The sequence below is a fragment of the Danio rerio genome, chromosome 8 (assembly GCF_049306965.1).
Source record: "Danio rerio strain Tuebingen ecotype United States chromosome 8, GRCz12tu, whole genome shotgun sequence".
NCBI classification, from domain to species: Eukaryota; Metazoa; Chordata; class Actinopteri; order Cypriniformes; family Danionidae; genus Danio; species Danio rerio.
The window spans coordinates 12339257-12411345 of record NC_133183.1 but is presented as its reverse complement, the minus strand read 5'-3'; the positions used below and the strand labels follow the sequence as shown (position 1 = coordinate 12411345).

Sequence of the window (72089 nt, the reverse complement as noted above, 5' to 3'; positions counted from 1 at the left end):
CTGCATAATTCAGTCAAATTACTTGCTCTACAAACAAGTGTGCTCATGACTATACATAACATGTAGAGTAATATAATAAGAATAGATAAATCTGCAACATCAAGCTGCACAACGAGTGATTTTTAATGTATAATAATTAATGGAAGTGAATGAGAGCGGAAGTGTCCAGCTAAAAAGATTCCAATGGCTGCACCAATTCATACATGAAGAATAAGGTCAAGAGATTATGCCACTTAGGAAAAAAAAACAAAAAATATATAATGCAGTTAATATCACAATGCTGAACTTTGACAGGGCTAAAAAAATAGTGGTTACCATTATAAAATATGAATAAAATAATAAGCGTTGGGGGTAACGCATTACAAGTAACGCAATTCATGTAATAATATCACTTTTCTATGTAACGAGTAAAGCCTTACTGTTAAATATTAAGTAATAATATTTAAGTTAATTTTTTAAAATGTAATGCAAGTTAGTTTTTAGTTTAGTTAATTCACTTTTAAAAGTAAACTGTTAAATTAAAATGAACGTAGTCATGTTGAATCCTGCACTCAATAAGAGAATGCAGGAATGGGCAGAAAGGAAGATGGCAGAGCTTTACATTTTTTCCGATGGAAAGTTCTCATTATTTTGAACACATGGAAGAAATGGAAAAGAGGATTATCTGAATGGACTGTGATTTTACTTTTACCTCGATATACGGCATGTACACTACCTGACAAAAGTCTTGTCACTTCTCTAAGATCAACTAAATAATAACTTGACTTGTATCAGAAGTGGCTCATACGAAAGGCAAAGCCCTCTAGATTATGCTTATTTTACCAAAATAAAATATGATCATGCCTTGATTTTTAATTATTTAATTAGGACAGTAAGGACTTACTTTGCTTAGACAAAAGTATTGTCACTTAACACCATACATCTCTGCAGTGATTCAAATAACGCATTGATAAAGTCATCTGGAATGGCAAAGAAAGCGTTCTTGCAGGACTCTCAGAGTTCATCAAGATTCTTTGAATTCATTTTCAATGTTGGCTTAGGCGGTATCCAATTTTGATACCGTCAAACATCCTCCCTATTTTACCCTGGTATCAGGTATTACCGTGCATAATTTAAAAAAATTATGACGTAAGGCTCAGACAGCGCCACCAAACTGTTCGCTTGTGTCTAAACCATTCAAAAACTGAATACCGTGTATGCAACCTTAGGTTCGCCTTCACCTGCTTGTCTTGTTTGTATTCTTCTGCGCGGGACGCTCTATCTCGCACATGAACACACACAGAGAGAGAGAGAGAGAGAGAGAGAACCAAGCGATGCACAGCACCGCTCTCTCTCTCATTCACACACAAACACACACATAGAGAAAGCATTGCTCACTCGGGAGCGATATTGTTATTGCGCCCACTCCCTTTCAAATTACACCTGAGTTACCGACCGCACCCATGCTTTATTCAGAAATGTATTCCCGCACTGCAAGAAATCTGGTCGGCTCCCGCAGTAGGTATTTACCACGTCTAACTTCTGGAAATACTGCCAAACTACAGGTCACTTGGTGCGTGACTCGCCACCTCACCTCTCCCTTTCTCTCCTACACAATCTTTCGCGATAACAATCACGCATACGTATTTGTAGGCATTAAATAAAAGATATTTAATATTAAATACTTGTCTCCTATTTTAGTGCATTGTTTTTATGATGGTATAACGGTATTGAAACTAACACCCTAGCTATTTTTAGATCCTGCGGTATAACATATTACCGTATTACCAAGCCTACTTTAATGCCTCCTCCATCTTACCACAGACATGCTCAATAATGATCATGTTTAGTGACTGGGTTGGCCAATCCTGGAGCACCTTGGCCTTCTTTGCTTTCAGAAACTTTGAAGTGAAGGCTGAAGTATGAGAAGGAGCGCTATCCTGCTGAAGAATCTGCCCTCTCCTGTGATTTGTAATGTAATAGGCGGCAAAAATGTTGATACCTCAGGGTGTTGATGTTGCCATCCACTCTCCAGATCTCTCGAACATCCCTATACTGAATGTAATCCCAATTCATGATTTTTTTCCCTCACCAAACTTGACTGATTTCCGTGAGTATCTTGGGTCCATGCGTGTTTCAATAGGCCTTCTGCAGTATTTGTGATGATTTGTGCAGTTCAACAGATGAATCATCAGAAAAGAATCTAACTTCTGCCACTTTTCCAAATAATAAAAACTAAAAGTGAAGTTATTATTTGTTGCTAGGATCTATGACAAGACTTTTGTCGGGTTGTGTATAGCTCTGGGGTCAAAAAGTTCTCAGAAGATAACATTATCCTACATTATTTTTTGTGTTTTTTTAAAGGTTAATGAAGGTAATACAGTGTGTTGTTCCCCCCTTCAGGTTCTGAAAGAGATCAAGCCTCAGCCAGGTCAGAAAAAGCAACGCAAAAGTAACAATGTATTGGGGAGTAACTCAATATTGAAATGCATTACTTTCTAAAGTAACTTTCCCTAAGTCTGGTATGCTCAGACTTGCATTTATTTAATAATAAAAAAAAAACATTTTAAACAGTAATATTGGGAGATATTAATATAATATAAAAATGAAAAAATGTCATATGCTAATATATAAAATTATATATAATATAATAATATAAAAATCTCATCAGTTTTATGTTTTTAATAGATTTAAAATGTATAGATGTTTTTAATAGCTTACTGTGATAGCAAGATGAATCCTGCTATTCCTATATGCATATTTTGTGCTTAATAAACCTTTTATACTGTTAAAAACAATTCATAACTATAGTTTAATACGTTTTTAGTTTTTATCATTTTTGATTAATAAATTGAAGACAATAGATTTATAAATAAAAATCTTAAGATTACATATTTCTTCACTATCCATTTTGATCAGGTTTATGCATCCTTTCTGAATGAAAGCATTGTTTCAATTATCTGACATAAGCATATGGAGTAATCATTTGAAATTAAATCTGATTCAATGCTGATATGACGATTCTGTGAAAAAAAAAAAAACAATGTTCCGACTGGCCGTGTTGCATCACACAGCATTTTTCAATCGCAAACCACTGGAAACGTGTTGCATCACGCATGGTTAGGAACATTTTGTGAGAAATTGTTTTGACCTTTAGTCCACACAGCATCTGATAGACCAAGAACTGGATACGATCTTCTGTAAGAAGGCCCTTGACTTTAGAGAGATCGGTGTACATGTACGGCATCACCAGGTAGCTTAAACAAACAAAAAAAAAGAAATAATAATAATTTAATGACCATAATATAGTTGTAAATCTGTTACATGACATTAGAAAATATTTACATACAGCTCAGAAATCTACATCAGAAATTTAACACTGGTAGCTATACACTCACAGGCCACTTTATTAGGTACACCTGTCCAACTGCTCATTTTAATCAGCCAATCACATGGCAGAAACTTAATGCACTTACGCATGTAGACATGGTCAAGACAATCTGCTGTAGTTTAAACCGAGCATCAGAATGGGGAAGAAAGGTAATTTAAGTGACTTTAAACATGGCATGGTTGTTGGTGCCAGACGGGCTGGTCTGAGTATTTTTATAAATTGCTGATCTACTGGGATTTTCACGCACAGCCATCTCTAGGGTTTACAGAGAATGGTCTGAAAATGAGAAAATATCCAGTGAATGACAGTTCTGTGGGTGCAAATGCCTTGTTGATGCCAAAGGTCAGAGGAGAATGGCCAGACTGGTTGCAGCTGATAGAAAGGCAACAGTAACCTAAATAACCACTCGTGACAACCGAGGTATGCAGAAGAGCATCTCTGAACACACAACACGTCAAACCCTGGGGCAGATGGACTACAGCAGCAGAAGACAACACCAGGTGCCACTCCTGTTAGCTAAGAACAGGAAACTGAGGCTACAATTCACACAGACTCACCAAAATTGGACAATAGAAGATTGGAGAAACGTTGCCTGGTCTGATGATTCTCGATTTCTGCTGCGTCATTCGGATGGTAGGATCAAAATTTGACATCAGCAACATGAAAGCATGGATCCATCCTGCCTAGTATCAACGGTTCAGGCTGCTGGTGGTGTAATGGTGTGGGGGATATTTTCTTGGCACACTTTGGACGCATTAGTACCAATTGAGCATCGCGTCATCACCACAGCCCACCTGAGTATTGTTGCTGACCATGTCCATCCCTTAATGACCACATTGTACCCATCTTCTAATGGCTACTTCCAGTAGGATAACACTCCATGTCATAAAGTATGAATCATATCAGACTGGTTTCTTGAACATGACAATGAGTTTACTGTACTCAATTGGCCTCCAAAGTCTCCAGAACTCAATCCAATAGAGCACCTTTTGGATGTGTTGAAATGGGAGATTTGCATCATGAAAGTGCAGCCAACAAATCTGCAGCAACAGCATGATGCTATTATGTCAATATAGACCAAAATCTCAAAGGAATATTTCCAGTACCTTGTTGAATCTATGCCATGAAGGATTAAGGCAGTTCTGAATACAAAAGGGAGCCCAACACGGTAATAGTAAGGTGTACCCAATAAAGTGGCCGGTTTGTGTATATGATTTTTTGAATAAAAAAATTAAGTAGTTTCACACAGAATTCCCACTTTTGGCTCAACTATTTCATTAAACATGTCAGGCATATAGCAAACAGCCAGCTTTCTCATACACAGGATTATTATTAAAGACTTACAAGTCTTGGAATTCGTCCAGTCTGGTGGCAGGAGTGAAGACGTCTAGTAAGCCTATTACCTTGGGTTGGACAGCAGAATTGACAGGAAAAAAGACAAGAAGTGAGTCAGTCTTTTCACTAATATTATAATGGTGTTAGATGGACAGACTGACTGAATAAGGCTGCCTGGGTGTCTTATATAAGACACTTACAGTTTATGACACAGCAGTCAATCATCAGTGCCTCCAGGCACAAGTATCCCGTTCTGTGCATACACACTCAGTCCGCTAAGCTAAACATTTGATATACTCGCACCGTTCTCAATGAAAACAATGAGTATGGTGTGATACAAGTGCCGTGCAAAAGACACTCCAGCTATTGAAACCCCATTGTGGTTTGGCTCTAAACTTGCACTTATGATTTAAGCAACACTTACATTTTCATGTTTCATATGCTTGAGCAGTCTCAATTCACGGTATGCTCTCTTCGCAAAGATCTCCGACTGAAATGGTCGGTGCAGCTTCTTGATGGCCACCTTCTCTTTGGTTTTGTTGTTGATGGACGAGCTGAAATAGGAAGGACAATCACAGTCATAATAGGTTGACAGTTCAATGACTTACTATAACAGATTGGGGAAATGGTACAGAAAGTGCAATATTCAAATAAGAAACTACAAGTTTTGCTTAGCTGCATGACATGTGGTTTTTACAGCCCCCAACTTTTCACTGCATTTGCTGTTGTGAAGGTTTGTGGCATTAAACCCTGAGCAGGAAATGTCACTGTTGCTGGGTTAGATCGTATCAAGGTTCATTTTAGAAATAACATGTAAACCATGATTAAAATACAGTAGCACAGACTGCATGTATGAACTCATGTTATTTAAAAAATATTTCACAAGTGCTGTTTTAATGGACAGAAGATTTTAGTTTTAATAATTAATTTCTAATAACAATTTTTTTTGTAGCAAAATTCAAACTTCTTGCTTATTAGTTTAAAGTGCAATTAAAAGGTTTGGCTAGATTTTTTTTAGCTAGGTTATGTTAGGTTGTGTAGGCAAGCCATTATCTATGTTTCCATCCAAAATGCAAATTAAATTTATGCGCAAGAGAGGAATATTGCATTAAAGATATGCGATTAAAGTAGAGGTGTGAACCTATACTGGTCTAACGGTTCGGTTCGGTTTATCATGCCTTCGATTCGGTTCAATTCGACATCTCGGTGCATCGACGGTGCTTTCTATATACAGTGTTATATTTTAGGGGGAAGGCTATAACAAGCTGTCTGTATAAACACAGACACACAGCACCACACTGACTCTCATTAAAACACATACACAAACATAGACAGCATCAAACAAACAAACAAACAAACACACACACACACACACACACACACACAGACACACACACACACACACACACACACACACACACGCACACGCACACGCACACACACACGCACACACACACTTAAGCCCTCACAACAGGGAGAGCTCGCGCTGAGCGGAGCAGAAAAACGAAAAAAAAAGAAGCACTTTACCCACGGTCCCTTACTGAGAGCTCCTCTCAGCGCGAGCTGTCCCGGCTAAACACATATTGCGAGGGCTTAAACGGAGCAGTGACCGTAATGTCGAGCGAAAAAAAAAAGGAAGACAGCTGTGAAACATAACCAGCTTTGTGTTTTTGTAGGAAACACACTTTAGATCTTTTTAGGGTAAGAGGTTTTTGAGTTAATGCCGTCTATAACTGAATGTGTGTCAGGAAAATCGAAAACAAAACCAACTGAACCGCGCTCATTTCTGGTGCCCCCCTGGATGTACAGCGCCCTTAGCATATGCCTATGGTGCCTATGCAACGGGCTGGCCCGGAGTTGCCTGAGTGTTGTAAATACTTGCGCTCACCTCCCTCGCTACAGAGCGCATAGGAGATAAATGACGTCAGTACATAATAACCTGTTATGATTATTACTAAACCGATACAGAATTGTCCGCGTCTGCATCGCGGTGCACCGAAGAAACAATTAATTTTGACACCCCTAGATTAAAGCAACATTCCCATCTAATGAGTCAAAGAGAACAAAATCGTCATTTCCTGATTAAATGATGCCAAATATCAAAGTTAAAAACTGAATTTGCTGTGATAAGAGAAGCTGCGTGAATCTTTTCTTTATTTAATAAATGACCTGTGCCTCAGAAGACAAGGTTTAAGACGCAGAGCACAGGCACTCTTGGTAATTATTAATATATAACACTAATACTGAAATGGTTAAGGTGTTTTAGAATGACCAAAACAAAATTTTTCCAATGTTTTACAATGTGTTCAGCCTGCTAGTTTATCCATTCACACACATTTTTATCATCACATGATCTCTTATAAGAAAATCACATGACTTGTTTTAACGTGCATACTGGAATTGGTTCAGTAAAAGTGTTACCATCATTATGCTTCCAATTATGTGCATATGCTTTTTATAAGCATTTTCATGATGCTTACAAATTTATACTTGTGTATTATATTTAATCATAGTTTTTTTGTGCATATCTGAAATGTGCATAAAATTGGTGGATGGAAACATAGCTATTGAAAAACAGTGGTTTATTCTGTTGCCAATAGGAAATAAAATTTACAAGGGGCTAATAATACTGACTTCAAAAGTTGTTTAAAAAACTGCTTTTTTTTACCACCAACATGAAAAAATAAGTTTTTCTCTAGAGGAAAAAAATATTACTGGAAATACTGTGAAAATGTTCTTGCTTACAGTGAAACATCACTTAACAAATATTTGAAAAGGAAGAAAAATTTCACAGGAAGTCTCACAATTTTCACTTTAACTCTATATAGTCTGGTTTATCTGGAATATCTTCAGATGTTTAAATGTTTCAGACACTACATAACATGCATTGTTAGATCGATCTTTTCAATTACAAAAGAACATTTAATATCTATCTTCCACTCCGAGCAAGTGATTTCACTCAGTGAGAAACACAAGTCAAACTGTGTAGATGTCGATCATATCGATTACCAAATCAGACCACAGTTACCAAACCCTAGTGAAGTGGAAGTTGAACTGATTTACTTCATTACTGTGATGTATTTCCTGCTGAAACAGAATATTGAATAGAAAAAAAGAGTTTTATATTATCAGTCTTCCTTGATTCCTCTCACTCGCACACTAAAAACCAAAGAAGTTGAGGTTACTCAAACCATTTGAGGAAATCAATTGCAAAAAGCCATTTTAGTTAAAAACTAATCCTAATAAGTACTGTGAACTTAATCCATTTGAGTAAATTAAACAATTTCAGCAAAGTAAACCCCAATAAATGAAGAGAACTCAAACCAACCGAGTACTGTAAAACCCAATAAGTTAAGACAACTCAAACCATTCGAGGAAACTGATCGTTACCAACCATTTGAGTTGAAAAACGAATCTATACGAGTACTGTAAACTTACTCTATTTCAGTTGAGGTAATGAGGTATTTAATTAACTTATTACTTAAACACTGAGATCAAAACTCTTTTTAAATGAGTAGAATTAACTTTCAGTCAATTTTACTTGCGCCTTCTTTTTCCTCTTGTCTCTCTTGTTTCTGTGTATTGCATTGCGTTGCGTTAAGAAAGAAACACCCTGGCTTAAATGTGTATTTTGTTGTTGCCCGAATTTGGGTGTTTCCATTTTCCATTGGTCCCATTTCTCATTTACGTTGTTTACGAGGCTTGGACGAAGTGGGCAGGTAAGCAGATCACGTGACATACATTTTACAACACGTAGGACTACTCTTGTGTATAGTACATTAGGTTAGGGGCGAGCGCCACCCCTTGTACTTTTTGGATAGATAGAGTAGATAGTTAGGACTCGGAAGACTCTTCGCAAGTTGGTTATTTTGTTTCACATATTTAGTTAGTTAGATGTTTCTGGGGAGTAAGATATTGTTCGGGTTTTGTTCTTTTCATTTCTTTAGCGCCGCCCACGCCCCTTCTGCCAGCTCTCTTGTTTTTCCCCGCCTTTGTGTTTGTCCCAATATTGTATATATTGTAAATTGTATACTTTTGCATGACCTTCTTTACTTTATTTTTGGTTATTTCATTATTTTTGTTCACCTTGGGTATTTAAAATAAAGTCACAATGTTTGGATCTAGTTTGGTTGTCTTTTGCACTTCGTTCACAGTTTGTATAAATTTATTTTAATTGTACATAAATGTCAAACCCCATTTTCCCGTAGACCAACATCAGGGGTTTGTAACACATTTGATAAAGTTGACTGTTGGGTTTTACAGTGCAGGAAAATAAGAGCTGGAGAGTATTATTGATACTGTATAAAATGCAGGGTTCCACACAATTGCTTCCATGTTATCTCAACATAAATCGATTAAGTTAACTTAATTGTTTTTACAAATTTAACTGTAAAACATTAAAGTTGTCCCAAAGAATTGTGTTGTTTCAGCCCATTATAAATAAAGTAGTTTGAACAAAAAACCCCAAGCCCAAGCGTTCAAACTGACTTTATCAGAAAAAAAATATATATACAATTCCAGAGTCGAGGCTACATTTTAGATTTGGATTAATGATGAACTTAAGCCAGCCTGTGTGATTTTTAATAGCCCTTTATGATTGCAGCTTGTTCGACTGTACAAACATGATCAACGTGTCATACTGTAAGACTTCAGTTGTCATAATGTCAGAACGTATGGAAATCAAGACATGTACAAGAAATGAACAAGCCTTCATGCATGTGTCTGAGTTTAACACCATCAATTGAAACAAAACGAAATTCAATTTAAGTCATACAATTATTTATTAGGTATGTAAGATGATACCTAATAAATACACAGCATATTATTTCCCCATGTTGGAGGGAAAATGAGATCAGAACAGCCATTAAACAGTCTTCAAACCCGCTGAATTTAATATACATTTTTTTAGGAGCCAAAGCAGGGGCAAAATCGCACAGCTTGAAACAACAATATCTTTTTCTGTTAAGGGTGTCACGATTTCGATTTTAATCGAAAATCGATCGAAATTTATGCTTGATTTCGATTATCGAATCAAAAAATAGAATCGTCGATGCTGCCACGCCTCCATGTCACGTCAGCTTGATTCCTCTCACTCGCACACTAAAAACCAAAGAAGTTGAGGTTACTCAAACCATTAATAAGTACTGTGAACTTAATCCATTTGAGTAAATTAAACAATTTCAGCAAAGTAAACCCCAATAAATGAAGAGAACTCAAACCAACCGAGTACTGTAAAACCCAATAAGTTAAGACAACTCAAACCATTCGAGGAAACTGATTGTTACCAACCATTTGAGTTGAAAAACGAATCTATAGGAGTACTGTAAACTTACTCTATTTCAGTTGAGGTAATGAGGTATTTAATTAACTTATTACTTAAACACTGAGATCAAAACTCTTTTTAAATGAGTAGAATTAACTTTCAGTCAATTTTACTTGCGCCTTCTTTTTCCTCTTGTCTCTCTTGTTTCTGTGTATTGCATTGCGTTGCGTTAAGAAAGAAACACCCTGGCTTAAATGTGTATTTTGTTGTTGCCCGAATTTGGGTGTTTCCATTTTCCATTGGTCCCATTTCTCATTTACGTTGTTTACGAGGCTTGGACGAAGTGGGCAGGTAAGCAGATCACGTGACATACATTTTACAACATGTAGGACTACTCTTGTGTATAGTACATTAGGTTAGGGGCGAGCGCCACCCCTTGTACTTTTTGGATAGATAGAGTAGATAGTTAGGACTCGGAAGACTCTTCGTAAGTTGGTTATTTTGTTTCACATATTTAGTTAGTTAGATGTTTCTGGGGAGTTAGATATTGTTCGGGTTTTGTTCTATTCATTTTTTTAGCGCCGCCCACACCCCTTCTGCCAGCTCTCTTGTTTTTGCCCGCCTTTGTGTTTGTCCCAATATTGTATATATTGTAAATTGTATACTTTTGCATGACCTTCTTTTCTTTATTTTTGATTAATTCATTATTTTTGTTCACTTTGGGTATTTAAAATAAAGTCACAATGTTTGGATCTAGTTTGGTTACCTTTTGCACTTCGTTCACAGTTTGTATAAATTTATTTTAATTGTACATAAATGTCAAACCCCATTTTCCCGTAGACCAACATCAGGGGTTTGTAACACATTTGATAAAGTTGACTGTTGGGTTTTACAGTGCAGGAAAATAAGAGCTGGAGAGTATTATTGATACTGTATAAAATGCAGGGTTCCACACAATTCCTTTCATGTTATTTCAACACAAATCGATTAAGTTAACTTAATTGTTTTTACAAATTTAACTGTAAAACATTAAAGTTGTCCCAAAGAATTGTGTTGTTCCAGCTCATTATAAATAAAGTAGTTTGAACAAAAAAACCCAAGCCCAAGCGTTCAAACTGACTTTATCAGAAAAAAAAAAAAATACCATTCCAGAGTCGAGGCTACATTTTAGATTTGGATTAATGATGAACTTAAGCCAGCCTGTGTGATTTTTAATAGCCCTTTATGATTGCAGCTTGTTCGACTGTACAAACATGATTAACGTGTCATACTGTAAGACTTCAGTTGTCATAATGTCAGAACGTATGGAAATCAAGACATGTACAAGAAATGAACAAGCCTTCATGCATGTGTCTGAGTTTAACACCATCAATTGAAACAAAATGAAATTCAATTTAAGTCATACAATTATTTATTAGGTATGTAAGATGGTACCTAATAAATACACAGCATATTATTTCCCCATGTTGGAGGGAAAATGAGATCAGAACAGCCATTAAACAGTCTTCAAACCCGCTGAATTTAATATACATTTTTTTAGGAGCCAAAGCAGGGGCAAAATCGCACAGCTTGAAACAACAATATCTTTTTCTGTGCATACTGTGAACTTACATACATCTGAAGTATATCAATGTAAGTTAACAAAGTAAATAGTGTATTATTGGATTTCATGAAGACTTTAAAGGGGTTTATATATAATTCAGTAACCCTAGTCTTTAGATGTTGTAAAGTGAACTGCAGCTAACAAATTTTTCCTCATGCCTGCACTCATTAAAATTAGTCTATAAGCCCTGGCCTCCTATTGACAACCTAGTTCAATCAGGGAAGGCCTTGTTCTGCTGAAAAGCTGTTCAAAACATTGTCAATAAAAGACAATTTTTATTTTCCATCACTAGTTAATTTCTAGTTCAGCTGAACTCCAATCACTATAATACAAACGTGATTACAGGTCATTTAGGTCACCACTAATTACTTTTCTTTTCTTCTAGTCATAGTAAATAGTTATAGTAAATGTTTGATTGTTTCCAGTAACAAATTTTTTTGCCACTGAAATCAAGGGTGCTTTAACCTAGACGTTTGTTTTGGAACCTGACACATTTGCCCTTTAGCTCGATTCATTTAGGCATATGCGAAATCCACAATCCCGCTCTGATCCACACCAAAACAATCGGTTCGAGACTCGGTTGAAATGAACTCTGAAGCAGTTCGGTTGTAGTGAGAAAGCAATACGATCCAACAAACCAGGCTATATCACAGTGTATAATAGATATGTAATGGGCATATTTTTGGCTATAAGAAAAGAGAATGAGGAGTAGAGATATCATTCCTATTGGTAAAAGTGTGTTTTATGTCAAATACAAAAGTGAAAGCATGCTGTCTACTGAACTACACTACATTACAGGGTTCAACGCTATGGATTTTTCATATTTTCACATTTTTCAATTTTCACTGGCCTCACCAAAAAAAAGGAGGTTAATAGCTATTTTTTTGCCACATTTTAAATAATGTGTCAAAATTAAAGTCTGTGAATCTAGAATTTCAATACTTAAAATAAATAAAAAAGTGTATTTTATTTAAAAAGTGTAAATAAAAGTGTTATGCAAACAAAAAGTGCAGTACAGAAAATGTTAAAAAAAGGTGGCTGACTTGTCAAACTGGCAGCAAACTGTGCAAAACATCACTTCATTTTTATTTTGTCGTGTTAGTCACACGTAAATGTCTACTTCCAACTGTTAGAAACAGAAATTTTCTTTTAGCCTTATAATTTAATGTTGCCGCCATGTTGCCGTTTCTTCGCTGTACTGGTTTTTACCAGGTTACAGAAAAAAAATATCATGTCAATCAGATAAGAGCAACTGGAAAGCAATATGGTGTTTACGACATCACAAAGAAGGTAGTGTTTAAAAATTAAAAGCACAAACTTAAAATGCACGCAATTGACAAATAGTCACAGACAAATTAAATGTTAGTGACAAGGCAGCACTGTCCCAATCGGGCCAGTAATGATCCGGTCTACTGTCCCAAGTGTCTCTGAAGCTGGCCCTGGGCCACCGGGTAGTTCTTATTGTTGAGCCTTGCATTACATTAATATTTTCTCAAAGTTGGGTTGGGAGCTGGTCTATTCTACGCAAGCTATGGTGACTTTCACCTTGATAGTTTTGCGTGGATGTATACATGACCAGTGAGCCGTCTGACAAAAAAGTGCACTTCTGAATCAAATCAGCAGGATGCTTGATTTTAACTGAAGTTCGGCAGTGTCACTTTAACTCATGAACATTTCATTCATGCACCCGTGACAAACTGGGGTATTAGATGCAAATAAAGAGTAAGGACTGGTAAGAGAGTTATGGAGTTTAATAACGCATGGCAAATGGAAAGAAAATAAACTTCCGCATTTCATGATGTGCGAGTGTGTGTGTGCGGTCCTTTACTGACAGTCGCGTGTGGATCTTGTAGGATAAAATAAAATAGCCTTAACTTTAAAAATAGCATTAACTTTAGTTTAACTTGACTTCTGATATAGAATCGATATATATTTTACAACCATTGACTATTGAAATGAGGCTGTGTATGCTAAATTCTTACGTCTGATTTATATTTGATGATGACTATGTCTGTTGGTGTCATTATTCAAAATTAAAGTGCACCTATTCGCTTATATAATATCTCATTTTAAATCATCATAAATTAAAATAACGACATATGACAGCTGAGCAGAATCCCGGAAATGAACCTAAAAATAAACTAAAACCAAACATTGTAACAATTTTTATCCGTTTCGGAACAAAACAATCGATCTAGAGGTGTCAAAGCACCCTAAAACTACAATGAGGTTGTATTTGTTTACGTGTCATAAACAACGTGGCTATGTAAACTAGGGCTGTGCAATACTGAAGAAAAACGTGATATGCCATTTTTGATATTCAATACAATATTTAAATAAAATGTATAACCAACTTATGTTTCATATTATTTCAGGGAAAAGAAAGCATCACTACATTTGCTCAAAGTTAACGGTCATGTTTTACCTGAACAAATCTGACATTTTAACAATGTAAACAAACAAAAATAAATATCACCACCACTTCGCTCTACTGCTATAGTATCAATCAATATCAATCTTCAAAACTAAAAAAAAAACAGAGAGAGAGGAGTTAATTTTTACTGTCTTGTGGCTTTTTTTTTTAACATGACATGATTGCTTGGTCATCAGCTTCCATTCTAAAACCATAACAAATGTTTGGATACAAAAACCAGCATGTCCACTCTGCATGGTTTCAGAGATGAGCATTGACGTGTAACTACACTGCCTGAAGTGCTGAGAAGTCTTTTAGAGGGTGTGCCACTGGCAGGTATACAATTTGTTATATATTAAAACTATTAATTTATCATGATATACACATTTCAATATATTGTGCAGCCCTAATGTAAACTAATAATGAGTTGTCTCGCACAAAGCAATTGTTTTGCTTCTTAAGTCCTTCTTGTATCACCAGGAGCCAGCTATTTTTTTTTTTACTTGTATATTTTTTTCAATCTTAAAATATCACTAGCTGTTGACTGACTTCCAGGTTATGAATCACCAAGGCCCACAGTTCCAGCAAAAAAAAATAAAAATCCTACATGGGGTAAAGTATTTTTAAAGGTGAACTAAGCTATTAACTGCACTTATATCCCAGTTGTAGCTATACAAGTACTGTAACTTCAAAATAATTATTTACTAGATTTGTTTTAACTTCACTCAGTATCCCATTATTGACAAGTAACTTTTCTATGTAACTCTTTATTTAAGATGGCCTTGTTACACATTTCATGTACTTATACTAAATTAATTAGATTTAATTATGTACAATGACATGCCACAAACCCTAAAACAAACCCACATTTTACCCCAAACCACATGTTTAATTGCATGTAGTTATTTCTTAGTTAAATGAATAGTTACACTAAGGATACCTTAAAATAAAGTGTAACCCAATTTCATTTTTCCAGTAATGAACTGCAAGTTTTAGACACTAAAATAAACATTTGGGTCTGTTAACATGAACTAAAACACTTCTAAAGCTATGATTTTCTAATTAAAATCATTTTTAAGATTAATTTATAAAGCAAAGGTTGTATATGTCTCCTGAGCTAAACATTTCTAAACTAACTTTATCAAAGATATATAAATAACATTTGCTACCAACTATTTTGGATTTGCTTGTGATATTCTTAAGTACTTATATCCGGGAAACTATTAACCCTTTCATTATAAATAACTAAAGAACACGTATGGTATTCTTGCAAGTCATTACTGGGTAAAGTAGATGCAAACTATTATTACTGACTAACAGAATGAAAGGGATAGTTTACACAAAAATGAAAATGTCATCATTTACTCACCCTTCACTTATCACAAACATGTTTGAGTTTCTTTTTTCAGTTGAACACAAAAGTAGTTATTTAAAAAATGTCAGAAACCCGTAAGCATCAACTTTCATAGTATTTGCTTTTCCTATTATGGAAGTCAATGTTTACAGGTTTCTTACATTTCTCAAAATATCTTCTTTTGTATTCAACAAAAAAAGGACACATGCCAATATTCAATAAATTACAATGAACATGCACAATATTAATATCATGGGTGCTTTAAAATACAGTAAATAGTTATTTATTATTTAAACTTTATTTAGGTTCACTAGGCAAGTTATTGTATAACGATGGTTTGTTCTGTAGTCCATCGAAAAAAAATTGCCTAAAGGGGCTAATAATTTTGTCCTTGAAATGGTGTTTAAAAAAATGAAAACTGCTTTTATTCTAGTCGAAATAAAACAAATAAGGCTTTCTCCAGAAGAAAAAAAAATTATTATCGGGCATGCTGTGACAATTTTCTTGCTCTGATAAACATCGTTTGGGAAATATTTAAAAAAAAGAGAAATAAATTCAAAGGGGGGCTGACTTCATCAGTATATAGGCCTTTTGTTAGATAAATCATTAATAACATGCCTAATCATGTATTAAAATCAAGTCATAATTGTTTTATTAAATGGGATAATTAACTAATAAAATTCAGGCTTTTTAATATTGTGACTACTTTAATTTTAATTCAGAAATTAATTATTTAAAGGATAATTAATTAACCTAAAAATTAACTCAATTATGATTACTTTTTGTTTTTTAAAGTAATGCCTTAATTTACTCGTTACCAGAGTATATAACGTTACAGGAATCAGAGAGTGAAATTCAATACTTTTTTAAGACTCTGTGCATACATTTTACATCTTATAACCACTTTTCAACCGGAAACACTGGCGAGATTTTAACTTACAGTATATTTACTAAAAATAATGTAAGAAATGAATCCAAAACTAAAACATTATTCATTTATTGAATAAAATCTATTAAATCCAGCTAATTCAGCAGGTTGGCACCTATAGGACTGCAGAAATAATGGCGTCACCTTGGTTACTGCAGTAAACAAAGCAGAACGATGTCATACACAGCATCCAGATATTCACAGATGTAAATCAGGCCAGCTTTCGCATACAGCTATTCAATGCATAATCAAAAATGAAATAAAATGTAATACCTTGCAAAATAGCATTTAAGACCTTTTAATAATTTTTAAAGGGTCTAATTTTCTCTACATTGATTTATCAACCTTTAATACTTTTTAAGACTACGCAGACACCCTGGTAACTTAGAAAAGTAATATTATTATGTAACTTGCATTACTTGAAATGTGTTACCCCCAACACTGGTGCTAATGTTATTCTGAAGTCATACTTAAATGTAATTTCCGACCAAATACTCAAAGTAGCGTGCTAAGCAATTTTAACACTATAACAATATAAGTTGTCACTGAAAGAATTTCCAACTTTATCTCAATCTATGATGATGACTTTCTCTACTGCGAAACTAGAAATGTGAAAAGGGTCCATATCGTGATAATACCGTATAATTACCATGATAAACATTTTATAAATTAATTCGCAACAGCAAAATGTAGTCTAATACCACCAGAAGGTTTCTAAATGATGACTACATTTTCGTTTTTGGATGAACTATCCCTACCAAATCACTATTAGCCTGCTACTAACAAATCACTATTTAGTTGAAAGCAATAATTGTGAACACAGCTTGCCACACAGCGTCCTACTTCATGTGGCAACCTGTTGAGAGACAGCTCAAGCGTCTATACCTGTCTGCCAGAAACTCACCAAACGCTGCCATACGCTCCCGTTCCAATCTGCTTTAAGCAAACGTACTTTGCCGGGACTTCCCATACCGTACTGTTGATCTCCTCACGACTAAATTCCACCCGAGACTCCATTTAGCGACGAAGGAAAACAGGCAGAAAGCAAAACCGTCACTGCGCGCACTGCGACTCCTACGCGATATTCTGCATTCGCGCTCCGAAAGGTCACTGCGTAGGAACGATTCAGTCTCACGACAAAATAAAGCTGCCGTTTATCTGCTCGTGTGTACCGCGGGGCGGCCGCGGAATCGATGCGTTAAATCGCAAGCCATTGAAAGTTTGAAACGCTCGCCGTGATCCAACGACTCGCTGTGATCTGTCTGACTGTGTGACGTCGTGATGCCCCGAACACGCCCACTTTCAGTCTTAAACAACTGCCGCTTTGATTGACACACTGGCGCATACTTTAATGTAAACACACATACACACAACATTGCAGATTCATGTTGTCTTGTAAAAACAAAAATAAATGTTCTAAATGTGCACAACTAAAATATGATGATGATCAATTTTCCTTTTATTGGAACTGATTTTCATCTGTATTGTATTTATTCATTATAGGATTAACATCTTGGGATATACCATCTCATTTTTAAGGGGGTCCCACAAATAATTGAAATCACGTAATAAGAACACGACAAAAACAAAACATAAATTACATAACATCAATAAAACAACAACAAACTACAAAACATAAACATCAACAAAAGTACACTGTAAAAAAATCCTGGTTGCCTTAAACTTTTAAGCTGAATCAAATGAACCGTATGAGTCCACTGAACTTATGTTAAACTGACTTATTAAATTACAAATTAAGTTAAAACATGATTAACCTAGTTTATTAAGTTACAATGAACTAAAATTAAATGCTGTCATGACTAATTGTTCAATTTTTTTTAGCGTATACATACATACATACATACACTCACCGGCCACTTTATTAGGTACACGAGTCCAACTGCTTGTTAACGCAAATTTCTAATCAGCCAATGACCTGGAAGCAACTCAATGCACTTACGCATGTAGGTTGAGACCATCTGCTGCAGTTTAAACTGAGCATCAGAATGGGGAAAAAGGGTGATTTAAGTGACTTTGAAAGTGGCATGGTTGTTGGTGCCAGACAGGCTGGTCTGAGTATTTCAGAAACTGCTGATCTACTGGGATTTTCATGAACAACCATCTCTAGGGTTTACAGAGAATGGTCTGAATAAGAGAAAATATCCAGTGAGCGGCAGTTCTGTGAGTGCAAATGCCTTACTGATGCCAGAGGTCAGAGGAGAATGGCCAGACTGGTTCCAGGGAATAGAAAGGCAACAGTAACTCAAATAATCACTTATTACAAACAAGGTCTGCAGAAGAGCATCTCTGAACGCACAACATGTCCAACCTTGAGGCGGATGGGCTACAGCAGCAAAAGACCACACCGGGTCCCACTCCTGTCAGCTAACGGCAGGAAACTGAGGCTAGAATTGGCAAAGGCTGATTAAAATTGCACAACAGAAGACTGGAAAAATCTTGCCTGGTCTGATGAGTCTCGATTTCTGCTGTGACATTCAGATGGTAGGATCAGAATTTGGCGTCAACAACACGAAAGCATGGATCCAATCCTGCCCTGTGTCAACGGTGAGAAGCAGTAAATAATAACTTGACGTCTAGTTGACCATTTGATATCAGAAATGTCTTAAATGAAAGGCAAAGGCCTCCTGATTACACTTATTTTACCAAATAAAATATGATTTTGAATTATTTAATTAGGAAAGTAAGGTCTGACTTTGCTTAGACAAAAGTCTTGTCACTTAAGAGAAATAATGTACAATATATGTACCAACATCTCTGCAATGACTCAAGAAACTTACTAATAAAGTCATCTGGAATGGCAAAGAAAGCCCAGGACAGAGTTCATCATGACTCTTTGGATTCATCTTCAATGCCTCCACCATCACCTTATCCCAGACATGCTCAATAATGTTCATGCCTGGTGACTGGGCTGGCCAATACTGGAGCACCTTGGTCATTGCTTTCAGGAACTTTGATGTGGAGGCTGAAGTATGAGAAGGAGAGCTATCCTGCTAAAGAATTTGCCCTCTCTTGTGGTTTGTAATGTAATGGCCAGCACAAATGTCTTCATACCCCAGGCTGTTGATGTTGCTATCCACTCTGCAGAACTCTTGCACGCCCCCATACTGAATGTAACCCCAAACCATGATTTTTCCTTTACCAAACTTGACTGATTTCTGTGAGAGTCCATGTGTGTTCCAATAGGTTTTCTGCAGTATTTGTGATGATTGGGAAGCAGTTCAACAGATGATTCATCAGACAAGAATCTACCTTCTGCCACTTTTCCAAATGATCAACTAAAAGTCAAGTTATTATTTGTTGATCTTACAACTGGGATCGACGACAATACTTTTGTCAGGTAGTGTACTGTAAAAAAAAAATATTGATTTCAAAACATTTATTTTTGAGTGGGGGCATTATATCATGTATGAGAACAAATGCATGTGTGTGTTCTGGCTTGTGTTTTACAAGGACAAAATTGAACAGCAACATTGGCATGACCTATAGGTATCAATTTTGTTGGTGGTTTAGGGTGGTAATTCAAAATACTTAAACATTATATTTAATGTGGTCATTTGACAATCTTTTCCCCCTGCATTTCACCAGTGAGGGTTGGGTTTAGGGGCAGGGTAATAAGTGGTTTTACCAGTATAAAAAACATGCCAGTGGAGAGTCCACATAAATGTGTGTGTGTCAGAAATATTATGAGTAGTTTATACAATAAAACAAGACCGCAGCTATTATTTATTTTTTTATTTTTTATTTTTTTATTAGAATATGCAAAAATCATACAAATACAAGAAAACATCAACAGATAACAAATACAAAGCAACAAAACAAAAACATCAACAATATAGTCAGGTACTGGTATGTGCGTGAGTGTGTGCGTGTGAGTGTGTGTATGCATGTAAAGGTAACTTGGTGGACAGGTCAGAGTACATACATTGGGAACAATAACAGTCAATAAATGAAGCAAGTGTCACAGATATAGATAAAACATATAGAAAGAAACCAGTCAGAGGTAGGGAGTAACAACAATGCTTATTATTGTATGATATTAAATATGAGAGTAAAAAGAGAGAAAGGACAACAGTAATAACTGACAACAATAATAATAAATCACAAGTGCTACACCAACTACTACTACAGAAAGTTACTTATATAACAACTACTACTGCTTCTACTACAGCCACAACCACGACTACTACTACTAAAGTGTCTACTAATACTGATACTACTACAACGACTACCACTACTGATACTACTATAGCGTTTGCTACAACTAATACAACAACGTCTACTGCGACTACTACTACTACTACCACTACTACTACTACTACAATCACTTCTACTACATCTACATCAACAACATCTACTACTGATATTACTACACCAACAACGACTACTACTACTACTGTAACAACCACACCATTACTACTTTACTACGACCGCAGCTATTATTAACAGTAAATGCAGAGAAACAATAACCTTGTCATAACACTACACATCACACATTTGTCAAAATAAGCACAAAGGCGTAAACCAAGATTAACATGAGTGAAATATGTAGATAGTGAAAAGTTAACGGGTTAATAAATATGCTTTGATACTATTGCTGCTTTCTAATAATAAAAAAATAATAATCATTTGTAAGCAAATCTGTGAGGCCCAAATTCAATCATGCGACATCATACTAGAGCAGATAAGCGACTAATATTCAGCCTGGCGGGATATGGAAACTGGCGCGTGCTATTGGTATATCAGGACAGTTATACCAGTGTGATGGATAGTACAGTAAAGGTTATAGTGAGCCATCACAAAATTAAATGCAGTGGAGAATCTGGGAGCAGTATCTCTTGGATATTCCCTCTGGGGCATATTCATTTCTCTACCCGTTTTATAGGCACTGAACCACTCAATTATTGGAAGGCTATAACTGTGAAAGACAAAAATAAATTCTTACAGGCTCTACACTGGCCCATAAACGAAAGCTTATTTATTGAGACTGATTTTGGCCACTAGATGGCACTGTCAGACAGGCGTGATGTGAACGGCAGCACTGGGATAAAGGCAGTTGTGTAACAACAGCAATGAAGCCATACTTACAAACTAATTAGATGTGTTGTATATAACCAGTCACCTGATTAGAAACAACTGATTGCATCCCTTTTTGATTCTGACCCTGTTTTGATCCTTTTGTGGCATTGATTCTGCAAGGTGTAGAAAAACATTTCTCAGGGATTTTGGTTAATGTTGACAAGACAGCATCACAGTTTTTTTTTTCTGATTTGTCGGCTACACATCCATGATGTGAATCTCCTCTTCACCACAACTCAAAGGTGCTCTAATGGAGTGAGATCTGGTGACTGTGGGGGACATTTTAGTATTGTGAATTTACAGGCATTTAATAAACCTGTTTGAGTTGAGCTTTGTGATGGGGTGTTTTGTTATGCTGAAAGTCAGCAACAATAGGTCTGGTGTTCAAACAATACACAGTTGGCACTAAATGGACCCAATGTGAGGCAAGAAAATTTACCTGCTCCATTACACCACTAGCATGCTACGCCATTGCTACAAAACAGAATGCATTCATACTTTTTGTCCAAATTTATACCCTAACATCCATATTTTTGCTGCAGTAATCAAAAATTAGGCTAGGCAACATTTTTTCCAACAGTTTTGGCAGTCTATGTAAATTGTAGCCTGAGATTACTGTTCTTTACTGACAAAAGTGTCAGCTGTTGCTGCATTCAGTTCCTCCTGGGATGTTCCTACTTACAAGACACATCGTAAAAATGATGTCAAGTGCGTTAAAGTTACTTAATCAGCATAAATTACAGCAGGGATAGCTAACTCAGCTTTTAGAAAATGAATAGCAAAGAATTCGCACCAATTTTGTTTTGTGAACCCATAACAGTTGCCTTTGCATGAATTCTGCCTACTGACCTATGTACACTTACCGGCCACTTTATTATGTCCAACTAATGGTAAAGGCAAATTTCTAATCAGCCAATCACATAGCAGCACTGCAATCCATTTAGGCATGTAGACATGGTAAAGACGATCTGCTGCAGTTCAAACTGAGTATCAGAATGGGGAAGAAAGGTGATTTAAGTGACTTTGAACATGGCATGGTTGTTGGTGCCAGACAGACTGGTCTGAGTATTTCAGAAATTGCTGATCTACTTGGATTTTCATGCACAACCATCTCTAGGGTTTACAGAGAATGGTCCCAAAAAAAGAAAATATTCTTTTTCTCTCGGCAGTTCTGTGGGCGCAAATGCCTTGTTGATGCCAGAGGTCAGAGGAGAATGGCCACACTGGTTCCAGTTGATAGAAAGGCGACCGTAACTCAAATAAGCAATTGATACCATGTCATAAAGCGTGAATCGTCTGAGACTGTTTTTTTTTTTTGAAAATGACAAGGAGTTCACTACTCAAATGACCTTCGCAGTCACCAGATCTCAATAGAGCACCTTTGACATGTGGTGGAACAAGAGAATGGCATTAGATTGGTATGGATTTGTAGCCCACAAATCTTCAGCAACTATGTGATGCTATCATGTCAATATGGACCAAAATCTCTGAGGAACATTTCCAGTACTTTGTTGAATCTATACCACAAAGGATTAAGGCAGTTCTGAAGGCAAACCTGGTACTAGTATGGTGTAATAAAGTCGCCAGTGAGTATATAATAAGAAGTACTAGAATATATAATTCATTATTATAGTACTTCTGGCTTGTTTCTTACCCCCAACTCAAAAAATCTTAATAATAATGCTTTTTAGTGACATTGATGTGCATTCAACATATACGATTTATCCAATTTGACGTGAATGCACCACGTGTGCTCTTCTTTCTCTGCTGTAGCTCATCTGCTTTATGGTTTAATTTGTTCAGAGATGCATTTCTGCAGACCTTGAATGTTTAAAAGTTTGAGATGCTGTTACCTTTATATCAGCTGCACCAGTCCGGCCATTTTCTTCTGAAGTCTAAAATCCACAAGGTATGTTCAACCACAGAACTGCCACTTTCTGCATGTTTTCCTCTTCTCTGCATTCTGCTTTATACACCCTAGAAATGTTTGTTTGTTTAAAAATGATAGTATTTAGTAGCATATACGCACACACACATATATACATGCACACACATGAGATTCTAGCATCCGTCTTGATTGTATATTGAATATTTTACAACTCATGGAAACTTATGAGTCACATAATATATAAATATTAATGTGTTAGTAAAAAAAAACATGTAGTATGAAAACATTTAAAGCGTGGCTTGTCTAATAAGCCCTTCTAAATCCATCTAACATTTTCGGTGTCAGAGTGCTGGCTGACATGCGCTTGTAAAAAAGATGAATTAAAAAAAAGTCACACTTTTACGGCCACGACTTCCTGTGTTGCAGTGCAGAGATAATTGGCTCATTAGCAGCAGACTGCGTTGCGGTGGGCTCTTCCTTCCTGAACTAACGGTTGTAGGGGGGCTTTGGCTCTTTATCCTCTCTGAATAATCACACTGGATCTAAATGTCAGTCGTGTCGCTCTAATATGCATTCATAACACAGGGGGGTTTATTTATTGAAAGATCTGGGCGGTGGTGTTCACGCCAGCTAAAACACACATTTAAACCTGGACTGACACATCGGCAAATCATTTCAAATGAACACACAGGTTTTTCTATCTTGTTTCTTGGAAAGCCTTAATAATGCACTATAGTAATGCATTCAGAGGCGTAAATAAAACATGCAGTTTTAAAACATTGCTGGCTGTTCTGAACAGGAACAATATGACAGGTATGAAATGTACTGTGGATTCCCAGCAATAGCTCTGATTTCACATAGACATCAACTGGCTAACATTTCCATCATCCCAATTTAGCTTATTAGTAATAACTTCAAGTCAGGTTTAACTGAAGTTTTTTTGTCTCTTCTTTTTATTTCTTTTACAGCCATAATTTTAAAGGTGCTGTATTACTCTTCTAAAGCATAACAATACCATAATATGTTTGCAGATATTTAAGAAACATGCCAAGTGAACATGTGAACATTCTTGTTTATCTGAAAAACAATGCTGAAGTCAGTTATTCTGCTTTGAAAATGTGAGTTACGTGCCGAAAAAAGATTTGTTGTGCCTTCCATTATCAGCATTTTATATATTTAAAGAAAAAATCTATAAATTATAAAAAAATAAAAATAAATAAATATATATATAGGCGACGCAGTGGCGCAATAGGTAGTGCTGTCGCCTCACAGCAAGAAGGTCGCTGGTTCGAGTTGGTGTTTCTGTGTGGAGTTTGCATGTTCTCCCTGCATTCGTGTGGGTTTCCTCCGGGTGCTTCAATTTCCCTCACAGTCCAAAGACATGCAGTACAGGTCAATTGGGTAGGCTAAATTGTCCATAGTGTATGAGTGTGAACGAGTTTATGGATGTTTCCCAGAGATGGGTTGCAGCTGGAAGGGCATCCGCTGCCTGAAATGTATGCTGGATAAGTTGGCGGTTCATTCTGCTGTGGCGACCCCAGATTAATAAAGGGACTAAGCCGACAAGAAAATGAATGAATATATATATATATATATATATTATATATATATATATATATATATATATATATATATATATATATATATATATATATATATATATATATATATATATATATATATATATATATATATATATTATATGCATAATTGTGTGTGTATCAAAAAGAAAATCAAACACAGAGAGTCTCAAAACCCTTTTGTAAGAGGAACTACTTTCTTCCGCCATTTATTCACATTTGCAGCGGACATCAGAACAGCAGAAGCCGTTAATAACTCACCAACTTCACTTTAGAGTTAGTATTTAAATGATTCTCTAGCGTAATGTCTAAAATAATGACAAAACAGGTAATTTTACGAGACGGGTCTGGAAGCAGACCTGGTGCAGTGCAATCTGAGCTGCATTCAATGCTTTTAAATGTGCTCACCTAACCCCACCTCCAACCCTAGCCGTCACAGTGATGTCACTAACTCCATTGAATGCATTGTGTCTGACATTGCATTGCTTGAGTGATGCAATCTCAGCTTGCATCACAAAGGCTGCATCCAGATACTATTGGATTTTGCTCACATTTTAACATTACAAGGCTGAACAACATGAAATGCTATCAATCTACAGAGATTTCCTAGTATTTCTTTGCTCAAAGCAACGCTACACTAGCAGAATATTGTTGTGTTTGCGATAAGGAAAAAAGCTGAACACATGGGGACATTTCATCTTTCTTTCTATTTACTGAACTAGACTGCAATAGCGAAAACAGGAGATGCATTAGAAACAGATGGCCATCTACAGGTTTAAGACTTCAAGATGAGTCACATCTCACGCTCAATACACTACAATTATTATGGTATAAATACAGCACTGCAACATACAAAAGAGAGATCGACTTAAAAAAAACACTTACCAGTTTTATAATGATTTGATCAGCTGTAGTTTAATATTATGCTTGGTTTTTCCTCGCCTGTAAGGGCTTATTATGTGATCTCTGTCACCATCTTGTGGATGGACAACATCAACCTGCTCAATGACAGGCTAATGGCCGGAGACACGGTGTCTCTCAGAAATTATAAATATTTTAAAATAGGCACTATTCTTATAAATAAACAGCATAGTTGCAATCTAAACAACTACATTCTCGACTAAAAAAAGCCCCAAAAGTGCATTATGTTGCCCAACAGTATGAATATCTGTCAAACTGTAGAGTGTCCTCTGCTTGTTGCTGTATGTGGGCGGAGAAATACAAAGGTGAAGGGTGAAGAGGCTGGACCAGTGCTGTTATTGCAGAAAATCACACAGCTAACCAGACAGAGCTGTTATATACTAATATATGATGGTATAATGCGTCAATCTGATGGTGGTTGAGTTTGCAGCTGGGTATTATTGGGAGATCGCTGACAGGAACAGTAAACATCTCCGCCAGAGTGTGTCATAAGCTCATATGTAAGTTTATTTTACATTCTATGGCAGAAACACCTTTGAACCTTGCTAGATCCTCCTGTATGTGCACACGTCTGTTACAAAAACACATGAAACATTTATTCTACATGGATATATCATATATTAAATAGTTCCCACAAAAATAAAAAAGGGAGACTTACACTGTCACTTCATTCATAGTTTGTCTGATGTATACTAGATGCAGACGCGATCCTGAAGCTATTTCTGTGCCGAGTTTGAAGTTATCAGTCAAAAAGTGCATAACTTTGTTCCTTTTAATATAACATATTAATAATGAAATCCAAAAACTATAATATAATATTGAGAGTTAATTTTAAGCTATCTCGCATCCCACCTACAGGATCGCTGAGGGCCACTAGTGAGAATCCCTATGTGACGAGATACGCAGTTATAAGCAATTTGGTTGTTTGCACCAGACAGAACACGACAAAAAACTAAGTAAAGCTATTTAGAAGCACAGAATAGTGCACTTACTGCAATTCAGCAAAATTGCAAGGTTTATAATTTAATTAATACAAATTAAACCGCTTTATTATTATTAATAAATGTACATGCTGAATCACTATGTGCTGGTTGTAGTTATCTGTCGTCACAGTTCTAAAGTTTAATTTCAAATAGTTTATTTTATTTTCAGGACCTGAGGTAAACTATCTGCTGCTGCCTTCAGTAATATGGCAATAAATGTCTTGTAAAATGACATTCAAACTCACATTATTAACATTTAACACTGAATAATTTAACAGTTTCTAATATATAAATTTCAAGAGTTGGCTTGAACAAAACCTCCTTTTATTATGTGAAGTATTCCTTCTATCTCGTACTGTTGCTTTTATTAAGAACACGGTTCAAATCAGCCTTTAGACTGGATAGCTTGGCACACTTCTGTTGATGTTGTCAATCTGGCAACCTGCGTTTGCTTGTGTTTTAAACAAAATGTGCAATACCTAGTTCAACCACTGGGTGTCACACTTACATACTGCACCTTTAATTATGTAAATTCACCCCATCAGAGCACACTTCCAAGTCACGACCCTTCACTTGAGAGTCATTAGGCAATTCAATGGAGTAAAACCAGAATCAAGTATTCACTATATATCAAGTTTTTCAAGTAGAAACTGTATGAAATCTTTGTCTTTTCTTCTAACAACCTAATTTACCCTACTTTCTCTCTAAAGAGAGTTTGGAGAATGGAAGAAGTGTGTCAGGTTAGTTTGCCTCTCAACTCATGAATAATTTAAAGAGCATGAGATTTCATATTAGTGCAAATTTAGACATTTTCCGTCTTCCGTCGTTGAAGAAGGACGTTGAAGATGACTGGCTGCTTTTCTATGGGGAACTGCAGTCGTATAGAGAGGGGTTAGAACAAACAAACAAAACATTCATTATTTTCACTCGTTAAAATCCCTCTTGTAATCAGATCAACAGTTCGTTCTGCGTCTTGAAAATTACACTGCCTGACTGGCACTTCTGATCCTCTTTACCGCTCTTGCGTATTTACATGCGATGCCAGTTAATTCAAAAGAAAGCATTGGATTTTTTTGGGGTACATTGTGATCACCTGAGATTGTCCTGCAAAGTGCACTTCATATGCCATTTGGTCAAGTAGCTGGTTTGTAGTGCAAATAGCTTACCTCTTTACTGCACTTCATTATTCTGAGATTTTTTTTACATTTAGTTGCTAATGAATCGGAAGTCTGAACTAAAAAAATAAATCCTGTTTTAGCATTTTAGAACTAAAGAATGTTCATAAAATTGCTCTTGGTTCCTTCCAGAATAAACTAGAGTTTTTAAACAAATCAGATTGATAAACAATTTAATTAAATTAATTATCATAAAGGTAGATTGCTTATTTTGTACTATAGAATGAAGTAATGCTCATATAATGAACATATAATCAAATGTTCATATGAATGAATCAGTTAAATGAAAGAATAAATGTTTTTTCATAAAGTCTTGGTTCTTGTCTAAATGAACTAATGTATCCCCGCCTTCCGCATGGGAGTCGGTTGCTCTAACAAAGAGGCTAAAGACCATGGCATCTAGTGTCTGACACTAGAGCATCTTTTAGAGGTCAGAAGAGTGAGGTTTACCTGCACAGCACTTTACTTGCTGGCATCTGTTACACTCACACCCCTAAAGCTCACTCCCATCCGGGTCACGGCACCAATGTAACCCCAACGGTCCTACACCACCCAACCTGCTTCAAGCTGAGATAGAACCGGCGACCCTCCGCATAGGAGTCGGTTGCTCTAACAAGGAGGCTGAAGACCATGGCCTCTAGCATCTGACATTAGAGCAGCTTTTAGAGGTTTGAGGAATGAAGTTTACCAGCACAGCACTTTACTAGCTGGCCTCCGCTACACTCACACCAATAAAACTCACTCAAGGTAACCCCACCGGTGCTACACCACCCAACACGATCCGAGCTGGGATTGCACCAGCGACTTTTGGCATGGGAGTTGGTTGCTCTAACAAGGAAGCTAAAGACCATGGCTTCTAGTGTCTGTCGCTAAAGCACCTTTTAGAGGTCAGAGGAGTGATGTTTACCTACACAGCACTTTACTAGCTGGCCTCCGTTACATTTGGAACAAATCAAATGAATAATGAGGGGATTAAATCAATTTAGATCTCAAAAGCAAATATTTTGTTTTCTTTCTGAATGAATCAGTGTCGTTGAATGAATCAGCTGAATGAATCAGCTAAATCAATCAGCTGAAAACTTGAAATGACTCGCTTATAGAAAGGTGGTCTTCATTCTTTTCCTAATGAACCAGTGTTTTTGAACAAATCAAATGAATGATCGAAAGATGAACAATAGTATCTGGATGCAGCCTTAATGATGCAAGCTGAGATTGCATCACTCAGCGATGCAATGTCAGACACGATGCATTCAATGGAATGAGTGACATCACTGTGACGGTAGGGTTAGGGGTGGGGTTAGGTGAACGCATTAAAAAGCATTGGATGTAGCTCTGATTGCACTGCACCGAGTCTGCAGCCAGACCCCTCTCAAGATGAATCACTCATATAAATCAGGTAAATAAACGAGTTAATGCCTTGCTCATAAAGACAGTTTTGGTTCTTTACTGAATAAAACAAATTGAATGACTGAATAAATGATTGAATTCATTCAATGCAAGATCTCACGTATAAAACCAGGGTTTGTTTTCTTTCTGAATGAAGCAGAGTTGTTGAATGAATCAGCTGAATGAATGACTCAACGACTTGCACATATAAAAACGGTCTTTGTTCTTTTCCTAATGAACGAATGTATTGAACAAATCAAATGAGTGAAAAGGTAAATGCCTATTTTATTTTACCCGTATAAATAAGTGTGAATGTTATCATATGAATCAGTTAAATAAGTTAGTAAATGACTTGCTCTATAAGATGGTCTTGGTTCTTTTCTGAATGAAACAAATTGAATGAATGAGTGATTGAATTCATTCAATGTAAAATCTCACCATTAAAAGCTACTGGATTGTTTCCTTTCTAAATAATCAGAGTTGTTGAATGAATCAGCCGAATGAATGATTCAACTGCATAAAAAAATGTGCAGCGTCCCAATTCGCATACTATCCATCAGTGTTGGGAATCAGTCGCTACAAGTATAGTGACACTGCTAGCTTAACTACATTTCTCAGTAGCGTGGCGGTAGCGTTGCTATTTTCTAAATCAAATAGGTTTTCAGTAGCAAAGCTATTTTATTAGTTAAGTAGCGCAGTAGCGCCCACAAAAGATACTTTTACCAACTGCGGATAAATAAGTGACGGCACCGACATTCACACAGCTGTGAGGCCGGTGTCCAGGCGATGAAAGTAAATCCATATGATGGCGAGAATGAGGATTTCTTCTTCTTCCTGTTTTACGGTGTTCGACCACAAAGTTTTTGGTGCATTACTGCCACGTTTGGTTGGCGACGTCACCAACCGAAACTTGCTTGATGGAAAGATGGCTGAGGGAGAGGAGTTATTTCTGGAGCAGGATTACTCGTGTCCATACTGTACCTCGAGATGTACATGTTAAGATGCAATAACTTCATTTCTGATGTTGTGCTCAAAAAATACTTTAGTATATGATTTTTTAAAATAATGCTTATTCCAAAATATTTCCCTTTACTATAAGTTACTATAGTATTTTAAATGTGTAACACCTGGTGGTAAAGGATTTTTGTTAAAGCTGTTATATACAATAATGTGTTTCTGTTTAGTACAGCATATTATTTACAGTAAATAACTGAACTGAACTATTATGCCTTATATGTTTCATTGACAGTTATATTGATCTCTAAGAAATGATTGACTTGGATTTAAGTTGCTTTGATTTACAAATGAAAATTGTAAAAATAGCTTGAATGTAGCTAAGCTACTGTTGCCATGTAGCTTTTAACTTAGCTTGCTACATTTCCCAGGGGGTAGCTTTTAGTGTAGTTAAGCTACACTTTAAGTAGAGTAGCTAATAATAATAGTATAATAGTAATAATAGTAGCTTAGGTTACTACATTTTTCAAGTAGCTTGGCCAACACTGCTATCCATTCTAAACAGCATTTGAAAAGTGTGTCCCGGCGATGCAGTGGCGCAGTAGGTAGTGCTGTCGCCTCACAGCAAGAAGGTAGCTGGTTCGAGCCTCGGCTCAGTTGGCGTTTCTGTGTGGAGTTTGCATGTTCTCCCTGCATACGCGTGGGTTTCCTCCGGGTGCTCCGGTTTCCCTCCGTTTTTTTTGTCCATAGTGTATGAATGTGTGTGTGTGTGAATGAGTGTGTGTGGATGTTTCCTAGAGATGGGTTGCGGCTGGAAGGGCATCCACTGCATAAACACGTGCTGGATAAGCTGGCGGTTCATTCCGCTGTAGTGACCCTGGATTAATAAAGGGACTAAGCCCTTTGAATGAATGAAGCCCTTTAAATGAATGAAGTATGTCCCAAATCGTAGTATGTTGAAAAGAGTATGCAAAAGGTTCCTGAATGGTTTACTATTTCCTGTGAAAATTAAGTGTAGAAGCGTCCATACTCTAATCGCTGATATTGCCACAGTACATTACGCATCGGATGCAAATTTGATTAGAACTACTTATGCGGGTGAAACGCATAAACAAACTACAAACATGGTGGATGCACGAGACCAATGAATAAAATCAGCTGAATGAATGACTCAATGACTTGCTCATATAAAGATGGCCTACGTTCTTTTCTTAATGAACCAGAGCTTTTGAGCAAATCAAATGAATGATCGCAAAGTGAATCGCTCTTTTTGTACGTGAATAGATGTGGTATTGAATGACTGTTAAGTAAATGAATTGCTCATAAAGCTGGTCTTGGTTCTTTTCCTGAATGAAACAAATCAGACAACCCAGGCATTACATACCCCTATATACATTTCTGGAGAGAGCAAAATACATCCCAGGAGCTATATTCTTTTTAAAGTTTTTGTTTTCGCGAATCCATCCATTGCGAAACCGTCGACTGACTGACTGACTGACTGATTGACCAACCGAACAATTACCCCACTCCCCCCCCTTCCCTAAACCCAACCAATAGTGTTTTAAAAAGCACCAATCGCCTCGCTCACTCCCTTCCCTACACCCAAACGCAGAGTTTTAAAAAGCAATCCAGAAAATGAAACGGCGTCATACAGAACCGTAGCGTTCGTTTTAAAGACAAAATGCAGCCATACATACTTCTGGATACATAATTCGCGATTTCTAGTAATGAATACAGTGCTACATTTTCAGAATGAACCTATGATAAAATCAAATGAATGAATTCAATGTAAGATCTCGCTATTAAAACCAACTGGTCTGTTTTCTTTCTGAATGAAATGAAATGAGTTGTTGAATGAATGACTTGCTCTTATATTGCTTTCGAACTGATAAAATGAATCAACGAAAGGTGAATCACTTGTTTTGTATCGAAATAAATGTGTTATTGGATGAATGAGTTAGATAAACAAGTAAATGGCTAGCTCATAAAGACGGCCTTGGTTCTTTTCTGAATGAAACAGTGTTCTTGAACAAAATGCTTGAACAAATGATTACATTTATCCAATTCAATATCCAAAGGCTAATTTCTAGTTCTACGTCATAACAAATGTTTTCAATGTCGGAGTCTTTAGAAACATTCATTCAGTACTTCGGTTGTGGAAACTATTGGCCACCTATAACAATGCGACATGCAGAAAGAGTGACCAAAAAAATCCCTGCTTGGTGCTAAAAAAAAGTGCAGCAGTTATGTAAAACTTCTAGAAATCTCCTTTTTGACTCAAGGACCCCAACGAATTGCTTTTTACATGTCACAAGGAAGACATTCATCCTCTTTCATGAGTCCCGGTTGCCATGTGACCATCCAGGCAGTGATTAGAAACAAATTAAAGATGTGATTTCACAAGTTCCACCTGCTTTAGCGAGGAATTAATCACTGGCCTCAATCAATGATGCTATCTGGGACTGGCGGTAAAGAGACTCTGGCATGATTAATGGCGATGACCTTCTCCACGACCCAGACTTCTCTCCTCAAATCTCTTCCATTTAGATGTGACCTTAGGACAGGAAGTTTTGCACGGAGCCTTCAGCATGCTAATGCAACCAACAACCCACAGGAGACCGAGCAAAGGCACGTTACGGCTCACTAACTGCACTGCTCATTGCTGTCGGAGCTCAGCATGTTCCTTTTAAGACGACAAGGCTCTTTGGGAGTGATGTTTTTAAACACGAGAACAAGCTACTGAGCGTTCTCGATTGCAGAGATTCGAGTGAACGTCCTGCGATCCAAACCATTCCACCAGGCAACAGGTTTCTTGTTTAATTCTTCTCATTTATGAGCCGATTTGCTGGACTTTGTGACTTGCATAGTAAAGGCTATGTAAATGCCATTTGCAAAGTTCAGATTTGTCCTGCCTCTAGCTCTTCATTTCCTCTCATTTCACCTCCACCTCCTTCTCTGCTGGTGTTTAGTCAGCGGCAGTAAAAGGCTCCTTTTAGGGCCGAGGACTGAGATAATGAAAAGTCCCTGGTCTTGTGAATGTTTCATTTGTTTTAAAGAGATTGAAATTGGATGGCAGATGGATAATAAGCTTTCTTTCTGTTCCCCCACAGACTCATGCACACATCAGCACAATCATTCTTTCTTTTCCTCTCAGCAAACACACACACACACATTTTTAATTATGCTCAACAGTGCCGCCGGTCCTGCACTGTCTGACCAGTCAACGTACATTCGGGCAACAGTAAGTACTGTCATTACCACCATCCATTACATTATGAGATGACTCTTTTACCACACCGTTGCTAGGGTGTCTCTTCCTCTCTCTCTCTTTCTATTTCTCATCCTCTCATTGTTATAAACCCTTAATGAGATGCTATTGTGCCGCAGAGGCTGCTGCGCTGGTCATTTATGTATCTCAATTATTTATGCATGGGTTTATTTGCTCATTAATTTGGATTCATTGGGAAATTAAACACACGAGACATTCCAGGTCTTCCATTATTTGACTACAGCACTTACCCCTCATTGTCATGATTCTCTAAAAGAGAATATGAAACACTCTTTAAAACAAAAGGCAGCTATTATAATACAAAACTGATAAATGCAGATGGCTGAACTTCATTCAAGATCATATATATCGAAATTATTAGTTTTGCTCGGTTCAAATTTATGCAGAAGAGACTCATGCCAAGTTCAAACTGCACGGTTTTCAAAGTAGTTACATCACAGATGTTTTCACACTGCATGACTATCTGGGGTAGCATTCTGACACTGCTGTGTTTACACTGAAAGATAGATCGGTGACATCACACTTGACTTTACAATAGGAAGAATCACTGACAACTTTGTCTTGGTCCACAAACTATGTCTTACAACCAAACACACACAAGAAGCGACATGGAAACAACACAAGGTCACATAGTATATATTTTGTTAGTAACTGCACCAGATGCCTAAACAAGGTAGGGAAACCGAAGTCTAATAAGCTGAAAGAATTGCTTACAAAATCATTTCAAAGCATTCAACATTAGGCACACTGGCAATATGTGTTTATTTTAATTACTCATATTTTAGGCAGGACTGTGGTAATTAGGGCACTGCGCCTTTTTACACACACATGTTTATTGAAACACATTTCATTCATTTTTAAACATATTAGACACACGCTGTAAAAATGTCAATTAATAACATGTTGGAGGAGCAAAAATTTCCATGCTAAACTAATATTCTTGCTTGGGCTTAGTTGAGATGATATTAAATTTAGTACCAAAATATAATCAGATATGGTAAATGAAGTGTTGTTTTTAAATCCACTCAACAATCATATCCAGCAAATAATTTATTCATTCATTTTCTTTTTGGCTTAGTCCCTTTTATTAATCCGGGGTTGCCACAGAGGAATGAACCGTCAACTTATCCAGTACATGTTTTATGCAGCGGTTGCAGTGGAAACACCTATACACTCTTGTATTTACACACATACACAACAACCAATTTAGCTTATTCGATTCACCTATAACGCATGTCGTTGGACTGTGGGGGAAACAGGAGCACCCGGAGGTAACTAACGTGAACACGGGGAGAACATGCAAACTCCACACAGAAATGCCAACTGACCCAGCCAGGGCTCAAACCAGCGATCTTCTTGCTGTGAGGAGATCGTGCTACCCACTGCGCCACCGTGACACCCCCATGTAAGCCCATATCCGGAAAGTATTCATTGCGCTCCACTTTTTCCACATTGTTTTGTTACAGCCTTATTCCAAAATGGATTAATTACATTTATTACCTCACAATTCTACACACAATACCCCATAATGACATTGTGAAGAAAGGGTTTTTGAAATTGTTGCTTACTTATTAAAACTAAAAAACCTGAAAAATCACATGTACATTAGTTTTTACAGCCTTTGCAGTGAAGCTCTACATTGAGCTCAGGTAGATTCTGTTTCCACTGATCATTCTTAGAGATGTTTCAACAGCTTAACTGGAGTTCACCTGTGGTAAATTCAGTTGATTGGACATAATTTGAAAAGACCTACACCTGTCTATATAAGGTCCCAAATTTGACATTGCATGTCAAAGCACAAACCAAGCATGAAGACAGAGGAATTGTCTGTAGACCTCAGTGACAGGATTTTCTAGAGGCACAAGGCTGGAGAAGGTTACTGTTAAATTTCTGCTGCTCTGAAAGAGCTCGAGAGGTACTGCAAAGAGGAATGCGCAAATATTCCCAAAGATAGATGTGCCAAGCTTGTGGCATTATATTCAAAAAGACTTGAGGCTGTAATTGCTGCCAAAGGTGCATCAACAAAGTAATGAGCAAAGGCTGTATATACTTATGTACATCTGATTTTTTAGGTTTTTGGTTCAGGACTGTGCTGTCCTCAAAGTCAATGGCTATTATCTAAATCCCAAGTTTACTTGCCTCTCTCCTTTACTATGATCTCCAGTGTCTTTGTCTCTTTTTCCTAGTGTTGTTTCTCCTTCCTCTGGTTGTCGTCGATTTCCCCAGGTTTGTCAATCTGTGTGCCTGGCTTCTAATACTCCTCCAGTCCCTCCGATTCATCTGGTCTTCCATATCCATCCTGCAAAGCCTCATTATTGAGTCCTGTTTCCTGCCATCCTTCTCAATAGACTGTGATCATATTTGCATCCTTCTCTCTTGCATCCTGTCTTCTTCTGTGACATTGGGAGTGGGGTAACAAACAAAGTAAAAATTGAAGTTTTGTAGAACAATTATGAATTTTAAAGTGTGTAAATACTTATTAAAATGCATTTAAATAAAAAAAATGCTTAATTCATTAGCCAAACTCATGACTTGGCAAATCTGATATTCACAAATTTTCTAAAGTTCATGAAGGCAGTGTTTCAGAAGCATCCATTGCTAGCCCTAACAAAATGTTTAGCAGCACTTTAGTCTTTTTTTTTTTTTTACACACATTTTAGTGGCATGAACAGAAGTCCAGTTTGCTTCTTTTTTTTTAGGAATAGTTTCTGTGGCTCTCCAAAATTCATAACAGGAAAAAAGGTATCAGATTTTTTTTTTATGTCTGAATCAGATGATTTAGCTCATGAAAAGTGTCTGAATGATTTTTCAAATATCATCCTCATCAAGCTCTCAGGTTTAATCTCTTTAACTTAAGCTGCAGTCACACTAGAGTTTGTGCCTGCAAAATTCTGTCGTGCGGTGCTGCGAAAAGGGGCAGGATTAAACAAGATAATTAGAGATTAAAAAAAGCAAGCGATTGCTCCATATTTAAAATTTCTGTCCAGAGAGGTCATGCTTTGATCCTCCTTTGGTTTCACGCAGTCAAGTGATGTGCTTTTGCAGGTCAGAGTTCACCAAGCTTGAACTTTCCAACGCATCAATCTGCAAAACTTGACGCACGACCTTGTGTTTCCGGTCTGACGCGTATGAATGGAGGTCTATGAGGAGAAAAGTGCAGTGTGACTGCAGCTTAGCTCACTCATATTCCTACAGTTTACTATAGATGACTATAATTTAAGTGTCAAATGATTTATTTCAAAATTCCATTTTGAAGCTTGAACATTTTTTTTTATCCACATTATAAAACGTTTTCATGCCAAAAAATCAAGACAACAAATATTGATATGTTGCTTTAACTTATTTCAATGAGTTAAAATTAAGGGAGGAAGATCTTTTTAAAGAGTGTAAAACATACCTACATACTTAAATAATGACAGAATTTGTTTAATAGCATTTAAACAAAACATACAATTCAAAACACCTCCTTTAATCAAAAAATGTAATATGTGCATAACACACAGTGATATTCTGCAGATATGTCAATCAGACATCTCTGCATACATATGTGTGTATAAATAGCATGCATATGACTGGTCTTGTTTACAGTTTGGCAATCAGATGTCTATGTTTCTGATTGAGTGAATGTGGACACTGTGTGTCACTATTTATTAAAGTCAGTAAAAAAAAATGTGTTACTCACGCCTGTCATCCCCTAGCCGGCTCTGGACCGTTAAGTGACAGTGATGCTCCGTGTCTGACATTGAGGCCCAGGAGGCCATGCAGCACCTGTGAGTGAGAGAGAGAAACACACTTCCTGTCTACCATCCCAATCATCAGGCCTTGACTTCATGTCTGACCTGGCAGGAGGTACATGTGACCTACAAGCTGGGTCGTAGCTATAATTCACCAACTATATATTTTAATTCCCAAATAAATTTTCAATGTCCTCCTGATATCCAGGAATAAAAATTAGTGAAATTCTCTGAGACCCTATAAAGGACACAGTTTTGAAGGGGACCTATTATGCAAAACTCACTTTTATAAGGGGTTTAAACAAAGTTGTGTGGCAACAGTCAATATAACCAGCTACTAATGGTAAAAATTCATACATTTTATTTTATATAATCAGACTTGATAAAACAGAAACACTTTGACATTCTCCCTTAGTACATGTTATCAGAGAGGAAAAGCTCCGCCCATTGTTGATGATCTCTCCCTCATTAGCGTAGGTGGTTAGTCTTGTTTTTGAATCCGCCACTATGCTGACACACAGGCATTCGTAGCTCCGTCCTCTTCCGAAAAGAGCACAATCTTATTCGAATCTAAAGCGACAGTCACCAAAAGGACACAATTGGCATCAAGTTATTCATGGCGTATTTTAGACTGAAACACACATACAGCCTCTATAGCAGGAATCACTATACTTGTTCCTGGAGGTCCAGTGTCCTGCAGATATTAGCTCCATGCCTAATCAAACACACCTGAACAAGCTAATCAAGCTCTTACTAGGTATACTTGAAACACCCAGGCAGGTGTGTTGAGGCAATTTGGAGCTAAACCGTGCAGGGCACCGGACCTCCAGGAACGAGATTGGTGACCCCTGCTCTATAGGGATATCAGAGCCTTATTTTACATCTTGTAAATAGAGGCACAATAGGTCACCTTTAAATCTACATGTCCTGTACAGAGCACATTCAAAAATACCAAATATTTGGAAGTTTCACTATGAACACTTTCTCTCCTTGTTCTGTAAAAAAGGCTGTGAATAATTTAATTCGCCATTAAACGGAAGTTAAAATTGTCTTTTTTATCATGACGCATTTTTGTCTTTGGGAAATTATTGGATTGGATTGTGGGTGTTGCTAACAAAATAAAAAAGAAATTTATAAAAGGATGAAGGCAGGTCAGAAACGAGACATCGACTGACGCTCTTCCCTACAGATATTCCATGTGACCAGAAGTAAGTAAAAGTAATTTTTGGGCGGCAGGGAAGGATATGGTTTTTGATTAAAGATTTTGGGGGCAAATATATTTTTAGAAAGTCATTGTTTATAACAAATACCATATACACACAGTAAAAATGCAGGGTTCCTCCACACAATTAAGTTAACATAGTGGATTAAATATAAAACAACTAAGTTGTCCCAAAAAACATCTCAAGAATTGTGTTGATTCAGCTCATTTTAAATAAGTAGTTTCAACAAACAGCAAAAATCTTTTTTGAGTGCATATTCAAGTGATAAGTGTAAATTTTGTGCAAACTTTAATGATCAAGTTTAACATTATATCAACATTATCAACATTAACATTATATTACATTTAAAATGATCATATTTTGTAATTATCATCAAAAATCTTTCAAATTTTTAAGTATTTATCATAAATCAACATCTCTGGAAAACAGTATGGGGTTTTAAATCAAAATATGATTTTTTTTTTGCTATGAACAAAGCCACTGATTTCATAGATCTCCACTGTAGTGGACACCTGGACTAAATGCAGGCTTGTTACCCATTATTAGGAGACACAATAAGTCAATAGATAAATAAAATATATTCCATTACTCCTATAAAATATAAGATAATTTTGAAAATCCTGCCAATTATTACTCCTATTAGTATATTTCTTTTTTCCATTTCATGTTGAAGCAAAAATGCATCAATATGCAAATTGGAAAAAGCATAGACATATTGTATGCAATGGGAAAACCCTCTTAAGGCTATTTTACACATACACACAGATCAAATTGGGATATCAAATTCCTCTGTTATTTCTTTCATAACATGGTTGAGAAATCCTGAAACTTACAAAAATGATTAAAAACAAAGATCCATGTTGTTTTCCTAGTCATGCATTTTCAAGTCTCTTCGTCTTTTTAAACAATTGAGTACTGATTGAGTAATTGCATAAAATAATCATAAAACATGTTTTTTTTTTTAATAGTTAATTACAAATTATGCCTTTTATGCTCTAAACAATGTAATGACATGAAAAAACACCAGTACTAAATTCACAAAACTTTTTGGGTCTCAGGAGGATATGATTGAAAGACTTAATATCATTTAAATTTGCTAATCATTTTAAAATGCTTTGGTACAAGTGATTGAAAGGATAGTTCATCCAAACATGCACATTTGCTGTTAATTTACTTCCCAATACATCCAGTAAGTTACTTTTTTACTTTAATGGAGCATAAAAGAAGACTTTGAAATTCAAGTTTATTTGTGTAGTGCTTTTCCCAATAATTATTGTTTCAAAGCAGCTTTACAAAAGGTGTACATTATTGCATTACAATCAAAATCAGAAAAGTTAAAGGTATTAGTTACCATAACTTAATTAGTTACTAATAACTTTAACTAATTACCTAGTAACTAATAGCTTTCAACAGTTAAAATTATATATATATATATATATATATATATATATATATATATATATATATATATATATATATATATATATATATATATATATATATATATATATATATATATATAAGCATAGTTAACCTGCAGTTTTATAGTATGTACACTACCTGACAAAGGTCTTGTCCAAGTTTTAGGAACAACAAATAATAACTTGACTTTTAGTTGATCATGTGGTATTAGAAGTGGCTTAAATGAAAGGCAAATTACTCTAGATTACGCTTATTTAACCAAAATAAAATATGATCATGGCTTGATTTTTAATGATTTAATTAGAACAGTAAGGTCTGACTTTGCATAGGCAAAAGTCTTGTCACTTAACAGAAATATTATACAGTATAGAATATAAGGTCAGTATATGGTGCAGTGGAAAAAGAATTATTATTGTGTTTGACTGTTATGAGCGTGGAGGACTGCATCCATACATCTCTGCAATGACTCAAATAACTTATTAATAAAGTGATCTGGTATGGCAAAGAAAGCGTTATTGCAGGACTCCCAGAGTTCATGAAGATTCTTTGGATTCATCTTCAATGCCTCCTCCTCCATCTTACCTAACACATGCTCAATAATGTTTATATCTTGTAAACCATGATTTTTCCTTCACCTAAATTGACTGATTTCTGTGAGAATCTTTGGTCTACGGGGGTTCCAATTGGCCTTCTGCTATATTTGTGATGATTGGGATGCAGTTCAACAGATGATTCATCAGAAAAGTCTATCTTCTGCCACTTTTCCAAAAGATCATCCAGAAGTCAAGTTATTATTTGTTGCTCTTATATCTGGGATAAACGACAATACTTTTGTCAGGTTGTATAGGTGATGGCCATGTTTACATGATGTGTATTTGTGCATTAAGTGTGTGTGTTGTCCTGAGTGTGTTGAAATTATGGTCCTTGTTGATTCATAAAATATAAGTCTACCAGAACTTTAAAGTCTAGATAATCCATACAGACAAATCTAAATAAGTAGAACTGAGTGCTTATGATACTTTGAGGTCTTTTGAAAACAAACAATTGGTCAGTAGAAGAAAGTGATGATTAATTAACATTATTAATCCACGTCATTGAAAAGTTTTACTAGTTGAGTTCATGACAGTCTGGAGTGTAAGTATGTAAATAAGTGAAGTTTATTTATTAACTCATTTCGAGAAGATCATGTGATTATGATTGTTCTCAGCTGGTCCTGCATCAGCTCATGATTGATTCTCCAATTAGATGATTTCTCAGAGTTTTCTTGTCTCAACGGCTGTTTCTCAATATGCGTTCTTCAGCGGTCTTGCGTCTTCGTGTTCTCGTGCAATGTCATCATCAGCTGCCCAAGTTCAGTTTCAATACTCAAGACCGCAAGTACGGAGGACGCGTGAAATTTCCCGGATGTGATCTTGATATCGAGGACGCACTGATGCAGACTTGAGCGCCGAACTCGCTCTGGAAGTCCCAGAAGTCATTGCGACTGGAGGTGGGAAGCGCAGCAATTTATTTAGATTTATTATTAAAGTTCAGAGATATGACTTATTTACCTCAGGAGTTTCCCTAAATGAAACGGTAAAAGTAAACATTACCATGGACATCTTAATAAAGGAATAAACACATTAAAGGCGTTTGTTTGCTGAAATTCGTATTAAAATCTGTTTTATTCATATTGTGCAACATAGATTTATATTGTTTTTATGCAAAATATATATTTTGAAAAGGGGAAAAACAATAAATCGTTGTATGAGTGCTGTTAGGTTTAAATGATTTCCATTTAAAAGACGTGAAGGTCACGTGACTATCATGATAAACGCAGCATCTCAGTTCTCAAAGGATGCGTTCTCTGCCCTCACGCTCTCCTGAGTTCGTTCTTCCGAGGACACCTGGCAAGACCGGTCTCCAGAAGAACACAAGTCTGTTCTCTGCGTTCTTGGAATTAAGAAACAGCCTATATCTTCGTCTTGAAGAATCCCCTCCTACCCACCCCTACTCCCCCCTCCTTTCCAGATGAGCGACACGGCAGTCCAGTGGTTAGCACTGTTGCTTCACAGCAAGAATGTCTTTGGGTTAAAATCCCTACTAAACCAGTCAACATTTCTGTGCAAAGTTTGCTCGTTCTCCCTGTGCTCGTGTGGGTTTTCCCTGGGTTCTCCGGTTTCCTCCCACAGTCGAAAAACATGCAACCTAAGTAAATTGAACATACCAAAATTGATACCCCAGCCAAGCTTTTAGCGAGTACATCTCTCCTCAGCCATCCATATCTATCACTTACCAAGAAATAAGCCAGAGGGAGTCATCGAGATCTACCTGAGCTCAAACCTCCTCCTGCAAACGCAAGGGAGTCCAGAACTCGAGGATCTCATAAGCTCAAGGCTCTCTCGCAGGACAGCATGCCAAACAAGCTTTATTATCAAACATCAGCTAAGTGTGAACTCTTGAAATATAATTAAATGTACATATGAATGCTAAAAATATAATTGACTGCAGCCAAAAGCCTTTTCATAAATAAACTCGTTTATGGAAATCATTGGCATGTTAACAACAAATAATGAGAAATGAGAAGCATACGATTGGTAAAAAAAAAACGTCTGGCATGAAATATACACTCATACAACTGTTTGAGAAAAGGATTATAGGTGAATAAAGTGAGACGCGAGGACTTTAAAACTGTGAAGTGGGAGGGAAGGTGATTTTTGTTTCATAATGAGAAAAATGCTGATTGTTACGTGTTAAAAAAGGAAGAACAAAGACTTTGTTTGTTCACAGTTCTGCTGTTTGTCACATGTTTGGGGTGCAAATTAGTGCTCACGCTCCTGTTTAATGTCACACCTATAAAAAGTGCCTGAATGCAGCACATGCGCGCACACACACACACACACACACACACACACACACACACACACACACACACACACACACACACACACACACACAAAGAGGAAGAGAGAATTACAATAATGTGGTTCTTGCACATTACTCTGAGTTAACTGGCTTCCGCTGCAGTACATCTCATGTGACATATTATGTTACCAAGGGAGAAAAGGCAGACTCTTAGAGCATTTTCTCTATAATACTGTAAATATGAGGAAACCTCAGAACCGATTGTAAAGAAAACATTAAGGTGCAGCACTTGTTTGCTGAAATAGGAATATAATGTAATAATGCATTGGGTTTACCATTCATACTGTATGTTATGTGTACAAATACATGAATCCGCAGAAATTAACATGCAACTTAACTGCATACAAGGTAGTTGTAAACATTAACTGAAAACATGCTAGTGATTATATAATGGATATTTATTTCTCATGGTTTTTATCAATAAATATACACATGAATACGTTGGCCTAGAGAAGCTAAAGTACGGTGGCCGAGAGAGCTTAACGTGCTGCAATTTAAGAAAGCACATGCAATTACACAAAACATCAGTAAATAAAGAAACGATCTTCATCCATTGTGTGGCAAATTGGTCACAACACAAACAACTAAAAAAACGAGCTGAAAATGTGTCACAACACAAACAACTGAAGAAACGCTCAGCAAATGGGTCACAACACTTGCAAATTTGCACCTAACACAACGGAAATGCTTCTAGGGGACCCAAAACCATGACGGACCCTGCTGAAATATGGATGTGGTATTATGCCGTGACTGTTGCTCAGTAAAGTGATTGGTTGTCATTGAAAAGGGAGTTGTTTTTCGTTTATTTTAATATCCTGATTACACGACATAAACAAAAAACACATCCATATCTCAGCAGGGTCCATCATGTATTGGGTTTCTGTGAGATGGTTTTCTGCATTCACATTCGCGCTTATTATGAAAATAAAAGCCTTTGAATATTTTTCCAGACACATTTAGCTACTAGATGTAAGTCAGATAATGTTTGTTCCTTCTTAATGCTAACTGTGTAGAAAATTATCGATAAAATGCTTATGATTAACCGCTGTTTGTTTACCTTCAAGCTCTGCTTCAGTTGCTTAATGCATGTGAACGTGAGAGAAGAGCTCCGGTGAACGCCAGCACACACGCGAATTATGAACATGCGAAAATGTTCCTCAATATGTTTTCATATAAGTTGTTCACAATACTTATCCATCCACCGAATTTGTAATGTAGTTAAATGTGTAAACATTTAGCTGCGGTTTGCGCTTCTACCTTTGGATGTCTCTGAGACAAAGCAGCTGCATGAATGCTAAAGCTTTAAATAAAAGTGAAACCATCAAGAAAAGGCAGACCTCTTCTACTGTATATTTAGAAATGCAAGTACTGCTATCTAGAGCTCATATCTGGTTAATGATGTCAGAATTTACCGGTATTTTAAAATGGATGTGTGAATGATCTTTTCCGGAAAAATTCCAGAACATCCGTGCCTGTGTAAACACCTTTTTTATGAATTTACTGGTAAAGTTGTTTTAGAAATTTTCCAGATATTTATCGGTATTACTGTTTGAAATGGGCTTATGACTTGTTTGAGAATATCAGGGCAATAAATAATTATGTTTTTCATACATTTTATGTGCATGATTACACGCAAAAGTTACTGACTGCAATTCATTTAATGGCCACTGGTGTCACTAAAAACATGGATTTCTGAATCCTATATAACCCATTTCAATTAAAACTTGCCGCAGTGGTTAGCACTGTCGCCTCACAGCAAGAAGGTTGCTGGTTTGAGCTCAGGCTGGGCCAGTTGGCATTTCTGTGTGGAGTTTGCATGTTCTCCCCATGTTGGCGTGGGTTTCCTCCGGGTGCTTCGGTTTCCACCAGAAGTCCAAAGACATGCATAAATAAGCTAAGTTGGCAGAGATGGGTTGCATCTGGAAGGGCATCCATTGCGTAAAATATATGCTAGATAAGTTGGCGGTTCATTCCGCTGTGGCGACCCTGATTAATAAATGGACTAAGCCGAAAAGAAAATGGATAAATAAATTAAACCTTGTCTTTCTAAATCCCTGTTTTATTCACCATGTGGAGCTAATATAACTTTTTGCACTGAAAATGAAACAAATTTATTGGAGCACATTTTATAAGAACTCACTATAGTCTTCAATCTGTACGTTGCAACTACGTCTGATATTTACCAGCAATTTTCTAAGTGAAAACTGTCGCAAAGTAGACCCACACCAGAGCTGCAGTCTTGCATTAGCTACGGTCATTATCCAGATTTGAAATGCCTTCAGGGGACTAGTTTTCCTGAGTTCCCTTTCTGTTGGTTAGTTCTAAACAGCTCAGGCCTGGACTTGAAACAGCAAATTAATTCTTAAAATCAGGGCACGCCTGCAGGATGATGACACATTTATTTTCTCCCCCATTCTTTCTTGTACTTTGTTTACATGTCAACGCCATTTTCCCCAGGGTACAAAGTGTACAGAACAGACTGAATCATTAGACTAATGCCTCTATGTGTGCCAGCATGACTCAAAAACTTGTTGCAAATGATCCAGTCCATCATTATTCTGTATTAATTATGCAAGTTCAAAAATTCCAGTTTAGCCTTCACGTCATTTTGGGCATGCCAAAGTGAAGCACAGCAGAGATGGCTATATGCTATTAATTATGAACAATACAGTTTCTAAATACTGGCCATCCATCCCAGGTGTCCCATGCCTGTGGGTTGGAAAATAGATGGACCCTGAATTTCAGCTTCATCACTTAAGTACTTTAAACTCAAACAGAGAGAGTCTAAAAAGCCAAAACAAACAACAGCAAATAAATACGGAACTCATTTATCAGTGATGTGAAATTACTGCTACCTCCTTAAGTGAGAAAGCAAAAACTCTTGTTTGTAATTTTATATTCTAGTCTTGTGTAATATTTTGAATAATTTCGAAGTCAAGTTTATTTATAAACTAATTTCGAGAGTAAACTAATCACGTGCTTAAGATTGCTTGCGGCTGGTCCTTCATAATTTAATTTAGGAATCGTCTGATTGGTGAATCATAAGCCACTATAAAACCCTAAGTTCCATACAACAGCCATCTTCATTTTGAAGACCCCCCCTCCCCCTCCACCTCCTCCTTTCCTAGATGGGTGGGACGATGGCCCAGTGGTTAGCACTGTAGCCTCACAGCAAAAACGTCACTGGTTCTAATTCTTACCCAGCCAGCCAACTGTCACACCCATGGCTCGTTTCCGCTCTCCCAATCAGCACTCTCCCTCGCCAATCACCTGCACCTGTTCCCTTAATCAAGTTCCCCTATAAAGCCTCCTTAATTACAGTCAGTGAGGGGCTGTAATTGAAGTCTGACGGTTCACCTTACCTTCTCCCTGACCTGCCTTCTTCCGTGGATGTTTCCCATCTCTTATGATTGAGTAACCTGTGGATGTTCCTTTCAAACCTGTGGATGAACAGAACTATCATTAAGGGAAGTGACTTTACACTCTATATCTGTTTACAACGTAAACAACAATCCATCTGCTCTTTAGCAAAGATTCTCACTCATAGATATATAGACTAGATGTCGCATAGGGACCCTCAGAATACGTCAATAGCGCCGCCACATTGGTACAGTGCTCCCAGGACAAATGTCATTCAACCGCACTAGTCAAGACAGTGTTATTACATGAAGATGCGGGACTTTAGCGCTGTCTACGGGTGTAGTAACGAGCAAACAAAGAAAACAAAGCACAAATGCAAAACATTTCATAGGTAATTAAGTTTTTTTCTGTTTTTGAATGTTCTGAACTTTTGTGCTAATCAGGTAACTTTATTGATGAGAAAAGTCACTTACTGCATTCACCATAAGGCAAAGAAGCTCCAACTCCCACTAAACACTCGGCTTATGCTAGTTTTGTTGAATAAAATCAGCAAACAATGCAAAATAAATATGACAACGAGATGCTGCGCTGCCAGAAACTTGTATTATTGTCGGCTAGTAAAAGAGTCGTTCGGGGGATTCATTCACAAACGAATCGCTCCCTCCATCAGTATGAGAAGTGAAAGCAGGAGAGGAGGTGTGTTTCAGGACATGGATTATATTAAATTTTACAGGGAGGGTGAATAGTACATTTCTGTACACACAAACACAAGCTTTTTGTCAGGAATGCCCGTGCGGTCACTGATCCATCAATGTAGAAAAGTGATGTAAAATTATAATTTTCGTAATTAGAAAAAAAAATTACACACATCCAGGAAAACTCCCAATCATAGATATATGTGTATATGTGTATATCTGGCTTTGGATGGCCACAGTCCTCCACTGTACCTTGGTCCCACATTCATTTCAAAGGAGCGCTACCCTGTAGCAAGATGGCGGCGCTATTGACGCATTCCGTCCAACAGACAACAATAGGCCAGGTGACATCTAGTGCATATATCTATGACTCTCACTTACCTGTCTCCTGCTACTTGTTTGAATAAATTGATGAAAAGATATAACCCTCCTTGTCCTCATTGTGTGACCTTAACACCAACGTTTCTGTGTGGAGCTTACACGTTCTTCGTGCACACAAAGGTTTCCCCCAGGTTCACCGGTTTCCTCCCACCGTCCAAAAACATGCAACTTAAGTTAATAGACTAATCCAAATCGGCACCATAGACATGCTCCTTGTAAAGAGGTTATCTCTAAAGAGCAATCACTATCTGTTGATTAGCTACTACAGCAGGGGAGTTCTCGAGATCTACCTGAGCTCAAACTCCCCTCTTGCCCTGCAGATGGGAGGGAGCCCCGGGCTCAAGAATTTTTTTGAGCTCAGGGCTCTCTCCCGGGACAGCATGCCAAACAAGCTTTATGGTCAATCATCAGCTACTGTAGGTGTGAACTCTTGAAACAATTGCTATTAGCGACACAAGTGGTCGTTAAATAAACTGGTCACTCTTATGCTGCATTCACACTGCCTGCGACGTTGTAGCTGCCTGTCTCCCTGGGGGGGCATTGTTGGATTAAATTTGACATACACGGATTTGCTCTTCAGTGTTTTGGCTTTCAGCAGTGACATTTACATTACACTGAACTGAACTAAACTGAACTTTAACTGTGAAAACTGAACTGAAGCAGTTTCAATTTACTAGAACTGCTTTAGCACTCTGGATGTATTTTTGTTGGCTATATATACCGCACCGGGTGCCACTCCTGTCAGCTAAGAAATGGAAACTGAGGCAACAATTGGCACAGGCACACTAAAATTGGACAACAGGAGATTGGAAAAACGTTGCCTGGTTTGATGAGTCTTGATTTCTGCTACAACATTCGAGGATAGGGTCAGAATTTGCCATCAACAACATGAAAGCATGGATTTATCCTGCCTTGTATCAACGGTTCAGGCTGCTGGTGGTGTAATGGTGTAAGTGATATTTTCTTGGCACACTTTGGGCCTATTATTACCAAGTGAGCATCGTGTCAATGCCGAAGCCTACCTGAGTATTATTCCTGACCATGTCCATCCCTTTATGACCACACTGTGCCCATCTTCTGATGGCTCCTTCCAGCAGGATAATGCACCATGTCATAAAGCCCGAATCATCTCACACTGGTTTATTGAACATGATAATGAGTTCACTGTACTCAAATGGCCTCCTCAGTCACCAGAACTCAATCCAATAGAGCACCTTTGGGATGTGGTGGAACAGGATTCTCAACATGGATATGCAGCTACCAAGTCTGCAGCAACTGCGTGATGCCATCATGTCAATATGGACAAAAATCTCAGAGGAATATTTCCAGTACCTTGTTGAATCTATGCCACAAAGGATTAAGGCAGATCTGAAGGCAAAAGGGAGTCCAACCCGGTACCGGTAAGATGTACCTAATAAAGTGGCCGGTGAGTTTAAGCTAGTAGTTATTGTATACTTAGTTTAAAAATAGGCATCGAGGTCCACCCAATTTAAAATTTCATTAGACTAACCAGCCAATCACAGTGACGTGGAGGGGTTTGCTCCCTCCTCCTGCTCCTCATATGACTCCACCACATCCATCAGACTCCAAGTCAACACTCCTCCCTCGCTTAACATGAAAAACTTCACCTTTTTTTTTGCCCAGGCCTGTACTCATATCCCTATCAGTGCACTAACATGTGCAGTGCAACCCGGTCCAAATTTTCTGCTGATCTGCATCGCACACGCCCATGAATGACAAACAGTCTTTTTATTATGTGCAATTGACGGGATTCTAGTCACAGCCTCTTTATTACTTTTTTTCTCCTTTCTTTTTTTCTCGCTGCTATTAAAGTGCTGCATCATTAAGCTGGATAATGCCATTTTTAAAAAGGCTGACAGTCCCAGGGTTTTTATGAGCGGCTGCGGAGACTGTGCCGGAATAGTGATGAAACCATATGGGGAGAAGCGGTGTAAATGACTTCTTAGTGGCGCAGCGGTTCGTGAAGGACACGTTGACGGGCGGCTGGCAGGAAACTAATGATCTACACACATCGCACCACCCTAAACACAGGGATGGGAGGAAAACAGAGCCGTAATTAGAAAACACAACATCGGAAAGGAGAGAGCTTGGAGTGACTGGCCTTATAACACAGCACTGTGAAGTTTGAAGAAGTGTGTCGGGCCCTTGAGACCTGTCACATGTGTGTGGTTTTTTTGTGCTCGTTGCCAGGGGCTCCGGTGCAGATGACCATGATAAATAGGAGAATGTTCATATGACTTTATGGATGTTTATGTTCCTTCGGGAATTGCTCTGGATTCATGTTTCCTAGTGCGGTCCCTGGTGTGGTTACTCAGTCTGTCAAAAGTGTCTTTGTGAAGTTTGTCTCTTGTTTACATCAGATACAAAGGAGAAATCTCAGTAGAATCTCACGATGTACAGTCGCACCAATTTTGAGCAGTCATGGCCTAATTTTCAGAGCTGTTTGGTTGACAGATAAACAGCCTCGTTGGCAGGAAAATGTCATTACGTAACCTACAGAGAAAAGCCGAGCTCTCTTTATACAGCAGCATCTTTGACCCCAGCCAATAGACAGGTTTGATAACGACGGCCTGTAATTAGTGTTCTTTCCTTTGTTTGTGTCTCATTCCACCGAATAATTAGCCGCCGTGTTTATTTTCCTCGCTAATTAGTGTATGCTAATGATGCAGAGGTCGTGATGTGTGATCTTGGCCAGCCATGCGAATCACCTGGCACTGGCGCTACACGGAAAATGAAACTTCAGAGTAAACCTTTCCCGTCGACTTCAGACCGCAGATATCGAGTCCTTGTGCCAAAATGCAGATTATTTATCGTTCCCTTGTCCTGCGAAATAGGGTCATAAAATGTATTTCCAAGCAAACACTTTAATCCGAACTGCTTGATTATGGCTGGTATTAAGCCTGCCAGTGAATACTCTGATGCCCAATAACAGTTACAGTGGCCTTAATGTACCGTCTATCTCAGCGTTTGACATAAAGTAGCATATAATTTAATACAGTTTATGCTCTTTTCTGTTTATAAGGCAATAAGAGGGAAAAGTTGAGTGTACAGATGAATGGTGTCGAGTTTTTGTTGAATACTTAGTATTACAATACTGTTTTAGGTTCATTTAAGGGAAGGTTCAACATAATTTTAACATTAACAAACCACTGTTACTTATGTATTATTTCATATTCTTTAAATAAACACTATAACAAATGTAAATGAGCAGATTTGTTATTGTTTTGTCATTCATTTTATTTTCTGCTTAGTCCCTTTATTAATCAGGGGTCGCCACAGTGGAATGAACCACTTGTTTTGTCAATTTAATTAGTAATTTTCTAGTCTGTTGAGTTAATTAAATTGTGAAAAATTACTTTGTCAACTAGCTGAACATATAAATACATTTTGTTAAATTATATATACACACACACACACACATTAACACTCACCGGTCACTTTATTAGGTACACCTTACTTGTACTGGGGTGAACCCTCTTTTGCCTTCAGAACTGCTTTAATCCTTCGTGGAATAGATTCAACAAGGTACTGGAAATATTCCTCAGAGATTTTCCTCCATATTGACAAGATGGCATCATGCAGTTGCTGCAGATTTGTTGGCTGCACATTCATGATGCAAATCTCTCGTTCCACCACATCCCAAAGGTGCTCCATTTGATTGACATCTGGTGACTGTGGAGACCATTTGAGAAGTGAACTCATTGTCATATTTAAGAAACTAGTCTGAGATGATTTGTACTTTATGACATGATGAGTTATTCTGCTAGAAGTGTACAGTGTGGTCATAAAGGGATGGACATGATCAGCAACAATATTCAGGCTGTGACGTTGACACAATGTTCAGTTGGTACTAATGGGCCTATCAACATAAGGCATTTGCGCTCACAGAACTGCCACTCCCTGGATATTTTCTCTTTTTCAGACCATTCCCTGTTAACCCTAGAGATGATAAAAAATCCCAGTAGATCAGCAGTTTCTGAAATACTCAGACCAGCCCGCCGGTCAAAAACAACCATGCCACGTTCACTTAAATCACTTTTCTACCCCATTCTGATGCTTGGTTTGAACTGCAGCAGATCGTCTTGACCATGTCTACATGCCTAAATGCATTGAGTTGCTGCCATGTGATTGGCTGATTAGAAATTTGTGTCAATGATCAGTCGGACAGGTGTACCTAATATAGTGGCCGGTAAAAATTGATGTATAAAATGAACAAACTATGGATGTGAACACAAATATGAGCTTCAATACATCATTATTGTATTTGTTGTACTGCCTTTAACAAAATGTTGAATATTTAAAAAAACTGACAGCATTTTAATAATGAGAATCCTCATTAAAAATAATGACAAAGACACATTACACTAATGAGAACTGGGGGTTAAATGTGCCTAATTGTCTGAAAATAATGCAACAAACAAATTTACAAGATTACATTTAAGCAAAATAGAAGCAGTGATTTCTTATTTGGTTCCAGGGTAAAATGTGACCGGAACATCATGCTGTCCACAAATGAATTGTTTATTTTTAATTATTCAAGTTCTGCTACAACACTGATGCCACTCAAGATCTCTGTGACAGACAGAGAGCTCAAAGCAGGCAAAGGATGCGCTGTTATTCAATAGCACTGGAAACTGATATAAAGATAGCAATTTATACATTATTTGCAACAACATTAAATATGTTGTTGTTTTGTCATTATATATACACACTACCTGACAAAAGACTTGTCATCGATCCCAGTTAAGAGCAACCAATAATAACTGGATTTCTAGTTGATCATTCGGAAAAGTGGCAGAAGGTAGATTTTCCCATGAATCTGTTGAACTGCAGCCCAATCACCACAAATACTGCAGAAGACCTATTGGAACCTGCATGGGCCCAAGATTCTCACAGAAATCAGTCAAGGTTGGTAAAGGAAAAGTCATGGTTTGGAGTTACATTCAGTATGGGGGCATTTGAGAGATCTGCAGAGCGGATAGCAACATCAACAGCCTGAGGAGTAGCAGCCCTTCAGCGTCAATAAAGGAGGAAGAGTTTTGACGGGTTCATTTAAATAGTTCACTTAAATGCAATAAACTTTGTCATTGAAATCCTATTTTTCTCAATTCTTTGTTACATCAGCATCAATTTTCATCTTTACCAGCTTGGTGATCTCATAGCACATACTTCTTTGCACATAACATGATAGCACCGTGTAAAACTGTAGCACCAAAGCACCGTCAAACTACAAGGAAAACTAACCAAACAACATAGAAAAATAAACTCAACAAACATTCACAAAACATCTAACATTTTCCAAATAAATCAAACAATATACAAAACATACCTCGCTCTGCTTGCTGAAGGGATACAAAATGATAAAAGCTCAAGGCATTCTTCCGAGCTGTACCTGTTAGCTCGTGAACAAACGTAAATTGCTCTTACTCTACTTTGTCTCATTTAATTTAGTTGTAAAGATATCATAAATCACATGATTTTCTGGACAGAGTTCGAATTTGGGAATTTTAGACTTCACAAAATATCTGATTTGCAAATAACTGTTAAGGTTCGTGTAGGGTAAAGGAGCGAGGACTCTGGTGCAGAAAATAATGGGTCTTTATTATTAATTAAATTAAAATAAAAAGGCAAAACAAACTACCCCAAGGGGAAAACATTAATGAAACAAATAAACAATCAAACAAACTAGACTGGGCATGCTGGCAGGAATCAGGACTTTAGAACAGGACAAGGCAGGAAACGACGACAAACTGGCACAGCAGACATGAGGAGAATATAAGCAGAAGTAAATTAACACACAAATAGGTATACTAATAATGGGTTAACAAGGAGGGTGGGACTAGACAATAGACGGGAGAGCACATGACAGAAAGGCTGTTTCTCAATATGCGTTCTTCATCGGTTTTGCGTCCTTGTGTTCTCGTGTTCTCGTGTAATGTCATCATCAGCTGCCAAAATTCAGTTCCAACGCAAGTCCGTTCTCTGCGTTCTTCGAATTGAGAAACAGCCAAAGACAACACAAGCCATATACTCACATAAAACGAGACAAGAACACGCAGCCAATGAGAGAACTCAAGACAAGCACAACAATGGAGCATACAACAATAGCATGTGGCAACAATGTAAACATCCAGCCACGTGCTTAGACGACACCAACAAACGCAAGACACGAGCACATAATAGATAAAAACACCTTACCATGAACGCCAACCCAAACCCAACCCAACGAGCACATAATAGATAAAAACACCTTACCATGAACGGCAACCCAAAACGAAACCAACTAGATGGAGACGCTGAGAATGAAACAGCGCAATGTCGACAGAACCCCAAGTGGTGCTCACTGCAGAGCCACTTGGGCAGAGCTGAGCTTTAGCAAGGCGGAGCTTGGGCTCTAGCTCCTCCTTCATTGCACTTTTTCTACGAGAATAAAACACAAACAAGTACAAAAGCTTGTATCAAGCGGGAGGGTGCACAGTCTGCGCGTGCGCCAATGACGGCACCCATACAGAAACTCACAATGACAGAAAACGAATGCTCGACCAGAGAAAACTCAAGCCGAGCATCACATACAGGACAAGACAGAGCTAGTGTACGGGCTCTGCCACCAAAAACAAGAATTTACAAGACTGGAGGTGCAGAACCCTGACAATAACGGGGAAAATATGAGGTAAAGTATGAGGGAAGTCAGATTTTTCCCTAACTGACTGAAGGAAGCAAAACGCCCCTCTATATATAGATCCTTGATAAAACAAAACGTTTTTCCTCCAAACATAATAAGTTTTTTCAGTCCATGCCGGTAAGAATAAATGATTCTGACATATTGGTGCATATACAGAGGTCTTTGGTAGTGTTACTATATATATAGTTGCACTATTTCTGTATCATGGATTATTTTGTCATCCAAATCTTTTAGTAGAGGCATTGCCTTCACTGCCTCCAGAGAAAACGCCCCTGCAATTCATTTAATAAACAACACAAAAGACCAAGGACATAGATCATGTTGGCTAGATTTATCATTGCTCAAATGCAAGAAATTTGGCTCAATATCAGTGATTTGATCCAAATGTAGAACATGCTGATTATCTAAATCAATTACGGTCTTGTTTTATCATTGTTGTTTTGGCACACAGTGCAGTATTTTCCAAGTCTGTCAGGTAATCAGGCCATAAATGAACAGATGGCTAGAAAAAAAAGACATAAAGCTACAGGTTGTTCATAATCTACTTCATCTTACATCGTTTACTCAGTCCAAAATTGTCGAGAATTTTCTTTTCCGTACAACAAAAGCATGCAGTCATGCTCTGAGGAGGACGGAAAGCACAATATGAGCGAAATAATATTTCATATTCCCGCAGTATTCCCAGTCCATGTGTTATATAAGTCTTCTGAAGTCATAAAATAGCTTTGTGTGAGGAACAGACCTACGGGGCATTTGTGCTGACAGCCTAAGTGTGCAATAATTAACACTTGTTTAATGTGAGCCAGGCAATGCCAGTCCATCATTAAACTGTCAATTAGAGGCTGGGAGTGTTTACCAATAAATAAGAAGTGCTCGGCTACAGACTAGCAGAATTATCACTGCGCAGATAAGAACTTTTTATTCCGGCGAACAAGCTTTCTCATTAGTGACTGGGCAAAAAAATTCAATTTACGTGTGTTTTGTAGTGGAAAACTCCCAAGTATTTATGCTCACAAAGTGTGGGGATTTTTAAAAGGTGCTTAGTCAGGGTTGCCAAGTCAGTTTTCGCTGCAAAACTGGGCCACTTTTATGCTTTTGCCATGGGTTGGATTTTGTTTTCACACAAACCAGAAGTCTGAAGGTTTTATGACTGATCAACAGCCAATCTTCTGCATGCAAGTATAAACAGGCAAGAGGCTGAAGATACACTATGATACAATTTATTCACACCTTATCCTACTGACAGGTTTGGCTATTTTCCAGGAGAAATATGTTGATTTGAGAAAGCCAACACAACGCTATTAAACAACATTCCTTGTATATTCTTCTTCTGAAGCTAAAATTTCCAACTCCTAAAGATTTATTCACTTCAATAGCGCTTTTCACAATAATTTAACTTCACAAAAAGGTGCACATTATTCCATTACATTCATTCATTCATTTTCTTGTCGGCTTAGTCCCTTTATTAATCCAGGGTTGCCACAGTGGAATGAACCACCAAATTATCCTGCACGTTTTTATGCAGCGCATGCCCTTCCAGCCGCAACCCATCTCTGGGAAACATCCACACACTCATACACTACGGACAATTTAGCCTACTCAATTCACCTGTACCACATGTCTTTGGACTGTGGGGGAAACTGGAGCACCCGGAGGAAACCCATGCGAATGCAGGGAGAACATGCAAACTCCATACAGAAACGCCAACTGAGCCAAGGCCTGAACCAGCGACCTTCTTGCTGTAAGGCGACAACACTACCTACTGTGCCACTACGTCGTCCTATTCCAATACAATCAAAATAAAAAAGTTAAGGTTATTAGTTATCACAACTTTATTGAAAATCTCTTTCATAAGGGGCTTAAACCCAGTCGTTTGAAAACAATTTTTGAATATAACCAGCTTCTAATATTAAAAATACATTATTTTATTTTTCATAATCACACGTAATAAAAAAACAATCTTTAACTCTTTAAATTGCACTTTAGGCTAAATACCTGTATCTTTCAAATAACTAGTAAAATATTATATAAAAAATATAATATTATATGGCAAACACTAGAAAAATTAGTAGAAATTAGTTTATAAAACTGTTGAAAACAAAATGTGTCAAACAACAATTTTACATATTTGATGCAACACTATTTTTTTAAACTTCACAAGAGGGCTAATAATTTTGTCTTCAGTTATATTTCCCTTTATACCTTCTAATGCCCTCTACAGAAAGTCTGAAATTACAATAGGAATGAATTACAATAGGAATGAATTCATTCCTATTGTAATTTCAGACTTTCTGTAGAGGGCATTAGAAGGTATAAAGGGAAATATAACTGAAGACAAAATTATTAGCCCTCTTGTTTATTCATTCATTTTCTTGTCGGCTTAATCCCTTTATTAATCCGGGGTCGCCACAGCGGAATGAACCGCCAACTTATTCAGCAAGTTTTTACGCAGCGGATGCCCTTCCAGCCGCAACCCATCTCTGGGAAACCACTTGTTCAATAAAATGCTAAATTCTAGAGACATTCCTAGCAAAACAAATAAACATTTGCCATGACCTGTTACTCAAAAGCATCTTGCTATAGCTACTTAATTTATAATGTAGCCAAACTAAAATTTTTAAATCTTTCTTGCTGGATAAGCTTTTTATTTTGACATTCTTTTAACATTTAACACTGTGGATTATACAGATTTATGTTTTAAATACACCCTTTTAAGTAATGAGCTGTTCATCTTCTGCGACTGTGACCATCTTTTTGTAAAAACAGTAATATTTCAATTGCATCCACTACCACATTAAAAAACCTTGTAGTAATTTATAGAAATATTATAGTGTTTTATCAGTCCATTATAGTACAGTACCATTATAAAAATAGGCAATTTAATTTGTTGCTCTGGTATCAAAACAACTATAAACATAACCCAATCTTGAAAAAAAAACCTGTTCAAAAACACTATAATAGCCTATTTACAATAAATTACCATAGTATTTTTTTCATGAGGTCATTTGTCCGCGATAAAAAACGTAAATGCCTGATGTAAGGACATCTGATGTATTTTTTTTAGCCCTCCTCCTACTGCAGCTGCCTGCTCTCGTCTACATTTCAGTTAAGGCAAGGCGCACCTCAAACGAGCCTATTCTCCCTTTGTACGTGTCATCAGAGGAGGAAAGCCCCGCCCATTAATGACAATCTTTCCCTCATTAGCATATGACGTCAGTCTTGTTTATGAATCTGCCACTATGCTAACACAGGTATTTGTAGCTCCGGCCTCTTATCAAAAGAGTACAATCTCATTTGAATTTAAAGTGACAGTCACCGAAATGGCACAATTAGGCACAAACCGAAAAGTGTCAAAGAGTTATAAAACCTTATTTGTGTGGTATTTTGAGCTAAACTTCACATACACTCTCTACGGACATCAGTGGCTCATTTTACATCTTATGAAAAAGAGCAAAAAAGGTTCCCTTTAAATAAAACTTTCAGATTTTCTCAAGCCAAAAATGTTTGCTGTGATGAATGCACATTTAGTGGCACCTGCAGCCATACGGCTGTACGCACTGTGCGTACCAACCATGAGAGGGCGGGAATTAATGCAGCTTTTTATTTATTTATTTGTGACATAATTTAAATTGATTATTAAACAGTATACAATACAGCTGCCTGCTTTGCCACTATAGTGCCAAATCGTTGTAATACTTCGGTATGGTTACGGTTGTTTCGCCATTGAGCCTGGAACAGCGCGTCACTATTACAAACCGTTATCGGCCTGGAATTCTCCATACAGAGACAACTTTGCTGAACTGTGCTGACAGATTCTGTGTGTTGAAGTTGCGGCTCTGTTGCCAAGCTACCACAGCTGGCTTAGCGGAAGACCGTTAGTTATCAGACATCCACAAGTGAACTATACTACATTTAATATATATATATATATATATATATATATATATATATATATATATATATATATATATATATATATATATATATATATATATATATATAAATTATACAGGTCTAAACGATACCGTTTTGAAAAGGGTTTTAAAACCATAGAGCAGTCTCAGACAGAGAATCACTAACCCACCACATTCTTACGAACATATTTTATTTATTAAAGTTATTATTTAATTGACTTAGAAAATCTTAAAATAATAAAAAAGCCTATTACTGTATTTTATTTGTGGCTCAAGCTTGATTAAATTTATGGACATTCTAGGCAATGAGACCTTTACTTCGCCTGACTGAGTGTGAGGTTATTGCATGCGGTGCTGTATTTGGGAGCACAAAAACTCGCTCTGATCTGGGAGAGAACTTAACCAACAGCTACATGCACTACTGAAAAACTTCTGCACATCAAATAAAGACACGCTTAACATCATCAATGTCCACAATCCTATACATCCTAAATCCATGAAACATGAACCTTCAGACTCTTTGAACAACGAGGAAATAACTGCACTCCAGTCAAGCCAGACGGCTTGTTTTGTAATTTAATGCCAGAGATATCACCTGAAGGACGGTAACGGCGTGTTGTGATGTCAGCCGTCACCAGAGAAAGTCAAATCCTTCTTTACTTTTTCGGACTTTTGTTTGAAAGCTTTAGTGGCACTGTAGCTGTCCAAAATACTGTTGTGTGATTTAAATTATATTAACAAGTCAAAGGAATGAATAAATAAAATTAATATGCATTCTTAAATATCGGTTTTGCTTTTACAAAAACAAATGTTTTAGAAAATAAAACGAGCAATTTTCAACATTTCTTTTTTTTTCGATTTAGTTAAATATAAGTTGGACATTTATGGGGCCATATAACATGTTTCTGTGTTTTTTTTTCTCTCTGTGATCTTTAATACACACTGGGTAGCTATGCAAAATGTTTTCTAAAATGTCAAGCAGGATTTTGTCTATAGCTTTAATTATGAAGACAGTAAAATATAAAAAATAACAAAAATAAAATGATAAAAATACAAAGAAAAAAAGAGCAGAACTTTGCTAAATTATGAAAAAATATTAGTTTTTATTTCACTTGATGCATTCGTTACTTAATGTTTGAATACTGAAATAACAGCCATCGGAAGAGGGTGGGGCGGTGTCGGATTTGTGCGTACCTTGAAATAAAATCCTGCAGGCGCCCTTGCGCATATATGAACATGTATGTTATTTTTGTATGTTTTTTGGTGATGAGAAATGTCAAGGCTATTATACAGTGAATTTCTACAGTGTTTTTTTTTTTTGTCCAAATGGCAGTCCAGTCAAGTTCTCCCACACTAGAGTCAATAAATCATTTCTACATGGACCTTGCTTTGCACACCAGGAAATTGTCATGCAGGAACAGAAAAAAGCTTTTGGAGAAAAAAGATGGAGGCACTGAATCCACTACAATGATTGTGTGATGGAGCCTTAAGATTTGTTTCCACTGGAATTACTGGAATAGCCAAAAATATGTTAACTAAAAAGGCTGTTTTACCAACACGGAAGAATCTGTACACTGTAAACAAGCCTATTTCAATATATTCCTTCATTCAATACAAAAGCTTTGTTGGAAATGAGTCTATAATAACACATTTTCAGAACATCAGTCATGATAACGTCAGAAAAGATGCTTTATTTATATATGGACATCAGTGGAATTTTAACAGGCAGTTCAGTTAGTAAGTCCGATATTGATTCAGTAACCGCTCTGGAATGCATTTCCCAATAGCATCATTAGCCAGCTATAGCCACAGGTTCTGTCATTTAGTTCAACGATTCAGTGTTTCCCATAACTACAGCTTGGTTTTCATCTACTGTTGAATAATTCAGTTCAAAGATACAACTTGATTAAAACTGCTTAATCATCTGTTTGAACGATTATTTGAAGAATTGACTCCTAAGAGTCACTAGTATTTGAATTGGACTACATGAATTTGTTTAGATTTGATTAGACAAGTTTTGATTTACTTAAAGGGGACCTATAATGCAAAAATCACTTTTATAAGGGGTTTAAACACAGGTAACACACAATGAACGAACGAACAACCTAATGAAGGAAGGAACAAAACTATGAATAAACGAACAAATGAAGAGAGGAACGAAGGAAAGAACAAATGAATGAAGGAAGGGCAGAACAAACGTTGTAACATCATAAACGATTTCACTTCTGAGCCATGGAAACACCGCAATTCCTTCAACAAGTGTTTGATATGTGAACATAATTCAGTAAAAAGAATGCTAGAACCATATGAGTACCAGCAAGAGCTTTCATTTGAGCTGTAACTTATACATGTGTCATATGAAAAATACCGGGTCCTCAGAGTTTAACTGGTTAATTATAGTGTTTCATATTTTTCCAATTAATATTTTTTGTTCAATTTCAATCAGAGTATATTTAAGAACGGAGAATCATTTTTAAATATCACTTATTACTTATTTTAAACAAATACATTTTAAAAAATCAGAATTTGAGTGAGTTGGTAACATATAATTGATTTCATTGCTTTAAAAAGCATTCAATATTTTAAGTAAAAAATAAATAAAAATCTGGCCCAAAAATTTTTTTAAATAAAATTTTTATAGTTTCTTCTGCTAAAATGTAGCTTAAATTTCACTTTGTAATTAATACATGGCATTATTCTGGAGTGGTTGTGTGTGTGTGTGTGTGTGTGTGTGTTATGTTTTTGCAAATGTTTAATGCTGCTTCTTACATTTTATAGTAAGCCTGTATATGAGAGGATCAGAGATGTGAGACTCAGAGCGGGTTTGGATTGGTTATTGGGCTGTCTCTGTCATACAGACAGGCAGCTCTGGGTTTGGTATTGTTTATGAAGTGTGCTGGGATGCGGTATATGTAATGATTCCACATTCGCCCTGCTCATCTGGGCTCTGTGAGCCGCCTGTCTGTTTCGAAGCGTAAATTATTCCTCTGCTCTTCCGCCTGCTGGCTGCTGCCTCTGCGTTACTGAGCCGAACTAAATGCATTTCAATGAGAGAACGGTTCCAACTTTTCCACTCCTCAGGGGGGAAACGGGAAAGCGAAATATGCAGACATATAAAGTTTTAAAGGAATAGGGAATAGTTCACCCCAAAAATAATATTCTGTCATTTTTTTACTCACCCTCCTCAAGCCATTTCCATCCGGTATGAGTTTCTTTCCTCTGTGGAAAACAAAAGGATCAATTTTAAACATGTGCTTCACCACTCTCAAAATTACAATGAATGGAAAACAGAGCTTTCAAGCTTAAAAAATGACTCAAAAACAACATAAACACAGTCCATGACTCATTCTAAGTATTATGAAGCTATGAAATAGAACAAACCCAAGATAATGTCAAGACAATGCAACACAGGCTGATTGTGAATATGTACCCCATCCACATTTCTGGAGAATGTGAATTATGTTGCCAGAGTTACGTCTGTCTTCTGTTCGTTTTTGCTCTATACCAGCTGACCGCTTACCTCCATATGCTTGGCTTTTCTGGTGTTACCAGTTTGCCCAGTAGCTCGCTGCATCTGTTGGCCGACTTGGGATGCAGTGGCGTAGCGGACGGGCCCGCAGGGCACGCACCGCGGGGGGGCCCCGCGTGATTAGGGGGCCCCACGTCGTCGCGATTTTCAATAATGGAAAATCCAGGAACCGCAATAATCAAACTCTTGGGAACAACTGTGGCCGGAACCAAAGATCACAGGTCTGTGTTCTCTGAACACCTCTCAAGCGGTGGACTACTTCATTCTGATTGCTTGCCGCCGAACCGCGTCATAGCCAATGAAGACGCGCCGCTGTTTCTCGCCGCCGGTTCTTGTTAAAAAATGAATGACTTCTGGCTACTTTGACGCTCTCGCCGCTTTCGGTTTGTGATCGCTCCTCAGTTTGTGAAGGATTCCCCACGTTGTCGCTCCACTCCGCCTCCTTTTCCCGCACCTCAATTTGTGACATAGATATATACAATAGATATTGTATAGGGACCCTGAGCATGGGTCAATAGAGCCGCCACATTGGTACAGTGCTCCCAGGACAAATGTCATTCAACCGCACTAGTCAAGTGTTTTTACGTGAAGATGCGGGACTGTAGCGCTGTCTACGAGTGTAGTAACAAGCAAACAAAGAAAACAAAGCACAAAGGCAGAACATTCCATAGGTAATATTAAGTTTTTTTCTGTTTTTGTATGTTCTGAAATTTGTGCTAAACAGGTAGCGTTATTGATGATAACAGCCACTTACTGCATTCACCATAAGGCAAAGTAGCTCCAATTCGCACTAAATACTCGGCTCATGCTAGCTTTGTTGAATAAAATCAGCAAACAATGCAAAAGAAATATGACAACGATGCTGCGCTGCCAGAAACTTGTATTATTGTCGGCTAACGTTAGTGAAAGAGTCGTTCATAATGGAGATTCATTCACAAACAAATCGCTCCCTCCGTCAGTATGAGAAGTGAAAGCAGAAGAGGAGCTGTGTTTCAGGACATGATTAGATAAAATTTAACAGGGAGGGTGAATAGTACATTTCTATACACACAAACACAAGCTTTTTGTCAGGAATGCCCGTGCGATCACTGATCCATCAATGTAGAAAAGTGATGTAAAATTATAATTTTCATAATTAAAAAAAAATACTAACATCCAGGAAAACTCCCGATCATAGATATATGTGTATATGTGTATATCTCTGGCTCTGCCGCCCCCAAACACCTCCCACCCAAACCCCACCGACCCCCTTGAAAACTGGGGGCCCCATCGGTGATCCCTGCAGGGGGGCCTCCGCATTTTGCGCTACGCCACTGTTGGGATGCGGAGCGGAGTTAACCTTGACGACGGGGTTTAGAACGGTTCCAGAAACCATGTAAAACAAAAGCAAAAATAATAAAGTAAATAACAAAAGGCTGAAAACATGGCGAAATCCCACAGCAGCGATGGCCTTTTTTTTTCTAGATTGCTTTTCAGTTGGGTTTAGGGAAGGCGATGATCGGGTAAATCGGTACTTTTGAAAACACTATCAGTTGGGTTTTAGGAAGGAGGTGGGTGAGGGTAATTGGCCAGTCAGTTAGTCATTCAATCGACAGTGGCCTCTGGTGGATTTATGTGAGAACTGCAAGCACGAATAGCCCTAATGAAAGACATTTGGGTCAGTCGTCAGTCAGTTGGTAGGTCAGTCAGTCAGTCAGGCAGGCAGTCAGTCAGTCATTCAGTAGTATACACTTCTTTTTCATTTCAGTCTTTACTTTAACCAATTAAAAAGAAAAATGTCATAATAAATACAATTATTTTTATTAAAAATGGATTTATGTTTTGTTTATTGCATATAGTTAACCGGCTACCACCGCAAGTGCGGGAAGCCTGTAATTGATCGTTTTTTCCAATAAGGTGGGGAAATAAATACATTTAAATTTTTATTAAGTGTTGTTCACATTAAATAATAATAAAACAAAAGCACTGATTTAAAAAGTATTCTGTGACACCCACATCCGTCATTAAAACGCAGGTTTATGTTTTAAATAATAACTCGATGAATGGAATCGATGCATTAATTTTAGGCCGATAAAAACGATTTAACGTCTATGCAATTAATGCAATACTATAGGCCTATCTAAAAACTAAACTATTATATACTAACTTTTGGGAAACAGCAAATCAATGTAATGAAGGAAGTTGCGACCTTAGTTGGCTAACGATGGTTTTGGGAAACGCATCCCAGGTTGTAAATTATATTTTTCCACACTAGTCTATGCAGTACAACAGGTAACAATTTTGCTTTTGACCTAGATATCCAGTCAAAGCACCACACATCCAAGCATTATGTATATATTAGCTTTAATTCTTCTTCTTGTTGTTATACATTAGTGAACATAATGTGCTTTTTGAAACAAGCAGATTTTTTTCTTTTTCTGCATGCGAGAAATGAACATAGAAAATGAACAGACGTTAAATAATATGCGGCTCACTTTGCGTGCGAATTTAATAATAATTTATTAATTTCATATATTAATTAAAAACTGGCACACGTTTTGAGTGCATGAGAGTGTTTTACATGAAGTGGCTGTTAGTCAAATATTTGTAACATAGCCTGTAATAAATAATAAATAGCCTACTGATAAAGTAAGTTCAGGTGATCACAAGTTCACTATCAGGTGATGTGCTCCACCGGCACAATAATCTCAATATTATTTTGTAGAGTGTGCTGTGCCTCGGTTTTCATTTGCGCATGTTTAAGATTTTAGGTAATAACATTGCTATGATGGTCAAAGAAATCGAAACATTGTTTTCACCCCAACACAATTTATTAGGGCACTATAAAGGCTAAAGAACTTAATTCTTATATTTGCTCTTTGCAGCCTAGGGTTATACTTCTCACCATGTATCTTTTCTAAAACATACAGTCAGGCATGTGCACACATAGTGCTCAACCTGTGTAGTGCACATGCCCTTTTTAGTATTGGATAGAAAGTGCCCTTCCAAAATGATCTGAAGTGCCCCAGTGACATCCACATCCACAGGAGCTGCGTGCAGAATAGTGTAAAAGCATGTTTATTACTAAGAAAAGTAAAGCAAAATTACATTTCATTTGAACACATCACATCCCATAAGGTACACACACAGAACCATCTTATTAGTATCGTGAAAAGGCAAAGCTGAAAATCTGTGGTTAAAGCATCCACTACCGCCGCGGTATGAACGGCGGCAAAGGGAACAAATTGAAGAAGTGAGTGTAACATCTGTATACAGTTTCATTAAAAAGCATGTCAAATACAACTCCTTTATTTTAGACACAGAATTGTTATGGTATTCAGTAAGGCTGGATGTGTTCTGTTTTAAATTGTGTAATAAAAAACGTTAAAAAACTAGTGACTGAACTAACCACTCAAGCAAAATGTTTGACTGACTGTGTTGTCATGAGAATAAAAAAGGTAGAATTGGTAGATATTGTGTAGAGTGAATCCGGCATGATGAGTTTGACAAGGTGTTGTGGTGATTTGTTAACAACGGTGGGCTTTGGGATGCAACAATCGATCCTTTTATCTCATACAGTGTGTCATAGTGGATGACAACCAACACTGCATCTGATGCTTTACAACATCCCGACAGAAAGGCTAGATTGCAGCTTTTTCAGAGCTTCTCTTGACAGGATGGAGAGTTTAAAAGCATTGTTTGTTTAGTCGGTTTCTTAGTCAGATGTTAGATTTGCTTTATGACATCGCGCATGTTGTTAATGATGGCAAGCGATGATTGGCTGATTGAAGTGATGTGTATGTCGTGACAAGAATTTAGGAGATAAAATTACATCATTTTATCATAAATACAACAATCTTATCTGGTGTAGGGCAGCATGGTGGCTCAGGGGTAAGCACTGTAGCCTCACAGCAAGAAGGTTGCTGGTTTGAGTCCCGGCCAGTTGGGAGATCTGTGTGGAGTCTGCATGACCCACAGTCTGAAGACGTGCTATAGGTGAATTTTATAAACTAAAGTGGCCGAGTGCGAGAGTGTATGTGTGTTTCCTAGTACTAGGTTGCGGCTGGAAGGGCATCTGCTGCGTAAAACATATGCCAGACTAGTTGGCGGTTTATTCTGCTGTGGTGACCGGAAATGGAGATTTTTCAGGACCACACTCAAAACCAAGGGATATGAAAATTCCTAGAATGCACCATCTACAACGGCATCATGGCTGCACACGGAAGTAAAGAGATGCATGAATTAGTATTTTTTGTCATTATTATGAATTTTTACAACAGACAAGCACGTTTTAAAGGGCACATAGTTCACCCCTTTTTTATGATTTAATATTAATATTATGGTTGTTCTGAGTGTGCCAGTTTATGTTCAGTTAAACACACAGTTCAGATGTTTTTATTATAATGTTAAAAAGTGTCATGTTGGGGGTGTGTACACAGCTCGCTGTTTTAGGGGCGTGTTGCTTTACATGAAAATAAGTTTCGACTTCCTGTCCAACGTAACAAGGGGCGGGGCCAAGAGCTCCCACGCTCTGTGTTTGCAACAGACAGGCAGACAGAGTGAAGCAAGCAACATGAATGAGAGGATCAGCATTCAGCCGTACATGTACGTCTCTGACACAGACTTAGCAGAGAGTACGAAATCATTTGTGTCTTTGTATAGTTTTACAGGCAACTGTGTGCTAATTTCAACTGCCAAGCTTGTACACCGAGACTAAAAACCACGCATATTGAATAAACTTTGACTGAGGCACCGGATGCACCACTTGAAGTCACGACATGGCACACCAGACACTCTCAGTGACGCAGCAGAAACATGAAGTGTCCCAAATCATCGGGCCACACAGTGCCATGCATTCCAGAACTCCAAACACAGGACTCCACGCTGCCCCAAGTCGGAGGCTGGGCGCTGCGGGCGGCCGAAGCATCGCAGCATGCACCCCGATAGAAACCCACACCCAGAACTCCGAAATGCATGGCGCCACACAAAGAGTTGCTTCTGGTGTGCGACCTGCAGGCAAGTTTGTTGTTTTATTTCCAATGGAGAGACCCGCACATGACGCAACGCGCTTGCACTTTTCCAGCTGCACCTACTTAAGATCACAGGGAGCTTCTGTGATGCGACCGGTTGAAGTTTAAGGTAGACGCAATGAAAACTACACGTTTGCAAACCTACCAAAAGGTAAAAAATTGATCTTGTGTTGAGCCAAATGAGCCTTACATTTAAAAATAGAGCAAGGATGTTCCTTAAGTGACACCGCACTCAAGGCTGATTTATACTTCTGCGTCAAACACCGGCGTATGCTACGGCGCTGACGCATAGCCCTTCGCCGTGGCCCTCGCCGTCACTGACGTGCACCTCTCAAAAAGTGTAACTACACGTCGCAACGACGCATAGCGTAAGTTCTGTGATTGGTCGGCTTGGTAGCGCTGACGAGTCTGGGCGGGACCGAGAGCCGCGCGAATGGCGCGAGCGATTGTTTACAAGTGTGGAGTCCCGTGAAGGAGCTCCGGATGGAAAGTTTTGTTTTGTGTTTACCTCATAGTTAAAGTTGTTGCACGTCCGCCGGTTCCTGCCTCAAAATGAGCGAGTTTGAGCCACTTGTACATCCCGGAAGTGTTCAGGAAAAGCAAAAAAGCAGAGAAGAAACTCGACACAGAGGAACATTTACACCTCACTGCCCACTAGCGTTTCGGAAGTGTTAATGCAGACCGACAGAGACAGCGCGCAGAAGTATAAATGCACAGCCACGCGCGTTGCCTGCGCCGTGGGTTATGCCGGTCACTTGACGCAGAAGTATAAATCAGGCTTCACACGCTCAAAATGGCGGACGTGAATCAACAAACTAAGGATATGGTTACGCAGCTGTCAATCAATATTGGTGAGCGGGGGGACCGCACTCCTACGTCAAGTTGCGATCGCTCTGAAAACCGCTCCAATTGGTCCACCGTTTTTATGTTGTTGAATTGAAAAAAAAAAATGACTGTATGTGTGTATATCACCCCAATATGACGGTCTATACACTATACCTACTATACTATACCTACTATACCCGGTTTGTCCAAACAGCCTAAAAAGTAAATTTTTCACCATAGGTGCCTTTTAATATATTCAGAACCGCGTTTTACTGTCATGCTTAAAAAAAAAAAAACACCCGCTAAATTTTGCGATCTATAATCCCTAATAATAACTCCTGTACAGCCGTCCCACAACATTCTGACACTTGATGACACTTAAAAACAGAAAAGTCTAGTGGCTGGACATGAGCTTTTTACAGTGTCTGCTATAATGTTCGTGTTGTTGTCCTGTGTTTAAATAGATGAATATGACCATGGTGTAAATACACAGTACAATTATGATCCTATTGCCACATTATATCATTAAGACAACAAAATATCATTGCCTTCAGTAATTTCCTGAAGATAAATACCAAAAAAATAACGCAACTGGAATAACTACAGCAGTCGCAATCGTCGATCTCATATGAAGCAAGAGATTGTGATGACATATGATGATGTGTGCAGGTGCTGTAGTGCTGTCCCATTTCTTAGGGGTGTATTTTGAAGCCCTTTCCCTTGACATTCAGTTTCAAGGTCCAAGGGGAAGGGGTACAAAAACGGAATGGGCCCAACACATGCTAAAGTCTCAACTTTTTTTTTTTGCAATTTGCATACAGGAATAATCTTTCCACTTATGATGCAATTGCTTTCACCTGAGAGTTTGTGGACTACAGCCCAGCATTCAACACCATAGTGCCTGCCAAGCTGGTGGTGAAGCTCCAGGCTCTGGGTCTACACAGCTCTCTGTGCAACTGGATCCTGGACTTCCTGTCAAGCAGACGCCAGGTGGTCAGAATGAACAACATTACAACATCCACACTGATCCTCAACACTGGTACTCCACAGGGATGTGTTCTCAGCCCACTCCTGTACTCCCTGTACACATATGACTGTATTGCCAAACACAGCTACAACGTCATCATTAAATTTGCTGATGACACAACGTTGGTGGGCCTAATCACCAATAATAATGAGACGGCCTACAGAGAGGAGGTGCACACTCTGATGCAGTTGTGTGAGGAAAACCACCTCTCACTCAACATCAGCAAAACCAAGGAGCTGGTGGTGGAATTCAGGAAAGAGAAGAGAGACACCAGTGGAGAGAGTCAGCACCTTTAAGTTTCTTGTTGTCCACATCGCAAAGGATTTGACATGAACTGCCAACACAGACACAGTGCTGAAGAAGGCACAACAACGCCTCTTCTACCTCAGGTGTCTCAGGAGGTTTGGAATGAGCCCCCACATCCTCCGCTGGTTCTACACCTGCACTGCGGAGAGCATCCTGTCTGGCTGTATTACCACCTGGTATGGAAATAGCACCAGCAGCAATCGCAAAGGCCTACATAGGATTGTGCAAACTGCTGGACGCGTAGTAGAAGGTGATCTTCCCTCCCTCCAGGACATCTATACCAGACAGTGCATGAGGAAAGCTAAGAGAATTATCAGCGACTTCGGCCACCCAAGCCATAGACTTTTCTCTTTGCTACCCTCAGGCAGACGGTTCCGCAGCATCCGGTCACGCACCAGTCGACTGATGGAAAGCTTCTTTCCACAGACTATCAGGCTGATTAACACCTAACACACCCTACACAGACTCTTCCATACCCCTCACTGCACACCACCAATATGTAGCATGTACTGCACTTTAACCAATCCATACTTGAAACAATACTGCCTACTACTATGGGTACACATCGCTGTCAATTTTACATTGTCCTGTTTTTTTGGGAGTATGCTGTTGTATTTTGCACTGTCTGTATTTTGCACTGTTGTTGTATTTGCAATGTCTGTATTTTGCACTGTCATTGTATTTGCACTGTCTGTATTTTGCACTGTCATTTTATTTGCATTGTCTGTATTTTGCACTGTCGTTGTATTTGCCCTTTCTGTATTTTGTACTGTCTGGAGCCAGCACCTAAGCTTTTCACTCATCATAGCACACGTGCCGCTGATGATGTGACAATAAAAGTGACTTGATTTGATTTTGACTTTGAGTTGTTCAAGCTCTAAAAGTGATTTCACTTCCATTGTGACGTATAAAGCGGCTTCTTTGTGCACAAGTGATTTTTCAGGCTCACAGCATTAGAGAGATAAAAGTAGTTCTTTAAAAAGCTCTCTATTTTCTTTCGCTTACAATCTAAGTTAAGAGTTCATTACTGTCACCTCAGTGGTCCATTCATTAATTTAGGCCCTTGTCCGTTTCATGCCAGACCGACTGGCAAAGGAACAAATAGCTTGTTACACTATTACTTTATTAGGACCAAGTGTTCTGTTGTTGTTGTTTTTTCTTTTGGTCTCCTCTGATCTCTTTCTCTTATCAAAATCTCGTTCACTATACATCTGTGGAATTCAGTGAAGCATTCATATCTCACAATGAGATACATCTTGCAATCAGCATCAAACAGTTTGATGCAGCCTCCCAAAATCGATGCAACACAATCAGTGCATCTCTATAGCGGATCTTCCATTGATTGTAATGACAACAAATAAAAGGAGTATTAGAATGTGACTTTTTAAATTTTACCCACCCCCCCACCACCCTGAGAACAAAAACATGATGGAGTGATATTACAGCGGTGTTGATATCCAATGAAACTGAAGTAAATAACTGCAGTGGAAAAACTCACTTTGAGACTACATCAACCCAGGCAGCAAAGAATTCTGGCCCAGATTTGGCATGAAGCTGGCACAGCAGGCATTTGTTCAGCACTGGCATACAGCATGTGGGCCAAACATGGCCCAGGTTTGGCAGAGGTATAGCGTTGTCTTTAAGGCAGCAACCAAGACTTGGGCCAGATATCAAATGTAGTATTTGTCCCAGATGTTAAAAATTTATATGTGGGCCTCGTAAGTTTGGCCTATCTTGACCCACTTTTAAAATACATTTTAACAATAAAATACATACCAACCATGTCGCTTTGAGAAAAAGCATGGCCAAAAAGCAAAATGCCTCATGTGTTTGTCAAATTCATTGCAGTCTTGACACGCTAACATATCAGTCCCATGCAACGGCTGGAGAAAAACAACTTTTCCCGGATAGCAAGATAAGGAGATGCTCTGAAATTCCTGTTCCCTGTCAAGGACACCTGTTGAACTCTACAGACTTACACACACACACATTTGATTCATTTTATTTGGAATGACTAATACTATTAAAACAACACAGCATCCAAATAATCGTAAGGAGCCCATAATGTTTCACAATAAAAGCAGCATGCAACCATTGATGATCTTTTGCGTGGCACTAGACACTCAATCCATTCTACGTGCAGTATTAAGTAAATGGATTAAGGATAGAGATGGCATCGTCTTCTCCACACATGAAGACTGCCTATTATTGCAGATACAGAACAATACTTTGCAATTTGTTTAGAGTTTTTTTTACTGAGTCCGGCAATTTGTAGTCCTCTCACACACAGTTTATGAACATGCCCAAGGCTACCGTAAATTAAAACCACCAACTTTGTGTTGTAGCCACACACTTTCAGAGCATTCACTAATGGTTGATATTTCAGCATTTTTTCTGAATAGCACAGATCCATGTATGAGTCAAAACAACAGCCTACTTCCATAATCAGAATGTTTTTCAGTACTTCATTCACAACAACAATATCAGGAGTGTTTGGAAAATCTCTAATGACAGCACTCAGAACATGTGCATTACTGCTCAGTGATGGAAACCAGTTCATTCGTACAGTCTTGTTAGTGTATAGTGCACTGTGCACACTGACTCTGTCCACCTCTTTAGCTGTGATGTTCACAATGCGATCGTGACGTGTGATGTACATGCCTCTGAACGCGGGGCAGCCGTTCATTATGTGCGCTGTTGATTCCACCGTTCTATCGCTATGTAATAAGCAGAAGGGCTCGTGGTGTTTCGGGTACCACACGGACAGATTAATCTTTGTAGGAAGTGTTTGTAAACGAGCTCTAATGACAAACTTAAGAATAGTGTGGTCAATAGCGGGGTTGTGTAGCGCAGTGTGTGAGACTGTGTGATCCGCGCTCTGCAGGCAGGCCAGTTTGCCCTGCAGCCGCAGATGAGTCCAGTAACTGCGCTGCTGTGTGTAAAAGTGCTGGAGAATCTCATACCTGCACGTCCTGCCCTTCAGCTCCTTCTTTTCTCCACCATTATCTAAAGTTGCTTCAGCAGATGTGTTATCAATGTCCATGATCGCCTCATCGCTGACTTTCACCTGCTGTCCGCTCGTGTTCCTCCAGCTCAGCTGTATGTTATTGCTGCTGCACAAGTCATTCAGGTCCTGCCAGTCTGAGCGTACTCCAAATCCCACAGACGCTGTATCCAGCCTACCATTGAGTTTCTTTCTGAATCCTAAGAAACTTGGTTCTCCTTCAGCTGCATATGGCACCTTGCGTTTACCCAGATCCAGAAGGAGTGAGCTCCGGGCTAGCCTTTGTACTGTCGAATCATCGCTGTTCAACATGTGCAATAGATGGTTTATCCTAGTAGCTGTGTAGATCCACTCGATATTGGGAAACCCGAGTCCGCCCTCTGTTTTATTAGTGAATAAAATACTTCTTGTCGTGTGTGTATTAAGACATAGCCATTTTCGCGCCAGCTGCACAGCCTTATCATTCATTTGCTTTAAAGCTTTCTTTGAGATGTGTACGTTAGCAAACAGATGT

General features: G+C 37.9%; 1 protein-coding gene and 1 long non-coding RNA gene across 3 annotated transcripts in view; both read right to left on the bottom strand.

Annotated features, from left to right (window-relative positions):
* mapk13 (mitogen-activated protein kinase 13) overlaps nt 1-17541 on the bottom strand; it is a 37345-nt gene extending 19804 nt beyond the window's left edge. For both annotated transcript variants that reach the window (XR_012384125.1, XM_001337797.10), the window contains exons 1-4: nt 17171-17541; nt 5130-5259; nt 4715-4773; nt 3131-3236 (exon numbers count right to left, since the gene is read on the bottom strand). Coding sequence is in view for 1 of the 2 variants with exons in the window: in XM_001337797.10 (XP_001337833.2) it covers nt 3131-3236; nt 4715-4773; nt 5130-5259; nt 17171-17283 (408 nt within the window). In the remaining variant the exon portion in view is untranslated. The remainder of the gene's footprint in view (nt 1-3130; nt 3237-4714; nt 4774-5129; nt 5260-17170) is intronic.
* A 2497-nt stretch (nt 17542-20038) lies between these two features.
* Nucleotides 20039-61098, bottom strand: LOC141375581 (uncharacterized). Its single transcript, XR_012384112.1, has 5 exons — nt 61055-61098; nt 46185-46262; nt 37222-37307; nt 35679-35932; nt 20039-23340 (listed from the first exon to the last, which is right to left on the bottom strand). It is a non-coding gene; the product is annotated as an uncharacterized lncRNA (long non-coding RNA).
* Nucleotides 61099-72089: the final 10991 nt, after the last annotated feature.